The following is a 72089-nucleotide window of genomic DNA, read 5'->3' as shown; positions in this document are numbered from 1 at the left end:
TGAAGTTACCCTACCAGGGCGATAATCAGTAAGGTTAAGGCGCCCAGAATTAGGGCGCTTTGACCCTACCGAATACCAGTAGTGAGGATGATGTAAGTTTTATCTAAAAGAATCAGCAAGGGGGAAAAGCAATACATAGCGGATACCTATAATCTTTTAAGTAACACATAGACGCAGAAAGAACCCATTTATTATTCGACCATGAGACTATCCCGCATGAATGAAAATGACCAAGAATATAAACCTCGCTTCAACAGCCTGACGCCTACTTCTAAGAAGCTTAGGCGAGAGGCACACAAACCAGTGAATGCTTACTCGGTGTTCAAAATCTGTAACGTTGTGCATACATGAACCATTAAAAGTTTCTAAACCACTGGTAGAGATATTTATAATGCCAGGGGCGTTGGGTCGTAAACATTATCGGATGACTGGACGCCCGCCCACAAGCAGTACAAATCTTGGGCCTACTGCTGGTTCGGTTTTGGCAATACCCAGATCAAAGTCGGACTGGACATTACCGACATATTACCAACACTAAGCCCTAGGTTCAGGCTGCCTGTACTCTAACACTGTAGTAGGAAACTGGCAAAGTATGGTGAGTGTGAATGTGTAGCAGGCTTCGGAAAAACCACAATACCTGTACTCTCGTACCACTCCGCTGAACTAAATCTATTTTCTGTAAAGAGTCGTGCTTCCATTTTATTACTCTACAGTGCATCTGTGCACTTAAGATGCCTGTGAGCCTGCACGTTACATCAGATAAGCCTGAACAAACAAAATATTTTTCTCGCCTCTGCATGGAGTCGAATAATCAGAGAGTAGCAAATACTTCACTAAGTGCTTCAAAATCAGTTCATGTACTCTGAGATCTTTTTGCATTTGGACCTGGGACAATATCTCACGCAAATGACCTAGAACTGATGCTGCAGGAACGTTAACACACAAAATAGTGTCGCATGGGCTTATGTGTGATGTCTAGAGATTTACACCTACATTTGCGATAATGGGGCTGTATTGCTGTATTAAAAAACGTTGGAGTGTGTGTACTGCATAGATTTTATCATTTTATTTGCTTGAAGACCACGTAAACAGTATTACATAAAAGGTGGGGAAGAAATAGGAAAAAGATTTCTTCACACAGATGCGCGGCAAAAATTTCACGGAACACCAAGGGCCATTTGCTGGCAGTAATATGGCGACGAAGGTCGTTCTAGTCGGCTGCTGTTCGTGCAAAGAATGCCTTGGGAAGGGGACAGCATGGGCGCGTGGCCATGAAACCTGGAGAGTGGTTGGTGCGCAGATGTACGGTTTCTAATGAAGTGCAGAGTAGTACCATTTGTGATAAGAGACTGGCAATGCGGCAGTCAAGTGAAATAGATTGCAGGGGAGGTAGTTTTTGGTGATGTTACGCTGACATCGTGTGTGCAGCATGAATATATTAATCTAGCGCCGCTCTTTTGAAGCATTTGGAGGACAATGGCACGACGTATTTTATGGAAATTCAAAACTGCCGATTAAAGTTATAATTTGGTCGGACAATTGGTGTGTAGGAAAGTTCTCCTATAGGATGAGCGGCATCTCGTTTTCGAAGACGTGTCGCAGCGCATTCAGGATACTCGTGTCTTTATTCCCAAATATACAGCCATTCTAACTGACTGCGGTACATCGACGACTCTTCATGCTCGTCTAGCGCGCCGCAGAATACCATCTCGTAATTAGAGGGATCGTCAATGAACCCCGGATGGCAGTGGCCACGAAACCAACACCCACAAAGGCGCATGGTATGGCTTGCAGCCTGGCAAGCCTGTTTATCTCTTCTCACTAGCCCTGCTACCGTTACTCGCAGCGAGGACAGTGTCTATCAGACATTTCTCAACCGACCACACATTCACTCATCGCCTTCCTCAAGCTTCGCGATGTAACGCAGAATAAAATCTGGGTAACAGTAACTACGTAATTCATATTTTCCTACAAGCAGACCTCCTGTTGGCGCTCCCATCAATAAGTGAGGCTCGTTCCGCACCTTTAGAGTAGCGGGCACTTTGGACATCATATCAGACACAGCTACTTACTCCGACCAACTCCAGTGCGATGTCCGCAATATGAATCACCCCCTACTAGAGGACTGCCCTGTCAATGCGATTATTCCCTATCATCTCCCACTCTGGGAATCCAAGGTGGGCCTTGATAGGAAGAGGTAGTGCCAATGCTGGAATACATCACACAGATAGCGTCCGTCCAAGCTCACCGAGGAGCTTGAGACGCATGCTGCCACGCTTTCGACAAAATTGGAAATCCCTCTGTAAGAGACTGGATAACAACATCAGCCTGCCACAGATCTGGAACCTGTTCTGCTATCTCATTAATTCGATTCATTCCAAGGCGCACCTGACGCACAACCTCCTAAACCTTATACACACATCAGTGGCCAGCCCACAAGAATTCGAGAAGCTGCGAGATCACTACTTCTCCTCATATCCTTTGGCAGGCTACTCCAACTTCATGAGCTCTCCAAACGACCTCCTCTACTATCACGTCACCGACGCACAGGTCAGTGTAGTAATTCAGCACTGAAGACATCCTCAGCTCAAGGCCCCAGCGGAATGCATAACAAGGCACTCCACAACTTATATTCTCTCTCCATCACTGCCCTAACCAACTGCTTAAAAATGCTGACAAGGCGGCGCGCTGACACCATAATTTAAGGACTCCAAAGTAGCCTTCATACAGAAATCCGGCAAAGTGCTTCACCCCGCTACCCTCCACCCCATTCTTCTCACGTAAATGTGGACAAACACACGGAGCACGTGCTCCACACCCAGCTCAACCGGTACATTGAATTCGGTAACCCAAAGCTTTCGTGCATGTTCGGGGCCAGCCCCATTCAGGATATATTTCTGCAGCTTACCCGAAACCTTCTTGACTCCCCCTGCGTACTACACGAAGCCTATTCTCGACGTCTACCTAATAAAATCATTGAACAAGGTTACCTATGAAGCCATCCCAGAAGATCTCCACGTAGTTTAAACAGGCCTGCTAATATACCTTACATCCGCAAGCTTGTTCAAACGAAGTGTGGATGTGCAATTACATCCATAACTTCCTCTTTAAACACTCAGCCACACTCACCTTGTGAGAACACCAGCTTTCAGATGTCTTACTGGGATTGCGTGGGAGAATGCCTCATCGTGCTATGCTGCCTCATATCCTCTTACATGTACCCCTTCATCAACTCGCCAAGTCCCAGACATATATTTTACCTTATATGCTGACGACATAACTGTCTGTGTCAATAATGAAACAAAACCTACAATCTGCTTTCAACATTCTCGACTTACCATTCGGGCGCTGCCTAGCCTAGCCTGCTTTCCTTCCAAATCAGTTCTTCATCTACCAATCCAGGCCGCACGCTACCAGCACCGGCCCATCTCACTGAAGATAAGTAACCACACCACTCAACTAGTAACGAAGACTCGGATCATGGGCATCACCCTTCATTTCCATTCCGTGCACAGCGACATCATCCAAGCTCTCCGGACCACAAAACAGAAAGCCACCTAATTCATCGGGTGCATGTCTAACCGGTACGCAGATTGAAGAGAGCGGAAAGTTCTCCGCCTCACCCAAGCCTACAAAGGAGCTGCACGGCGTACACAATTCTCTACCTCCTTTTAAAGTACAAGGAGTGGTACCGCGAGAAAGCGCTCCTAGGGGGCTGCCCGAAGATGGACTTCGTGTACCTCCACGCTCTCTAATGTCCAGCTCCTCAACCTAGGTACCCACATAGAAAGGTTCGGAAGGCTTCCTAACAGCACAACTAACTACCCTGTTGACCACGCACTGCTCACTGAGTTAGGCATACCCAGTTCATGCAGGCTGCGCAGGGATACGCCTGTCTCCAACCTATGACCTCATCTCATCACCCTTCCTATGCACAAGCGCATGCAACCCAAGTACATATGTGAACGAAGGGCATCGTATGCCAAAGCCTAGTACAAGTAGAAGGACAGTTCTAGTGAACCATACGTGGACGTGCCAGCATACTCATCGGGATTTCCTACAGTTCACGCTGTCGCTAATACCCAGGGTTGATTGCTTTATCAGACTCCATCACCAAAGACTCCTCTGAAATTGCAGAGGAGATAGCCCTTCCGCCCTGTCTCGTTTCAACCTCTGCCACCAAAATTCTCTGACTCAAACTTTGCACTATAAGATTTCATCAATAGCCTGGTATCCCAGACCGTGGATCGGTTTCTACACAGTTGGCACCATTAGGAAAACATAAATAACTACTGGAGTCGAGACAGCTGCTTGAGTTAAGCCCCACGGCACCCTCGTTTGGTGGGAAAACAAAGAGCGCCGGCCGCCAAATGCTACGAGGCTGCACGCGATTCCTCGTGCTGTGCCGTGAGTTTTCCTGCGTAAATCAGGAACTTTCTAAGCTAGCGTTTTTAACCACTGATGCAACAAGCATGGTCGCATCATGTGCATCATTGTATTCACAAACCGCATGACATGAGCGGTGAGATCGCATTGCAGAGGAGAGTATGAGAGAGCTGCTCTTGGGAATTGGCGTAGTGCTCGTTTTAAGCGATCGTGTACAAAGCTCAATCAGTCTAAAGCCGATCGGCGTAGCAGTAGAAGCAGTAGAAGCAGTAGAAGTAGTAGTATTAGTCTTCATCGCTGGTGGAACTTATTCCGGGCTGCATAAAATCGTATCATGGGATTTTGTGATTCTGGTGAATAATGATAGATGAGTGTGTGACAGGTGATGAAGGGTTAACAGAGCAATTGATAGTAATTATTTAAGAAATAGAACAGTTAAAAAAATTGAAAAAGTGGGTCCAAGGAATTCTGAATTTCCAAAATGAAAAGCCAGCGTACAAGTGTTCAGCCCCATATCAATTGTTTCTGCCTCCTACGTGCACAATTTTAAGTATCTATGATAATGAGGTTCTAATTAGAAGGCCACCTTGTTCAGGAAATAAAGTTGCATTTTTGAGCTGTCAACACACTTGCTATAAACACCTTGGAAAATCAAACAAATATGTCCTAGACCTTACGCAAGGTAATTTTTTTCGTTTATTATTTCTCCTAAGCGTCTACATTAGCTAACGCACTATTCATAACTATAATCTCTCTATGTTAATGACTTGAGTTCTGTAAATCATAAATGCACCCGTCATGATGGTGCAGTGGTTAGGGTGCCAGACGTCTCTGCCCAAGGATAAGGGTTAAAATCCCGGTCTCACCGGCCGCTTTCCGCTGAAGGTGAAAAGCGATATGTCTATGTACTAAGCAATGTCTATGCACGTTAAAGAACAGCAGTGAGTCCAAACGTCCAGAGCCGTCCACTATGTTGTGTTTCTCATCCTGTGTCACTTTGAGAATTTTAACCCCATAAATCAGACCAAAGTACAAATTTTTAACTGCTTGATTAGCTGTTTACATTTAAACAGCCCAACACATTACCAATAGTTTGGGCGCTAAATTCAATGGAAGCTTCAATTAGTGCTTTCGTTTCGGCCAGTTTTTCTCATATTCTTTGAAATGCAGATAAGTGCGGAAAGGACTTGGGCAACCGAATCAGCACACGAGAAAAGAAGATCCCTACTTGATTTTGTTTTATTCATTCTAAAGCTAAGTTTATTCCGTGCATTACAAAGAAATTCAAGTCAACGTAGAATCCCACATGCGAATAATGCACAAGCATGATATAATATTTGTGTGGCCCACTTAAATGTGGACGTTACCACTAGCTTGGGCACAGTCGTACTCACGTAGACACCAATATTTGTCAAATTCTGCGGAATTCAAATTTCAGCAGTTCACGGGAGCCAGATTTTGAGGGTAGTCCAACTAAATGCGATGTATACCACTGAGTTGGCAGAACTGACATTAGTTTACATACCAAGTTTTTACCGAACCCGAATACGAATTTTATTGAGGCAGGGTGTGGGTGCCAGATTTTGGTTGCGGCAGGCCTAAATGTGGAAACACCACTGCGCTGGTCATACTCAAATAGGGTAGACGCCAATACATTTTTCAAGTTAAGACGAAATTAAATTATGCGGCAAGAGGGGCCAAATTTTGGTAGCCCTTCAATCAGATTTCGTGGAAACCACTGAACTGGCCATATTGGAATTAGCTTCGATACAACGTTTTGCCTAATTATGAAGTTCAATCTGGAGGGTGCCGGTAGCCAAATATAGAGAACTGCCAAGAAATGTAGACAGATTTATAATTAGGTTGGGTAACAAGTTAAGTCAAATACGCCTATACGGATTTGGAATGACACTTTTTCAGCTTCCGTCAGCTTCTGAGGATAATCTGTTCCAACATAAGTTCAATATTTCATGCGGATTAAAAGAGCAAGCATAGAAACCTGGCTGAAAATAATATTCCTGCCACCAAATATTGGAAGCCAGGAATTAGCGTATTGGGAGCCCTCCACGGAACTTCTTTCATTTGTACATACCATGATCTTCTTCTTCTTGGACATACCATCATCATCGTCCCGCGGCGCCGGCCCAGGCGCGCGCTTGGGTTTTGTCCATCGGAATAAACTCCAGACACGGCATACCTTGCCTTGCCTTCACGACCTTGGCGCCTCGACCTGGCCTTCTTCCACAAGTGGTGGAGGTGAGACTTGATCCCCTTGCTCTTTTGTGCCCTGCCTCTCGCTGGAGCTACGTTCCGGTCGCTGTTTACCGCCTGCCACCATCATTATGTCTACCAAGAGTACCCACAAATCGGCAGGACCCTCTACCTCGGCTGCACCACTCCCTCCGACTGTGCCCACACGACAACGCGACCCGCCGCTGTTCGCCGGTCGTCGCGATAAAGACGTCGATGACGGGCTGGACACCTATGAACGCTGCAGTAACTACAACCGGGGGGACGATGCTTTAAAATTTCTGAATGTTTCTTTCTACCTTATTGAGGTCGCCAGAACCTGGTTTACTAACCGCGAACCCCACACCACTAACTGGATCACATTCAAGCAGCAGTTCCGCCAATATATTGCGGACCCAGCAGTTCGGACTGAGGTCACTAAGAACAAGCTCGCCTCTCGCCTCCAAGGTCCCGATGAGTCGTACGCGTCTTACATAGCGGCCATACTTGCACTTTGCCAGCTTATTAGTCCCACCATGCTGCAACCAGAACGCGTACATCACATCTTGAAAGAAATTAATTCTGTGGCTTATAACACCCTGATTGCCCAGAATCCTTCTACTGTTGACGCGATTATTGCGACCTGCCAACGCATCGACCAGCTGCTGTCCTCTCGATTGCAGCCGGCATTGCTACTGGCCCGACGTCTGCTGGCCTGGATCGGCGGGCACTGAGTCGAGCCATCATCCGGGAGGAGCTCCAAGCCCTCAAGCCTGTCTGTCGACACGGGTGCGATCATTCTTCGGTACCTTCTAATGACGCCGGTCTCCGCAACATCATTAAAGATAAGCTGCAACAATCACCCAACCTATGGCGTCCGACCCTCCTGCACCCCGCCCAGCATCGACTCACGCACACGTCGCAGCATCACCCCCTCCTTTTGTTCCGCCGCCCCAACTGGCACCGCCCTACAACCACATCAACGCCGTGACGACGGCTCAGCCTACGGTACCCTATTACGCACCTTGGCGCCCCTCTCACCCAGTGTGCTACTACTGTGGAATCCGAGGCCATATATCCCGCTTCTGTTACGGCGTGGTTACGACGCCTTCGAAAGTGACGTACCCTCATATCATCAGCGACAACCTATTCCCAGCCCAACTCGTCGATCATCTCCACCGCCGGTATCCTCGTCTGAACCAAGTGGCGCCCATGTATCTCGACGCCGGTCCCTTCCCCATACCACCGCTCTTTTTCCACTTCGACCAGCAACAACTGTTCCTGTCCGTAATTCGGAAAACTAAGCAATGCAGTTTCGGGAGGTGAAACTGCACTCTGCGAATTTACAAAAAGTCCTCCTCATCGCCCGTACAATATGATTTCCGTTTTAGCTGACGGATTACCGGTCGAAGCTTTGATTGACACTGGGGCTGCAATTTCTGTTATTCGAGCTGATTTGTGCCAGCGTTTGCGGAAAGTAACGACACCATATGATGGACCTGAACTTCGTGGAGCAAATGACGTCCCTGTACATCCTTCAGCAAAGTGTACAGTTCGAATTGTTATAGACGGCGTCCGCCACCATGTGCAGTTTGCTGTGCTTTCACCGTGTGCGCATCAGATGATTTTTGGATGGGATTTTTTGTCCACCGCTTTAGCGTTAATTTCTTGTGGCGACCGTGTCATTCATATGACAGACAGTGATTTTTCATCTGACATTTCTGAAGGACGTCATTCCCTCATTGCCGCAGTTGATACTGTATTGCCTCCACAGTGCGACAAGCTTGTTACCGTTGTTTCTGAACACATCACTGACGGGGATGTACTCATCGCACCATCTCATCGTCATCGTGCACGTGGAATTGCCTTCCCATCAAGTCTTGTACGATTCCGCAGCGGCTCAGCGATAGTAGCTGCCACGAACACATCCCGTGAATCCCTCGTGCTGACTAAAGGAACTTCCCTGCCATGCATAGTGGATGCTCACCCTATGTCCATGATGGTTCTCACCGCCCCGCTACCTCAGCAACGTGATTCACCGCACGTCTCTCTTCCAATGCTGTCGAAGAGAATCAGTCCGGACCTCATGCCGCACTAACGTCAAGAATTGCTGGAATTGCTTCAAGCCCACCAAGCCATTTTTGATGCGTCTTCCCCACCACTGGGACGGACTAGTGTTGCACATAACCGCATCATTACCGAAGAGAACTCAATTGTACGCCGACGACCTTATCGGGTTTCTCTCCCGGCACGAAAAGTAATCAAAGAAAATGTGAATGACATGCTCCGTCGCGATATTATTCGTCCATCAACAAGCCCATGGTCCTCCCCAGTAGTATTAGTTCAAAAAAATTACGGCTCGGTACGATTTTGTGTTGGTTATTGCGCACTCAACAAAATTACCCGCAAAGACGTCTACCCGATGCCGCGTATTGATGACGCCCTTGACTCTCTCCAAGGTGCCGAATATTTCTCGACCTTAGACCTCCGCTCAGGTTATTGGCAAATACCTATGCACGAGGACGACAAGGAAAAAACCGCTTTCGCAACTCCCGATGGACTTCACGAGTTTAATGTTATGCCCTTCGGCCTGTGTAACGCACCAGCGACATTTTAAAGAATGATTGATACGGTACTTCATGGCCTAAAATGGAGAACCTATTTATGTTACTTGGAAGACATTGTTATCTTTTCGGCAACCTTTAACGACCATCTCACGCGCCTGAATGAAGTCCTGACGTGTCTTTCTTCAGCGGGCCTTCAGCTCAACACCAAGAAGTTCTACTTTACACAGAAGGAAATAAAATATTGGGCCATCTGGTTAGCCATGACGGCATTCGTCCAGACCCTGATAAAATCAGCGCGTTCTTGAACTTTCCTCGCCCGCAACGGAATGCAGATTTGCGCAGTTTCCTCGGACTGGCGTCATATTTCCGGCGTTTCATAAGGCATTTTGCAACTATTGCTGCCCCACTTCATGAACTACTTAAAGCGCGCAGCTCTTTCGTGTGGACTGAACAGTGCAACACTGCTTTTACCGACCTAAAGCACGCCCTCACATCACATCCCGTTCTAGGCCACTTCAGCGACAGCGCTTCTACCATCCTGCACACTGGTGCCAGTAGTCACGGTCTTGGCGCTCTCCTTCTGCAGCGCGATGCAACTTCGCGCGAGAAAGTCATTGCCTTCACCAGTCGGACCTTGACTCCAGTTGAGGAACATTACATCATTACCGAGCTAGAATGTCTTGCCGTCGTCTGGGCTGTTCAAAAGTTTCGCCCCTACCTCTATGGTCGCCACTTCACAGTTGTGACCGATCACCATGCTCTTTGCTGGTTGTCTTCACTGAAAAATTTGACAGGCCGACTTGGCCGCTGGATTCTACGCCTGCAAAATACAATTTCGACGTCGTTTATAAGTCGGGTCGCCAACACCAAGACGCCGACGCTCTTTCTCGCTGCCCACTTACGGAATCAGCCTGCTGTTTTTCTTCGCAAAGCATTTCCACCTCTGACCACAGCCGACCATCTCTTCCCCCGACGCATGTCACAACAGTTTCTTTTGACGATTTTGAGCACAAACACACACTCCGCTCACAGAAATTAGCTGATGCCTACTGCCGGCCCATCATCAACCGCCTTATCGGCGCTTCGAACCCACCCAACGCTAGGTTTCGCCGACAGCTTCGCAATTTCAAGCTCGAAGATGGAATACTACGTCGCTACGTGTATTGCCCTGATGGTACTCGTTGGCTCCCAGTCGTGCCGCGTGCGCTTCGCCCACATATACTGACGGCTTTCCACGATGACGCTACTGCAGGTAACCCTGGTTTTGAAAAAACATACGATCGCGTGAAAAGACGATTCTTTTGGCCTGGCCTGTCTACCATCATAGCTAAATACTTTGCTTCCTCCCACCAGTGCCAACGTCGGAAGCGACCGACGTCTTCGCCCGCTGGCCTCCTACAGCCTCTTCCATGTCCCGCCACGCCATTCGACGTAGTCGGCATCGACTTATATGGACCTCTACCTCTCTCCAAAGGGGGTAACCATTGGATTATAACAGCTGTCGACCACCTTACACGCTATGCTGAGACGGTCCGTGTACCGACTGGTTCCGCTGAAGAAGTAGCTAATTTCTTTTTGCGGTCAATTGTATTTCGTGATGGCGCTCCTCGGGTGCTTCTAAGTGACCGCGGGACGGCCTTCTTATCGACAGTCGTATCCGAAGTTCTTCGTGCGTCATCCCCCCTCCATAAGACAACCTCAAGCTACCATCCCCAGACTAACGGCCTGACTGAGCGATTTCACCGCACCCTATCGGATATGATATCCATGTACATCACACCGGATCATCGAAATTGGGATACTGTTCTACCTTTCGTCACATTCGCTTATAATACTGCAGTACAGCGGACTACCGGTTACTCCCCATTTTTCCTCATTTTCGGCCATCCTCTCACTACAATCCTCGACACTTCCTTCTCTACGCCCGACTACTCCTCATCATTACTAGCCCAGTTCTTATCCCGTGTGGCGAGATGCCATCATCTTGCCCGCCTCAACACAGCAGCGTGCCAGCAAGACCGCAAGAGTCGCTACGATTCGAAGCATCGCGTGGTCTCTTTTCGTCCTGGTGACGAAGTACTGCTCTGTACACCACTGCGCACCGCTGGCCTTAGTGATAAATTTCAGCGCTGCTATTTTGCTCCCTACACGCTAATCAACCAAACTTCCTCAGTAAACTACCAAGCCACACCTGTTGATCGCCAAGCTGACCGACGCCACCGTGGAACTGAAATTGTTCATGTATCTCGCTTGAAGCCGTCTGTGCGCCGCGGTACATCGGTTGGTTAGGAGCGGCCAGGCTGGCCGCTTCCGACCCCCCCCCCCCCCCCGGGCAGATTGTGCGAGCCCTCCACGGATCTTCTTTCATTTGTACATACCATGATCTTCTTCTTTTTCTTGGACATACCATCATCATCGTTACGCGGCGCCGGCCCCGGCGCGCGCTTGGGTTTTTTCCATCGAAATAAATGCCAGACACGGCATACCTTGCATTGCCTTCACGACCTTGCCGTCTCGACCTGGCCTTCTTCCACAATATTTAAAGTTTATATTTTAACACCAAACAAAACAATATTTCGCCCAAAGTTTAGAGCTAGCAAAACAAATAAGGGAAAATGACCCATGAAACACATTCTAGCAAAAGCAGTTCAAACTATGAGAGAAGAAAATGAACATCAGAAAAGATTTAGTATAAATAAAAACAATTATGACAGTGAGGAACCTTAAACAATCACCTCACGGAAAAGTGCAATTCAAAGTAAAATGCAAATAAATAAGTGTCATCCACAAATCGTTATAAAAACCGTAAGATAAAAGCATATAGTACAGCATTGTCCACAAGGAGACATGTGTCCATCTCAGACTAACTTTTTGCTTAGATATAAAACTGAAGCAATGCTAACACCTTTACAGCTAAACTGAATTAAATATAAACCTCAGTCATTTGTATTTATTGCGTAATTCGCTTTGACATCTGCCAGGATTGTAGCCTCTGTGCAGAGAGGGTTGTGTTTGCGCCTCAGAGCGCGCACGGAAAGTTCGCTCTTTTTTATTGACCAGTTATGCTGATACATACTTGCTGACTCACTTGCCATTTGTGCAATGCAAATGTAAACGCAGCTCATGAGCGCTGTGCTTAACCTTGGCGGTGCATTCTGCGTGAATTGGGTACTTTATTTCACATATATTTTGTTTATCGGAGAAAATGGTACAGGTTCTAAACATTTTATTGGTTGTGAAGCAAAACATCCATGTCATATTTAGTGTTCATAATGAGGTTGTGGGAACTTACCTGGAGATAAGGAATTATTTTCATGCACAATGTCCGGACCAAAATACTTGGATCTTGTTCTTTCCTCCACATCAATTCAGATCTCTTATTCAATGTTCTGGAAATTTCCACCAGCCTTAAATAGTTTGTTTCGCACATGACAGTTTTATATCCTATTTAACGATTATATCTGTATGACTGTTGAATCTTGACACCAGAAAGCTACCCCTTATTCATAAAGGTAAGCATGTGTACCCGATTGAATAATTGGGCGGACTTTTCTGTGGCTTTATTGACGGCTTGCGGACTATTGTAGAAGCCACTTTTCTCAGCAAACCTTGGTCGTATCAGATTATAAAAAATCTGTTGGTGTAATATTAATGCAATATACCTATGTCAATACCCTCATTTAGGTAACCTTTGTTAAGATGTTTCCTTTCTCCTCTTTAAGTTCATGACGTCTTGTTTTTGTACGCCTGCTTGACGTAAATCATTTTATTGTGAATATATTATGCATGCCTTATTACAGACGACCCACGTTGCCTCCTGCTGCAGAGTACTCGTCTTGAACCTAAGAGTGAGTTAATGCACATCTTGGAATTGAGTTAAAATTTCCTCTGGTATTCATACATAATGAATCACCAACTAGGCCGCACTCCTAGCTACGCAATTTCCGGAGCCCTCCGTTATGGCCTGAGGCGCTTTGGGATGTTTACACCCAAAACAACAAACAGGAACAGTGATCAATGTGGTAATTTTGTCGTCAAAATGCCGAAGACAAACGCTGCGCGAAAAGGCTGGTGTTGCCCTTAAATTAACTTTACTGGATAGCAGCTGCCTCTATAACAGCGAGCATTCACGTAGGTCGTTGAGCTACGAATGCACACTGCACTCGTGAACACCCACTTTAAAGCCGGTTATGTAGCATCTGCATATAGACGTAAAAGATGACCGGACCAAACTGGATAGTTATTGAAATCGACGCGGGTGTCTGGAAACAATACAGATGCATCCCGGCGCACCTTGCGCCACAAAGAAAATGATAAAGAGGCGTCTCGCAACAATCATGATAAGGGCACAATTTTTTCCATGTCTACTATGCCAGTGATAAGGCCACGTGCTCGTGGCTGTTGAAAAACAAGAAGAAAAGGTTTGAATAGTTCGCGTCAGTACATAAGATTATAATACCATATGAGGAAATATTTATCTCAGGCAGCTATTTTAGTGATTGAATTTCTCATTACAGCAACAGTAGAATTCATATCGACATTTAGCTCGACAAACAAGGTAGTGGTTTTTGCCGTATGTCTGAAGCAGGCACTATCTTTACGCACTGAACAGACGCAGAATCCTGGTTTGCCGTTTATAACTCGCGAGGGCAAATTGGTCGTGTTGTGAGCACGCAACAGAGGACTGAGACAACGCAGCGCACCTCCTTCATTTTCAACGCTCTCCAGCAAATAAAAGAGGTTTGGTAAACTGGAAGAATCTACCGTATAAACCAAACAATTTTTTTGTATTAATGCGGAACGAGTTGCACCTTTATATCTATAAGTCTGTTCTATGGAATGTTGTCTATTACGAAATGTTGTAGACTGACTAAGCGGATCGTAGCCTTCCCCACTAAAGCATTGTTAAACCGCCGCATATGCCTTGAGGTATCGCTGCGCTGAGGCATATGCAGCGGAGGTATCGCTGCGTTCGCACGCACACAGAACGCAAACAGGGCTTCTGTTGGACTTACTTCATGCTATATGCACCACTAATGTTTTCTCATATGAAAATTACAATCGTTTCACGTAAAGCCTGGGTTGCGTACAAAATGACACTTTTCAAGAAGCTTCCTGGCCGCCCTTATGAACAGAATAGAGCCATAAATGGCATTCGGAAGGAAATAAAATTGAGCTTCACATGTTTCATTATTTTCCTTATATTTACTGCATCGCTTTATTTCGCCGTTGTGTGGAACTCTAATAGCCGCATTTTGTGTGACCGATAAAGATCAGTGTATATTAGGGTGCTTTTATAGGTGCATGCAAATAGAAATAGTACGCATCTGCCACTACTCCCAATTGTTAAATGAACGTCATTTGCGAGCTATAAAATGTTCTCATGCGTGGCTTTGCATGTCGGCTCTTTAAGCTTATGTATGTTTACATACAGCTGCAGCGGTGGCGTAGCGGTAGAACATCCGCCTCGCGTGCAAGAGGACCGGGGTTCAAATCCCGGTGCCGCGCAATTCTCCACCGGATGAAAAAAAAAAATTCCGCGTGTCGATGGAATTGCATATACAGGTTTGGGGTGCGACCTGATGCCTCCGGCAACGCACTCCCTCACCAGAACAGGAGTTGGCCACCCTGGTGCAGTAACTGGCCTCAACCTCCTATGATAAGCTCCATAAAACCCCGGCCCTCAGTCACCAGCGGCTGCGGAACAACTGACCACGGCGGCGGTCAGACCTGTGACGCAGCAGGGGGTGTTAAGAAAGCCTGGCTCCGCTGGACAGGCCGCCATTGGAAACTGACCCTGGCAACGTTAAATGCTAGAACCCTAGCTAGTGAAGCTAGTTTAGCAGTGCTGTTAGAGGAACTAGAGGGCATGAAATGGGATGTCATAGGGCTTAGTGAGGTTAGGAGGCCGAATGAGGCATATACTGTACTGAAGGATGGGCATGTACTGTGTTATCGAGGTTTACCAGAGAGGCGACAACTAGGGGTAGGCTTCCTTGTCAATAAGTATATAGCGGGTAATATAGATGAATTCTATAGTATTAATGAGAGGGTTGCAGGCATCGTAATTAGGCTTAATGAGCGGTATAAACTGAAGGTTGTACAGGCCTATGCACCTACATGTAGTTATGATGACCAGGCAGTTGAAAGCTTCTATGAAGATGTAGAATCGGCAATGCGAAAAGTAAAGACGCAGTATACTGTACTAATGGGCGACTTCAATGCCAAGGTAGGGAAAAACAGGCAGGAGACAAGGCAGTAGGTGACTATGGCATTGGTTCTAGGAATAGCAGGGGGGAGTTACTAGTTGAGTTTGCAGAGCGCAATAACTTCCGAATCATGAATACCTTCTTCAGCAAACGGAAGAACCGGAAATGGACATGGAAAAGTCCGAACGGAGAGACTAAAAATGAAATCGACTTCATAATGTGTTCAACCCCCGCCATTGTGCAGGATGTACAGGTAATCGGGAAAGTTCGATGTAGTGACCACAGGATGGTGAGGTCCCGAATTAGCCTAAATCTGAAGAAGGAACGCAATAGATTAGTAAGAAAGAAACCCATCAGCGAATTAGCGGTGAGGGGGAGGGCAGAAGAGTTCAGGATCTCGCTAAAGAATAGGTATTCAGCTCTAACTGAGGATGGCGACATTACCCTAGAGGCAATGAACAATAATTTCAGAGATATCATTACTGAGTGCGCGGTAGAACTAGGCGGTAGGATAGTTAGAGAGGATACCGGTAAGCTGTCTAAGGAGACGAAAGATTTGATTAAGAAACGGCAGAGTATGAAAGCTTCCAATCCAACAGACCAGATCGAATTGGCCGAGATATCAAAGCTAATCAATAAGCGCAAGGTGGCCGATATAAGGAAGTATAACATGGAGAAAATTGAGCATGCTGTAAAGAATGGGGGAAGCCTTAAAGCGGTAAAGAAGAAATTGGGCATAGGCAAAAACCAGATGTATGCGATAAGGGACAAGGCGGGCAACGTCATCACTAATATGGACAAGATAGTCAAAGTAGCCGAGGAGTTCTATACAGATCTCTACAGTAGCCAAAGTAGTCAGGACCGTAATGAGATTGGCGGTAGGGAAAAACAGTCAGACGTTCCACCAGTGACGAAGGACGAGGTCAAGAAAGCACTAGAAACTATGAAATGGGGGAAAGCAGCTGGAGAGGATCAGATAACTACAGATTTGCTGAAGGACGGGGGGGATATCGTGCTAGAAAAACTGGCCACCTTGTATACGCAGTGCCTGGTGTCATCGACGGTACCGGAGGCATGGAAGAATGCAAAGATTATCCTCATTCACAAGAAAGGGGACTCTAAGGACCTTAAAAATTACAGACCAATCAGCTTACTGTCTGTTACCTATAAGGTATTTACTAAGGTAATCGCTAATAGAATGAGGACAACCATAGACTGCAATCAAGCAAAGGATCAAGCAGGGTTTCGGAAACGGTACTCTACTATCGATCATATCCATACCATCAATCAGGTGATAGAAAAATGCTCGGAATATAACCAGCCCTTATACATAGCATTCATTGATTACAAAAAAGCATTTGACTCAGTTGAAACCTCGGCGGTGATGCAGGCATTGCGAAATCAGGGGGTAGACGAGCCGTACGTGAAAGTGCTGGAAGATATATATAGTGGCTGCACAGCAACCATAGTTCTACATAAAGAAAGCAACAAAATTCCCATAAAGAAAGGTGTTAGGCAAGGAGACACAATCTCCCCAGTACTATTCACAGCTTGTTTAGAGGAAGTATTCAGAGACTTAGAATGGGAGCAGTTAGGGATAAGGGTAGATGGAGAATACCTCAGTAATCTGCGATTTGCTGATGACATTGCCTTGCTAAGCAACTCGGGGGATGAACTGCAAATAATGATTGATGACCTAGACAGAAAAAGTAGAAAGGTAGGCTTGAAAATCAATATGCAGAAGACTAAGGTAATGTTCAACAGCCTCGGGAAGGAACAGCAGTTTACATTAGGTAGCGAAATACTGGAAATAGTAGGCGAATATGTCTACTTAGGACAGATAGTAACCGCAGATCCGGACCAGGAAAAGGAAATATCAAGAAGAATAAGATTGGGATGGAGCGCATTTGGCAAGCACTCGCAGATTATGACTAGCAGATTACCGGTATCGCTCAAGAGGAAAGTATACAAAAGTTGCATCTTGCCTGTACTCACCTATGGGGCTGAAACGTGGAGGCTAACCAGGAGAGTTCTACTTAAGTTGAGGACAACCCAGAGGGCTATGGAACGAAAAATGGTAGGGGTAACCTTAAGAGATAGAAAGCGTGCAGAGTGGGTCAGAGAAATAACTCAAGTTACCGACATTCTAGTGGAAATTAAGAAGAAGAAATGGACATGGGCAGGACATGTAGTGCGAAGAGAGGACAACCGATGGTCGCTTAGGATAACAAACTGGATTCCAAGGGAAGGAAAGCGTAGCATGGGGAGGCAGAAAGTTAGGTGGGCGGTTGAGATTAAGAAGTTCGCAGGGGTCAAGTGGATGCAGCTAGCACAGAACCGGGTTAAGTGGAGAAATATGGGAGAGGCCTTCGCCCTGCAGTGGGTATAATCAGGCTGATGATGATGATGATGTTTACATAGAGGAAGCGCAATTCTTAGGCTTCGAAGTTTACCTATGACTGACTTTTCTATAGTGGGGATTTTAAAAATATGCCACTGGTTATCCGCAAAGGCAAAGTTTAATGTAACTTTTTTCTCAACTCTTTTTTATCTATACTTTATTTTCTTTTATCACCTTAACGCACTGCGCTCTACTGAAGGATAGCGAATGTTCGCTGTACAAGGTGCCGCAAAAAAGGTAGGAATCAGAGCAACTGGCAACGTGTAAATTACGCTGGTATGTTTTTATTAGGAATAATTTCTCTCGGCATGAGTGGAATATAGGTTTACGAGCACTTTGCTTTTTACTGTATAATACTTCTAGATTTGCTGGTTGAAAATTACGTTAAAATTGCTCTCCGAGGCAACATTTTCCTGCGCCCCAAACCTCACTAGTATCGTAGTGGACTTTGTGTCCTTTTTAAATTCAACATAGGGAGTTTAGCAATTTTAGTTAACCTATTACCTAGTACCTGTTATTTAATTTTTATTTGTATTTGATTTTGTTTTCATCACTGCCTATAAGGAAAACTAAATATGGAATAGCCTAAATGTGTCAAAGCACGAGGAGAACCAGGCACATGCAGGAACACTCACTGGCACCAGTTTTCGCCCTCACAAACACATTTAAAAATAGCTTCTTCCCCAGAACTGTGTCCGAATGGAATGCTTTACCTTCTCATAATTTTTTGTTCAGCGATTTTGAAACACAATTAGAACGTCATCTCCTTATTTTATGAGTTTCGGTTTTAGTTGTTTTGTGTTGCGATGCCTGTCTATAGCTTCAATTCTGATTGATTGTTACTACTCGTTTTCTTTCGTGTTGTTTTCTCTCTATGCACATTCTTGTAATTTCTTGTATTGTAAAGTGTTTGAGTGTTCCCTCCTGCTAGGACCATGCATGGTCTACAGTATTTCAAATAAAGTAAATTTATCTGGGACAATTGCTGACACCTTAGCTCTTCTAATTCTGCTGAGGTAGCGCGCAGTCGTCAGAGCACTCGCCTAGTGCGCCCAAGGATGTGGGATTGAATACCCTCCTCAACGGCCGCTTTTCGGTGGAGACGAAAAACTAGGTACCCGTAAGCTGTGGGATGTCAGTGTATGTCAAAGAATCTCTACTGGTCAAATATTCCGCAGCCCTCCATTACGGCGTCTCTCATAGTCGCGTTCGGGCAGTAAACTCCACGACCAAGCCATCAGATCTTCAAATTTATCTTCGCAGGTTTTACCGCTAGCTTCCCCGAAGGACAGATATGTGGGTTATTGCGGTGTTTGGCAAGCTGCATATTCCCTCTAATCGGCTTGTTAATTTGTCGATGCGATCAAACATCCTGTGATCAAATTGAAAGCCTTGGGAGATCACAAATTACTAGTAACGAAAAAAGGGATGCTATCTCAGTGGTTGAAGAAGTTCAAATTATTGTTTTCTCATTCTGAGGTTGTGAATGGCCCATTTTTATAAAATGTGTGTTTCAGAAAAATGCACTCTTATGATGTAAGAGTGAAACTGTTATCTAGAGAAATGAGAGGCGAGGCCACACACATTCCTCACTTGTTCAGGAGCCCAAAATTATATAGAACAGGGAAAAGGAAGCCAGATAGCCAGTGCTTTTAAGTAACACTGTTCTTTTATTGAATAAATATTAGTGTAGAGTGCTAGGAGCACAATTAAAGTGAGCAAGACAGCACGTCACCTATGATAAGTACCGAGGGAGAACAGGGGCTCTGCTTCAGAAAGAAAACGTGTTCGAAAGCGGTGAAAAGAGCCCCTGGCGCATTGTGCAAAATAAAACGAAAAACTGCAATTGTACGTGACGACATGCTTCTGAACTGTCTTGAATGTACAGCAAGACAACGCCAGGCTAAGGTAACTTTCTCTAGCAAGTACCTTTTGCGTACATCAAGTCTCTGCGTGCGGTAAATGACAATCTAGAAGCGTCTACTTCTAGCACTTACGATTTTGTAATTTTTTAAAATAAAATAGTCTGTCTCTGTTTTGCACTTCTATCATGCAGCACAGCGTCCCATATATGCGGGATAGAGACCTATTCAGCGGCATTGACTAAAATGGAATTTTCGTTCTGGGAGCACAATGTTGCGAAATTTACACCGTAGATTGGGATAGTGAGCCTAATCTTTTTATCTTCTCTTCACCGTAGCTCTGGTTAGGAATTCGGAGTGATAAATATACGGAATTCGACTTTCCTTGGTACATAACATTAAATCACCCATTTAGCATGTGTTTTATGTGAATTACACACGCCGTTTTTGTATTGGTTAGTTTTTCAGAAGTTACTTGATATTGGTGACAACCAGTCTCAGCAAAGTCCCTAGTAGAGTGAATGATCTTATCCTTACTATTTCTTCAAAATACCAATAAAGGCGTTTATTTTACTTTTTAGGCAGTGTATGATGGCAATAAAAAATTGTAATGTGCTCTACCAACATTTTGTAGTCACAAGCTAGTATGTTGTTTGTCGCCATTCCTTATGCTTATGCCATCCCGATATGATGCAGTAGTCACTGAAGTTTCGAAGCAACTGTTGCCAAGATGATTAGATATCAAAGATATATAACCATGACATGAGCATACATACAACAAAAATAAGCCTTCTACGAAGTATGTAAACAAAAATGTAGCTTTCTCTAGATTTCTCTAAATGTTCTGATTCTACTCGAGAAATACTCAGTTAAGAGCTGTGTTTTGAGCAACAGCACTTCAGTAGCCTAGTATAAACTGGTGTGCAGTTTTCATACTCGGGCACAAAAACAAGTCTTTCAAAATTATTCGCTTCAGTATGCTCTGAATAAAGACTAATAATTATATTTGGGAAAGTGTTCTCTAATAGCATCCTGTCTGTTGAGCAGAAAATAATCTAACGTAAGAAAACACCCTCGCTCGATAGAAGTAAGTGGTGAGACGCCAAGTGAGCTCAAAAATATTGCGATGATGCCAGAAGCATGCGGGTGTTCACCAACACCGGCGTCACTGTGCGTCCATGTCCACCGAGGTGAGGAGAGCTTAGTACAGCACTTTTTATTTTTATTTGTCAAAATACAGGAGTGCATTCAATGCAAAGGCAGCCAATAGCATATAAACCAGTAATAGTCTTCAGACAGGTATAAAACTGCCATTGCAGAGAATATAGAACCCCGACTGGAGGCTGATGAGCGGGTATATAAACAAACCACACGAGAGTTCAAAACGATTAACATGGGGGCCATTTAGGCTAGTTGGTGCGAATTTATTATATTCAACCAGCAAAAAACACCGAAGCTAAAGAAAAGAAGTACACGAGACAGTGCTGGACTAACAACTGAGCTTTACTCGAAGAAACTAGGCCTAGGAAACCAAATGACACATGCGTATCAAACGTTATCAAGAGGACCAGTAAGTGTCGAGTCAACACCGCACTGCAAGCACGCAATAAGGGGACATAAGTGAAGGTTTGCATGCCTATGATTATCAGCGTTCTCGCAATACTTTATTCACTCAACGCTAACTGGTCCTCTTGACAGCGTTTGATAGGCATCTATTATTTGGTTCCTTTAGTCGGCCGCTTCTTCAAGTAAAGCTCAGTAGTAAGCCCAGCGCTGTCGCACGTACTTCTTTTTTGTGTGTTTCTGTAACCTTCGCCAATTCAATATTGTTACCTTGCGCAGTATTGAGATGACGACGACGCGCTGGTGTGGTGTGAAGAAGATGACGCTCAGGCTAAGCTGGTTTCGTTCTGGTATAGTGCCTAGAATATAAATATACTGTAGTTCTGGTGGTGTGTACATCTGACAGTTAACTAGCGTTTACCGCTGTGTACGTTTCCCTTAACAATATGTTCTTTCAAAAGCTTCCTGGCAAGAAAAAACAAAAGTACACGAATTTAGTGCGGACTGTTTGCGTTACTCAGTTACAAATTATGCCTGAATTTTTCTCAGAGGTTAGCTTTTTATTGAAGGAGATATAAAATCATAGGAAAACAAGATATGAAGTGGTTGACATCACTTCAACGTTAAGGTTTTGTTTGGTTTGTGGGGTTAACGTCCCAATGCGACTCAGGCTATGAGAGACGCCGTAGTGGAGGACTCCAGAAATTTCGACCACCTGGGTTTTTTTAACGTGCACTGACATTGCACAGCACATGGGCGCCTTGCCTGTCGCCCCCACCGAAAAGCGGCCGCCGAGGCCGGGATTTAATCCCGCCTCCTCGGGAACAGCAGTTGAGCGTCGTAATCACTGCACCACCCTTGGGGGGGCTTCAGCGTTAAGAGATTTCTTTCCGCTATAACGGTAGTGCAGGCTTGAGAAAAAAAAATGCGCATATCGAGGCGGTTTTAAAAAGACGAACAGTCTCAGTCAAATGGGTTTTAAGAGAGCTTAACTATTTCTCTCCTCCATGAGACTAAATTCCTTAGCAGATCTATCTAAGAAACGTATCGGATTCAAAGTGGCAAAAATGATCTTGAGACGTCTACCTGACATTTACAAATCAGTTGACTCATTCTGAGACGTTATAACCTATGAACTAAATGGAAACAGGAAAAATCGAAAAGGAACTATAATTTCTGCAACAGAGGTCTAGACATCTGCGGCATTTTTATGCTTTTCTAGCAATAACCGGCTCATCAAAAATGAGCAAGATCAAGTAATGTATTTGACCTTTCTGCGCAAAGACTAGAAGATAGAAGCCAAAAAAAGGGATATAGGATGTCCGCATTGATAAAAAGAAAAGCGGTACCTTAGTACCATTTCACTGATACTTTCTTTTTAATACATTTGGCTTCTCCAAAGACGTAAAACATCGGTGAAGTTAGGAATAATTTAAAACAATGCGACGCCGATTTCTTCCACTGGCAAGTCCTACAGTTTGCAATTGCCGTAATAGATCTTATTTGCACCACCATGGATTTTAAAATTATTCATGCCCACTTCCATAGAGCAAGGTGCTGAAGACATCTGCAATGGAAAACAATTAGTACTTTTTGACCTCAAGGCGTCGTTTGCTACGTATATAGTGTTTTCTATTCTTTGACGCAGTTTGGGACGTCATATATTCCTCATAAAATAAAACGATTTTAGACTTGGTAATCTAGTTGCGATGTCGATCCTTCTGCCCTAGCAACAAAAGTGGACAAAGCATTCCGTGGTCTACTTGTGCAAACTAATGTTCAAATCCTGTTGAGCGTCTAACGAAAAATATGATTCCAATTCGCCATCAGAATAGGCCGACGGGTTTAATTCTGGACAATATTCAGTAATGTAAAATTTGCAGCCTTTTTTCATTTCGAACATGAAGACATGTCTTCTCACAGGAAGATAATTAACAGTTAAAAAATGAGTAATAAAATATGTATTCAGTACAGCATGGAAGACTGTTTTATTGAATTCATGATGCCTTTCTAGTGAGTTGCTATCATCATCTTTAAATATTACACAGAATTCATCAAATATGGCCTCATATTATACATGTGCACATATGACGTCAGCCACAGCATAAAAATGTCGTAAAACATTATGAGGCTCTGCGTCCTGTGAGCGCCGAATACGTTTGCCGCCCTCTGCTCAAATATTAACAACCCTTTGATCGTCAGTGGGTGTGGGAAGACTTTCTCAGCACCACTGTCCCTATGAAAACGGCATCATCTAGTCTCGGCCTGTGTGCAATGCATTAAAGATACATTCACTAGACAGCTAGCTGCATCAGCATAAAGCCTCAAGAACACAAAAACATCGTTAGTTACATTGCAACGTCTGGGCACTTTTCCAAGCCCCCAGTGCGAGAACTGTAAAAGAATAAATATAACTCGGATAATATCTTTAGCAATGAATTAAATGGCGGAAGTTTATAAGCATAGAAAGCGATGGGGTTTCGAGGGATATTGCAGAAGCACTTTAAATGTATTGCGCAAATTAACTATTAGTATGCACATCTTCCCTGTGCTGTCAGAAAAAGAACTGCTATTTCTGAGAGCTACGGTAACTTACTGCTCTTTCCCATGTGCTCATTATCAACAGTTGTCAAGAGCCTTAAGTCTCACTTTTAGTGGAATGGCTAAGCAGAATGTTTATTTCGACAAGTTGGTAGCCGCTCATAATTCTAAAATAGCGCGAACAATGGTTCTCGTCGAATTCCGAAAAGCACTTGATAGAATTCCTCACAGGAAGTTTCTCAGAAAATGTTCTTTTCTGGGTGACTCTTTGTTAACAAAATGGAGTGAAGAATATCTGTAACAACGGGTACAACTTGTGTCACTCAACTCGGTTTCCATTACCTACAAATCCGCTCGATCCAGTGTGCCTCAGGGCTCAGTAATAGGCCCCTTATTTTTCTACATTTATATCAGTGATATGAGATCATCTCTTTCGCCTCGAATATCAATAAAGCATTTTTCAGATGACACCATTGTTTATAGAAGAATTAGGTTTTTTACTGACCAAATCGAACACAGTAATCGTTTGGATAAAATTACCGATTGGTGGAATGATTGACAAATGAAATTGAATGCATCTAAATCCTTGTTTATGCGTATGGCCAGCAAGAAGGATACATTTCTGTTTCGTGTAGTATACAAGACACAAAATGAACTCAACTTTTAGAACTTTACTATCTAGGGACACATTTTACACTAGATTACTTCTTGTCTTTGCATATCGACAATACTTGCAACAAAGCTATGCGTAAGATTTGGTCACTGCGATGAAAACTTCGCGGCGCCACCCACGATGTAAAACTCAAGGCGCATAAGTGACATTACTCCTTGTAATCAATTATGCTAGTAATAGTGGGGAGCTCTAATCCCATCAAAACCTTCTGAAATATGAGCGAGTACAAAATAAAGCACTCAGGTTTATTTTTAGCTCATATGCTGGAAGTCAGCCAGTAACCGAAGTTAGAGTTAGCGATGGGCTCACAACTGTGATCCACAATATGCTGCTTAACAGACTCGTACTCTTTTTTCGTGTCTTAAGCCTGTCACCATATATCACATTACATCACCCTTGTTATACCTGGGCAAGTCATTCAAACCCATCGCACCCCTAAAGTTCAGACCGAAAATTTTAAACACTCATTTTTGGTCCAAACCACGAGCAGTGGAACAAATTGCCAAAACGTGGGGTTGAGTGTTGCGACCTTAATCCTTTTGAAAAAGCACTTGTCAATTATGTACAATCGGTATAAACAGATTTTCACGTGTGTTTGCGACTTATGATTTGTGTTTATCGGTTCTTGACAACCTTTCTCGGTGTTTTATCTCAATTCCTTGTGTAAGCTTTAGAGTTGGTTTGAAAGGATGACGTACTCGGACCTATCCTTAACTGCAGTGCGGGAATGTAGCCTTCCTTTTTTATTGAATAAATACTGTTTACTTTTCCAGACTGTTATCTTTTTTTGTTCATACACGTGCTGCGCCGAGAGCATAGGTGGATTGTTACTTCGTACTGCAACAAATAATCGCAATTCCTCTCTTTACTACGCGGAGAATATGAATAAATAAATATATGTACTTACATATAGACAATGTAAATAGAGGAGTAGTTTAGCGTTATTCAATCAATTTATGTTTGAAGTAACTACCCAATACATAAAATTAACAGTTTATACATGCCACAGCTGATAATCAAACATAGATCTTGACCATGTTTCATAAAGGTGAGAGCTTGAATGCTCTTTACCTCCTTTTCTTTAGTCTTTTCCAAACTTAGGTACTAGGTTATTCCATACACGTGGCTCATGCTGCAGCAAAAGCCAATGATTTCATAGAAAAGCCTGCACCTCATCTTGTCAGCTGCAGCATGCATTATTTGGAGGCGCGTGCAAGCAAATAGGCTATGTAAAACAGAGCCACACAACGCTCCGCGAGTACATAGAGCTTATAACTCATTACAGCAAGCATGTCTGGACATCTTGTTCATTCGAAAGAATTGTCAATGACTGCACTGAAATTTGTGAAGTTTCACTGGATGAGTTAACGCGAACACACAAGAACGCAAACATAAAATTTTCATTATTCATTGCACACTAGTAACTGTTACGCCTTTTGTTTTGCAGGGAAACCGCTTCAAGAGCGTCAGCTCTACTATTGAGGCGCTTGAAATCAGGCTTTCCGCAATACTTTCATATGGCAACCCAGTGTGGCCGTAGTATAGCACCAACTTTTATATACGACGCGACGAAGATCCAACCACAGCAAATGATTACACGAGAATTGCATATAAAAAACGGACGCCTGGGGGCTGTGCTAAGTGCAACAATTCACGGGCGCCACGGTGCACCCAGCACTGCAAGGGTGCTGACCAGGCACCTGTTCTTTGTCGTGCAAACTTTGCTGGGAACCACCGCTATATCAACGACTTTCAACTTCCACTGCGCACATCTCCATATCAGCATCGATTGCATCGAGATCGTGCGAACCATCGAACACTCATCATCATCATCATCATCATCATCATCATCATCATCATCATCATCATCATCATCATCATCAGCCTGACTATACTCACTGCAGGGCGAACGCCTCTCCCATATTTCTCCACTTAACCCGGTTGTGCGCTAGCTGTATCCACTTGACCCCTGCGAATTTTTTTAATCTCATCCGCCCACCTAACTTTCTGCCGCCCCCTGCTACGGAATTCCTTGCCTTTAAATCCAGTTTGTTACCCTAAGCGACTACCGGTTATCCTCTCTTCACTATACATGTCCTGCCCAAGTCCATTTCTTCTTGTTAATTTTCACTAGAATGTCGGTAACTTGAGTTATTTCTCTGACCCTATCTGCACGCTTTCTATCTCTTAATGTTACCCCTACCATTTTTCGTTCCATAGCCCTCTGGGTTGTCCTCAACTTAAGTAGAACTCTCCTGGTTAGCCTCCACGTTTCAGCCCCACAGGTGAGTACAGGCAAGATGCAACTGTTGTATACTTTCCTCTTGAGCGATACCGGTAAGCTGCTAGTCATAATCTGCGAGTGCTTGCCAAATGCGCTCCATCCCAATCGTATTCTTGTTATTTCCTTTTCGTGGTCCGGATCTGCGGTTACTACCTGTCCTAAGTAGACATATTCGCCTACTGCTTCCAGTACTTCGCTACCTAATGTAAACTGCTGTTTCTTCCCGAGGCTGTTGAACATTACCTTAGTCTTCTGCATACTGATTTTCAAGCCTACATTTCTACTTTTCCTGTCTAGGTCATCCATCATTTTTAGCAGTTCATCGCCCGAGTTGCTTAGCAAGGCAATGTCATCAGCAAATCGCAGATTACTGAGGTATTCTCCATCTACATTTATTCTTAACTGCTCCCATTCCAAGTCTCTGAATACTTCGTCTACACAAGCTTTGAATAGTACTGTGGAAATCGTGTCTCCTTGCCTAACACCTTTCTTTATGGGAATTTTGTTACTTTCTTTATGCAGAACTATAATTGCTGTGCAGCCACTATATATATCTTCCAGCACTTTAACGTACGGCTCGTCTACCCCCTGATTTCGCAATGCCTGCACCACCGCCGAGGTTTCAACTGAGTCAAATGCTTTTTCGTAATCAATGAATGCTATGTATAAGGGCTGGTTATATTCCGAGCATTTTACTATCACCTGATTGAAGGTATGGATATGACAGATAGTAGAGTACTGTTTCCGAAACCCTGCTTGATCCTTTGCTTGATTGAAGTCGAAGGTTGTCCTGATTCTATTAGCGATTACCTTAGTAAATACCTTATACGCAACAGACAGCAAGCCATCAAACACTTTGCACCGTCAACTCCTCTGGCCCTGACCTTCTGGCGATACCTTAACGTCAGCGCCGCTTGACATCATGAATAGCCACACCGACAAAAGAAACCCTCTGCTTCTTCTATATCAGTGGGCACAGTGGACCCCGCACCGCAGCGATGATGTCCTGTCACTTGTTCATTGTTGTGCAGATTGGGCCTTTTATGAGGTTTAACAGCGTTCATAGTGACAACCTTTGCACTGTGGTTCTGCCATCCCCATAGCACTGTGTCAGTGTTGCTTACAATTGTTTTCTGCTAGTTCTAGCTAGTTCAAGCTAGTTCTGTGTGGGGACGCAGAAACAAATCCACCACTAGCACAAAAGGCTTTGTACGAAGAATTACGTGAAGGCCAAAAACTTCTTTATAAGTGAAGGACATGAAAACACAGCTATGCAGCATAAACAATGTATGTACTTGCAACCCTGCAAGGTATAGTAAAAGAGATGGACACTAAACTACATCAGCCTTCAACATCCGAGTTTTATGTGGATCAAAGGAAAAAATTTTTACATCTGCAGAATAAGCCATGGTCTTCAGACAAAGAAGCTATTTTGAAAACCATAGCAGACATTCCAACCTGGTTATATATGTAATTAAGGACGCGGCTGGCGACACAAAATTTACTATAAAAGAAAATGTAGCAATGAGGTATTTCAGGAGAAGCTGGTTGTGAAATGTGAGTCAATTGGCCAAATACAGACTGGAAAAAACAAGGAAAACAGTCCGATAAATTTTTACCTTCATAATTACCACGTAAAGAAGGCGATTTTTGCAAACTGCAAGACACTAAAAGGGTCTCACCATTTATACCCAGAATGATTACTTTTCATTCACATTAACAAAACGAGAACTTATCTGGGAAATTTAAAAAGAGGAAAAAGACTTTAATATAAAAGCTTCACTGATCCACCCTTTTTCGGCTGTACTTCTGGTTGCGGGACGTCGGATCCTTGACATCACCCTAATTTACTGCTTAATTAACTACTTTATTCATTGCTACTTTCTAAATTGAATATCAATTCCTTCCTATGTCTTTTTTTGGCTCTGCGTCTGGTTTCGTGACGTCATATTCTTGACATCACAATTTTAGACTTCTTTTTTACCCTTTTTTTGGTCTTCGGTACTTTCAAATTGCGCGCCAAACCCTTCCTATACCCTTTTTAGCTGTTCTCAATAATAACAACTGCATCGGACCACTTTAGATTTTTGCCTGTAATTAATTATCTAATCGACTCATTGGCCTAAATATGTTTTGCGGCCAGAAAACATCAGCCTTTAACGATTGGCACCACTAATTAACCTCTACCACTTCTCAATTACCCGCAACTATGGTGGCTGCTACCATACCGCAAATGCTGCGGACACAATTTTGCGAACGCAGTCTGCGGACAGAAATCTGTGAACACAGCGAAACAACGGTTTCGCGTTAAAATAATAATAATTGGTTCACAGGAAGGGAAAGGCGCAGTACCTGTTGCACTTGTTTCTGTGGACACCTGAACGGCACCGTAAGGGAGGGAAGGAAGGTGGTAGTGAAAGTGGAAAGAGAGAAACAGGAGCCGCAGTGGAGGGCTACGGAGTAATTTCGGCCACCTTTTAATGTTGCCCCGCCGGGGTGGTGCAGTGGTAAGACGCCCGACTACTGTGCTGGAGTTCCCGGGTTCGAACCCGACCGCGGCGGCTGCGTTTCGATGGAGGCGAAACGAAGTGGCGTCCGTGTGCTGTGCGATGTCAGCGCACGTTAAAGATCCCCAGGTGGTCGAAATTACTCCGTAGCCCTCCACTACGGCTCCTCTTTCTCTCTTTCCACTTTCACTCCCACCTTCCTTCCTTCCCTTACGGCGCGGTTCGGGTGTCCACAGAGCAAGTGTGACAGTTACTGCGCCTTTCCCTTCCTGTGAACCAATTAAAAAAAAATAATAAATCTTTAATGTGCGCTAACAACGGGGGGCTGTTCCTGGCCCTACGGGGTGGGATGGTAGGTCAACGCGGCTTGAAGCGTGGGCTAGCCAGCTTCCGAATTTTATCTGTTGTAGGCCGTCATTGCACCCGCCACTGCTTTGGTGGTGGGCGAGCTGTTGTGGCGCGCGTCTTTCTCTCGTTCTTTTATTTCGAAAGCAATACTGCTAGCACTTTTTTGCCGTCGGTGGAGGTCGTTGATGATGACTATTTTCTACCACAACTTTATTTTCCCACCAGATAAGGAGGCCCCAATCCCCGCCCCCGGCACGCAGGCCTAAGGACGGGAGCAGAAACCTCCGCGATCAGAAGCAGGCAAAGAGGTTGTGGCTCTTCGCGGCTTCTTCCGCCAGGCGGATGGCTTGTAGCTGTGGAGCAGGCACTTGGCTCTGCAGCAGGGCTTCCCAGGCTTCTCTACAATTTATATTTGTTTTAGCCCCTGGGGAGCTAGTACATTCCCAAATTTATCGTTTCTACTATCGTCCATTTGGATATAATATGCCCAGACGGGGTTTACAAAGTTCCCAGCTTGCAGGCGCCGCCACGCGACTGCCTCCCAATTGTTTAGACTTTTATCCGGTGGTGGCACCAGTCTCCTGCTTAACCAATATTGCAGACGTTCGTTCATGTTCCAGCAATCGGGCGGCTCCACAGTCACCCGGAAGTAGAGAGCTCGGGTTAACTCGTGGGCCGCTTCGTTGCCAGGAACGGACGTGTGTGCATGAGTCCAAATTAATCGAATTTTCCTGTTTAGTCGTCTACTGGCCAGAATTCTTGCCCCTTCCGGCGAGACCCTACACTTTCCAAAATTCCAAATAGCCGTTTTGCTATCGCTGATTATGAAATTGGCTTGCGTTCCGACGCAAGCGAGCGCTATTGCAACTTCTTCAGCCGTTTCGGCGTTGCGGCTTCTAATGGTGGCGGCTGATACCGGGGCACCTCGGCCGTTGACCACTGAGGTGACACCCGCCCACGTTTTGCCCCTTGCCGCCTCCATGTACTCAACCGACTTGCTGTCCATCGAATCGAAGCGTCTGATTAGTGCTGTTGCTCTCTTCTTCCTCCTCTCTGTGTTGAATATGGGTTGTATGTTACGAGGGAGGGGGGGGGGGGATGATGAGATTTTTTCTGCAGTCCTGTGTGATACTTGTAGTCCCCTATCTGTCTGCAGGCCTACCATTTCGAGTATAGTTCTGCCCGTGGTCATTCGACTTAATCTTTCCAGCTGCAAAACTCTGACAGCCTCCGCTATTTCGTCCCAGCTATTGTGCACTCCCATAGAAAGGAGCTTCTCTGTGGATGTCGTAATTGGTGCGCCCAGGGCCCTCTCTATGCACTGTCGAATGACAGAGTCTAACCTCTTCTTCTCCTCCGACCTGATATTTAAGAACGATGTGGCATAGCTCACGCGACGTATTACGTAAGCTTGGATGAGTTTAAGCAAGCTTCTTGCCTTCAGGTCTCGTCCTTTCAACGCGATTCGTCTAAATATTCCAATGGCTTGTGTGGCGAATCCCTCTAGCTTTCTGATTGTTCCATCATTATATCCATTTTCCTGATTGAATAGTCCTAACATTCTGATTTGATCTACCTTTGCAACTGGTTTTCCTTCTACTTTATTGTCAAATTCCCTTGCAACGGAGTGACTTTGGGTGATAGACGAATAATTCTGATTTTTACGGCGAGCATGATAGACCCCTACTGGCAGCGTAGTCTACGACAGTGTACGCCTCCGCCTGCAGGCGCTCCTCAATGCTCGCATCACTATCCTGGTTAATCCAGAGATTGATGTCATCCGCATAAATACTGAAATTTAGCCCCTTTATGCTCCTCAGAGCTTCTGGGAGGCCCCTCATCGCCACGTTGAAAAAGAACGGGGAGAGATCCGAGCCCTGCGGCTTCCCCCTGCTCCCTAACTTCACTGTGGAGGACTGAATGTCTTGAAACTTTATGCAGGCAGTTCTGTTTGACAAGAAGTCCTTGATGTACTCATATGTTTGTTCACCTACTCCGATTTCTTGGAGACCGTGGAGGATCGCTTCGTGTTTAACTTTGTCGAAAGCCTTTGTCAAGTACAGGCCAACAATCACTTTGGCGTCTCTAGAACGCGAGTCGATTATGTCGTATTTGAGTCGGAGCATCACGTCCTGCGTGCTCAAACCCCCCAGGTAGCACAAAGTGGGCTATGAAGGGCGGGCCCCGGTGGGCCCGATGTAGGCAATGCAGGACAGCCCCGGTGGGCTCAATGTGGGTGCTGCAAGAGGGGCCGACGTAGGCCCGAAGCGGGCTGTCGACAAAGCCCCAATGGGCCCCACTAGGGGCCGATGCAGGCAGCCCTTGCGGGGCTGCCCACATTTTTTCGGCATTGTTAAAAGGGCACATCCCGCCAACTCTCCGCGATGGTCCTACTTTGGACCGATTTGGGCAGCCGCTTTGCAGCAACAATTTTTTTTTATTTCAGTTAGCCCCTCAGAAAATGACATAGGACCAATGCGGGTTCTATAGCGGTAGCCGCACTTGGGCTTGCCCACATTATTCTCACACGGGTCCGACGCAGGAAATTGATGGAAAGCCCTAGTCCAAGATTTCCCAATCAATATTTATACACATAATTAAGTAATTATTTTATACATGTCTGCACTTTCTAAACAGCCGCAATATTAAATTTTACAATAATTCATAACATTCATCTAGCCGAAATGGCTTCATGTACATCTTGTTCAGGCTATGGAGATGTGTGTTTTGAACAGCAGTATTGTCCTGGGAGTTGCAGGCTGTCCAAAGCAACCACATAAGAGGCAACAGTTAGCAATCAGTTTGTTTTAATATTTGTAGCGTAATTTGCATGAGTGCGAGAACTAAAGCCATATAAATTTCTAATCGACCAAACATGGCAACAACTGTTATACAAATCATCTATAATAGTAATTTATGGCAACATCTAATGCAAATTAAGGTCGGAAACAATGATTACGCAATTGCACGTACGCCTTCTAGCCCCATTACGGCCAATGTGGGTCCTACAGCGGTTTTTTTTGGGCAGCCCCAATTGGGCTGGGTGTTGGTTTTGAACCTAAAGCCCACTTGCTGTTGCACGTGCCTTCAAATTCCCTACAAGGGACCAATTTTGGTATCATGCGGGCCCTCCCGCCTTCCAGACCCATTACGGCCCATGTGGGATATAAAGCAGTTTTATGTGGGCAGCCCCAATTGGGCTGGACGTTGTTTTTGAACCTAGAGCCCACCTGCTGTTGCACGGGCCTTCAAAGTCCCCACAAAGGACCGATTTTGGTGCCATGCGGGCACGCCCTCCTTCCAGCCCCATTACAGCCTATGTGGGATCTAAAGCGGTTTAGCTAAGGCTGCCTCATTTGGGCTTCACGAGGGCTTGCCCAAATTGAGCCCTTATTCATATTTCACCTGCCCTCAAGTAACCTACAAGGGGCCGATTGGGGCAGCATGTGGGTATGTCCGTTTTCTTGCCCCACTACGGCCGATGTTGGTCCCACAAAGATTTAATGGGGGTGGTCTCACTTTGGATCTATGAGGGCTTTCCCATAAAAAGCCCACAATTAGGTTGGATTGCCCTCAAATATCCGGCAAGGGACCCTTGTGGTCTGGATGCAGGATTGTGCTCTGCATTAGCCCAAGAAACGCCGCTATGGGACCCTTGCAGGAGGAGCAGGGGCAAGCCCAAATGGGGCTTGCCCACTTTTGCCTTATCGGGGACCGATGCAGGTTTTATGATGGTTGCCCCAGCCCCACTTGCCTACATCGGACCTACAGGGGCCCCACATTCTGTGCTACCTGGGCCAGTCGAAAGCCGACCATCTGGTGCGGCCACAGGTCGTGTTTCTCCATAAAGCGCGTCAGTCGTGTCTGGACTACATGCTCCATCAATTTTCCCATGCATGAGGTTAGAGAAATAGGTCTTACATTTTCTAGTTTCGGGGGTTTGCCCGGTTTTGGGATTAGAATTTCGTTTGCCGACTTCCACTGCCGAGGCAGGTGCCCTTTAGTCCAAATTTCTTGCATATACTCAGTAAGAGCGCTGATGGAGTCATCATGCAGGTTTCTTAAAATTTTGTTATCCCGTCAGGGCCCGGGGCCCATTTTGTTTTTAGTCCCGATATTTCTGCCCTGACCTCCGCCTTCGTGATGGGTGCGTCCAGCTCCTCGGTGGGAGCTCCGTCATACCCTTGGAGGGGGGCACTATGAGTATCGCCAATGTACATGTTGACTAGCGCATCCATAAATTCCGTGTCTGTACCCTTAAACGCATGCCTGCCTTTTGATAACCTAATTCTTGACAGGGATTTTGAGTTTATTCGGATCTCATAGGTGTCTCAGCAGACAACACTTTCTGGAAAGGCTCATGCCCGCTTCCATCTCGTCGCATCTGCAGCACCAATTCTCTTCGCATAATTTTCAATTTCTTTATTATGTCTAGCTATCCTCCTTCTAAGATTACGGTTCCACTTTTGCTTCTTTAGTCTGCGCTCCATACCATGTTTGCCTCCCACATGTGAAGCAGTTTGCTATCAGCTATCTCGGGGGCATTGTCCCCTTCAAGATTCTTTGTTGCCTCTCCAACGTGACGTATGAGGGTCTTCGTCCATTTTTCTATGTTTGTAATCTTCCTTTCGGCAGCCTTCTCTCGCTTTTCCCTAAATAGTTCCCATTATGTAACCCTCGGTTCACACACACGGCGCGTGTTTACTCCTTTGTTAAGGCCCCAGGCCAGAATAAAATGGCCGCTGCCAAAATTTTGCTCCGAATTTTGCCAGTTCAGATCTTTCGCATTTTTGGAGAACGTCAAGTCAGGGAAAGTGTCTACGCAGACGCTGTTACCCACCCTGTATGGAAAACTGGGGTCCGTGTGCAAGGTGAGTCCCAGCTCGTGCGCGTCTTCCCATAACTGCCTGCCTTTAGGATCTTGTTTAGCGTAACCCCATTCCGGGTGCGTCGCATTGAAGTCACCGACTATTAGGAAGGGGTTACTCCCGGCTGTGATTATCGCCCTGCAAAAGAGGGCCCTGAATCTCACCTTTCTCTGCTGTGGCGTACTATATAAATTTAAGAGGAACAGGCTTGGTTGCTCTTTTCGTCCCATAAGAATTTCCAATAGCACTGCCTCAATTTCTTTCCAATTCATTTCGTGCATGCTTGCAGAAATTTTCCTCTTAACCAATGTTGTGACGCAAGATTTTCACCTCTGTCACTTAAAAAAGATTGGTATCCCGAGAGTTTTGCTTCTTTACCCGTCTCTTGCAGGGCTATAGCTAGGGGTTTCTTATCTAACAGCGTTATCGCAACCAACTGCCCTGGCCCCTAAGGCTGCGACTTCCACGCAGCCTGCGGCACCAGAGGAGGAAAAGATGGTTGTAGAATCGGCTAGACCCCCCCCCCCCCAATGAAACGGAGCGGGGAAGACGCTGATTCATTGGTGGCACAAGAAAGAATATTAGAAGCCAAAATCGAAGCTAAATTTGAATCTTTCATGACCCAAATAACGGGAGAAATAAACCAAATTCAAAGCCAGATCCAAACACTTACGGGCGAAGCACAACTTCAAAGGGCAGAATTAGTTGCCATCGGAGAATGGCAGCAAAAAGCTGAGGAAAATTTTGATCAGCTCTATAATGGCCAGAGGCGCACCAAGTGAGTCTTCAATCTAGCAGTTGAACTGTCGCGGCTTCCAACGGAAGCATGCGTTAGTGGAGGTCGTTCGTTCGCTTCGTGACGTCGCACTGTCACTTGGTACACGACCACATGACAGCGTGAGGTCACGACCAGAGGAGTGCAGGGGCAGAAAGCCGTCCGCCTGGTGGCTGAGGCCGCGAATAACCAATGTATACCCGCCAGTCCTTAGTCGCGGAGGTTCCAGCCCCCGTTCCTCAGGCCTGCGTGCCAGGAGCGGGGAGTAGGGGGCCTCCTAAATCGGTGGAAATTAAAGTTTTAATCAATCAATCAATCAATCAGTGCAGGGGCACGCCAGGCGATGGACGAACGTTTTCAAACCTATAAAAAAATAACCCAAATTTCTAGATTTAGGAAGACGTCTGATGCCGCCACCGGATCCTAGCTTAAATAATAAATAGGCCATAGCTTGGCGGCAATTACAAGCCCGAAATTTCCCGAACCCTGTCTGGTTGTTTCACACCCAGATAAATGAGAGAAAAAATGATAAATGTAAAGCCTGCGAAGCGAGGGGGACCCTCGACCATATACTTCGGAGTGCCCTAAGTCTCTGGGCGCTAGGGACAATATTAAAAGTGGAGAAGCCTGGGTACCCTACTGTGAAGCGACGTCCCCGCTGACCACCAAAAAGCCGTCCGCCTGGCGGCTGAGGCCGCGAATAACCAATGTATATTGGCTAGTCCTTAGTCGCGTAGGTTCCAGCCCCCGTTATTCAGGCCTGCGTGCCAGGAGCGGGGAGTAGGGGCCCTCCTAAATCGGTGGAAATTAAAGTTTCAAACAATCAATCAATCAGTGCATGGGCCCCAACTAGTCTCTTCGGCCGTAGGTCGTTCGCTGTGTGCGGCGGCTACCACGTGATGGCCTCCTCAGCCCGCCGCGTGAGGGAGCTCGCTAGGAGAGGATAAACGGGGCGCCGCAGGCGCGCTCCGCTTAGTCATGTCTGAGGAGTTGCACAAGGCATCGCTGGAGCGATGTACTGCGCGCAAACGCCGGCGCCGTGTCGAGGAGACAAATGAAGGAAGGCAAGATCGGTTGGCTAAGCAACGCGCCTATGCCGCAGAATGGCGAGCCCGGCGGCGTTCTAGAAGTTCAGTGGGCGAGAGTATTTTCATGGACTCTCTGAATGCCGAAGAATCGTCTATGAGTAGTGCAGAGCGATATAATTACCACAGAAGAAAGCGCCGTGAAAAAGAGCGTGTTTATTCCAATAAACTAACAGTAGAAACCATGTTGTGTCCAGAGTAAATCCTTTAGTTGCACAAAAGGCGAAGCCATGCCAAACCACCAGCAGAGCCAAGCGCAGCCAGGGAGGTATTTCTTGTTGTTGTTCTTGTTGTGGCTGTAGGAAGAAGGAAAAGAAAATGCACGGGCCTGCTACTGGCTCTGTAGCTGAGCCACCTCCGCTGCCTCGTGCAGATAGAGGAGAATGTAGAGAAGAAAGAAAAGGAAGAGGGAAAGAAAGACGCGCGCAGCAACAACAGCCGTCGTCCACCACCAGCGGTGGCGTGTGCAATGACGGCTTACAACAGATAAAAATTCGGTGCGAGGCTAGCCCCCGCCGCAAGCGGCGGTGACCAACCTGTACCAGCCCCATCAGGGGAGCAATCACTCAGGCTTAACCAGAGCTAAGACAAAGCTATTTTTTTATTTTCTTCTCTATTTTCCCTTCTGTCCGCACGAGGCTCTGTCCGAGGTGGCTCAGCTACAGAGCCAGTAGCAGGCCCGTGCGTTTTCTTTTCCTTCTTCCTACAGCCACAACAACAAGAACGCCAACATCGGTCAGTCGGGGTGGTGCAGTGGTAAGACGTCCGGCTACTGTGCCGGAGTACCCGGGTTCGATCTCGACCTCGGCGGCTGCGTTTCGATGGAGGCGAAACGAAGAGGCGTCCGCGTGCTGTGCGGTGTTGTAGTTGTGGCTGTAGGAAGAAGGAAAAGAAAATGCACGGGCCTGCTACTGGCTCTGTAGCTTAGCCAACTCCGTTGCCTCGTGCAGATAGAAGAGAAAATAGAGAAGAAAGGAAAGCAAGAGGAAAAGAAAGACGCCCCAACTGAAAATATTGTGCGAGGCTCTGCGTGATTATCTGTGCGTGGTTATCGACCCGCACAGCGCGAGTTTGTGCGTGCGAGGATGTGCGATTCGAGAATGTGCGATTCGAGGATGTGCGAGCGAGAATGTGCGAGTGAGAATGTACGAGCGAGGATGTGCGATGTGTGCACGGTGGGAGAACGTGCAACGTGTTCACGGCGCGAAGGCGTGCACACTGTGAAGATTTTTGTACCCGTGTGTGTGTGGCAAAATTTGTGCATAGCTATCAACATTCAGAGTGCATGGATGTGGGCACTCACTTAAGGCCCCAATATAGTCCGACGTAACGCGCGCGCGCACGTCGCCCTCCGCGACGTTACGACGGCGAAAAACCGAGGTCTATAGTCCAAAGTCACGGCGTGATGGACGTAGCGAGCGCGAGCCGACGCGGCCCAACGTCGCTGACGCGCAAACAGAATCTCGCCTATTTCTCGCCGACCGCCTCAGCCGTGTCGGCCATCCATCCCAGCATTCCTCACGCGCAGTGAAGATGGCGGCTTGCATGTAGACAGAGACTGCGCTATAACCACGCGCGCATTTCAGACACTGTTGCGGAAAAGCTGCTAGAAGGAATTCGAGGGCAGCCCTGCGTTAATGATACCAAGCGGATTGACTATACACAGACGTTCAAAGGAAAGAAAAATGCCTGGGATGCAAACTGTCAGTAGTGCGGCTGGGCACAGCTGTGAGTTCTTCGCTGCGGTGTGTGTACCATGCTCGTTTTAATGCATTGCTCTAGAAGGTGTAACGATGGTGTTGTTTCACTTATCTGCAGTACATTCATTGGAAGAATACCAAAAACTGCGGAAGCGGCTTCGCATAGAGTTGTGACCGGTACACGCCGGAATCGAAGGCCGTACTCGGTTTGGCCTCACGGAACGTCAGCGGCTCAACAACCAGGGAATTCGCGAAATTTATGGAATTCTACAGGAGCTGCAGCCAGCCGAGAATGTGATCCTCATTACTGTGTAATCTCTAACTCCTCTGTAATCGTACATACACTTAAATTTTGATTAGTTTTCAGTAAAACACGCACGTACACAATCATCGTTCCGTCTGTAGCCGTCGTCGACGCGGGCTCAGGCCGTTGCTGGGCTGGACGTCTCCACGGCTGCCTGTAAATGCTTTGTGCCATTTGAACATTCGCAGTAAACACATCGCGTCATTGCCTTCATCACAATAGTAATTAGTGCCTTGATAGGCTGCAGCCAGGTCCCTGTAGGTGCCCTATCGTCTGCTCGAAAATGCACCCCAAAAATGTACCAGCCCTCGAGGGCGTCTTGTGCGCATGCGCGCCGCGGCATCGGGCACGCCAGCCGCGCCATCCTGTAGAAGCGGCAGTTTTTTGATGCGCCCGTCATGGCCGACGTGCCGTGGCTGACGTCGCAGACTTAGCCAGTTGCGTCGAAAACGTCGGACTATATTAGGGCCTTTAGTGCAAGGAATGAGTGCACTCTGAAGGTGCAAGACATTAGTCTGATCTCAAACGATGAGACATTCGGCATGGAAATGCTACCATGCTATGGTGATACTCTGCATGGTTGCAAGGCTCCTACATCACACCTCATGTTTGTGTTGTGCATAATACTAATATGCCAGCTTTAGGCCTTGTGCAAGGCCTCAATCAGTTTCTGCTACAGTTATGACACAAAATGTTTTGCAGAAATGATGCTCTCCATGAGATGAGTCTCAAGTGCAAAGAATGCAAGCTTCCAAAAGATACATGTGGTCACCTGGATTGGCTTTATTGGCTGATACAGTGTGGTCACAAAACATCTGCTTTCGGTCCACCAGGTTCGAGCTTGGATGCAGGTTTCCTTCTTCAGCTGCTCTTGGCCTGTTGGATTCGAGCTTGGATACAGGTTTTCGCTGTGCGACATCTGCAAAATGCAAAAAAAAGCAGGACTATATTCCAAAATCCGAAAATTCAGCTGTCTTTACAAAACATTCTGAGAAAGGGGTAATTAGGTGCTCTATTTTTAATTGATAACAATTCAAAAAGTTTCGATTCTGAACTACAGAAATATGACGAACTGACACAAGAATACAGGCGTTCAGCATCAGTCCATCACAAAATCTAATACCTTAGTCGAACAGATATTTCAAAGGTCTTTGAACCATATCCTATCAATCAAAGACATCTGAGCACTGCTTCATGGAAAGCTACAATAACTAGAGTGAACAGAGCAGTCCAGAACTGGAGACTGGACTTTGAGAAATAGAAGTGTGCATTCTAGATATGGCTTAGCACACAGAGCTAGGAATAAAACCAAACCTGAAATGAAAGATTATGCAATTCTACATATATGGTCATAGAAGAAAAACAAAATTGCACACAGAACAGTACGGAAAGTATATCATCATTGCAACTTGTACAAAAACAGTTGATAACACATCTTCAAAAGTGCACGAGTATTACTTGAGCCCAGCAGCGAATTATCAATGGCAATAGCGGGGTACAAGAGCTTAGTGAGATGATGGAATCTTTCAATGGTGATCGAGAATGCCATGTAGAAGTGGCACAACTCTCCCCAAGTTTACTAAAAGCTTGGTTAGGATTCATGACGGCCCCTCAGCCTTCCTTCCAATAAGGTCGAGAAATACCCTAACCACCCGAGGCAGTGGAAACAGTGCATAGGGATCAGGTTAACTGATATTCACAAACATGCCTTGACTAAGACCTTTACTCCAAGCGGTCCTCGAGGCCCTTTTTTTTTTTTTTTGAAATGAAGCTCCACTTGAATTGCTCGAGTGCATGAGAAAACAGAGCATCTATAAGTGGCAATGACACTACTATGGGGACACCTAGACTTCCACTTGCAAACATGGGGCATCGCAGCTTTCACACACTGTGCAGACTTCGTTCTACTGCATACCAAGCCTTTCATGAAAGTGGATACAATAAGGATTCACAGACCCACTCTCTGAAGCATTGGCTCCGAGAACCTCAATCTGACGCGAAAATACTGAAACATCGTTTCAAGTACGACCAAGAAAAGCCTCCTAAGTTTCTGCGGCTGACGTTGAGCATGGATAACTATCGTCAGTTGCAGATTTCAATGCTGTAGTTGATCATCGCATTATGCTACTGTGGTGTAAACACATTTCAAGTCATCACCAGATACCTTAGCAACATTTCAGAGCACGCCGAGTGCCAAGTTGCAGAAAGCATTTGATGGCTAACAGCAAATGAAACAATGTGCAGTGGTTTCTGTGAACCACTGTGGACAGTGGTGCAATCGTGGGGAATGTCATATTGTAAATAGGAAGACAGCGTGGTACCGGAGGTGCAGTTGTGCCATGGAACACCTGTGCTGCACACATCAATGGCTTTCTGATTGCCTCAAATATACTTGTATGTCTAGATGCAGTGCTGAAGGGGGGGGGGGGTCAATTCTGTCTTTTTAGCTGTGGAGAGATATTTGCAGTTGGTGGAAGGCATGGCTTTTCAAGTGCGCTTAAAATTAAAGCTCCTAGCTTGCTTGGAAACAGAAGCGGCATTTGCTTCTGGAAAGACAAATTTGTTGGCTTGGGTGCATGCGCTATAACATGCTTCTTTGAACCTCACATGTGCTCAACGCTCGCCGCTGAGCACTGAGAGGGCAAATATGCAACTAGGTCACTAGAGTTCACAGCAGTTCGAGCAGTTCTCAATGCCTAAATCCTGTTCTACATCAGCCATATGTCACTGGCAGTGAATGTTGATAGATGTGAATTGTTTTCAGCCATTTTTCACAGCTGACTTGTTCATGCAGTCTGCAAAACATATTTTACTAGGCTGTGACTTTTTTTTTAACGTCCAAAAGCGACTCAGGCTATGAGAAATGCTGTAGTGGAGGACTGCAGAAATTTCAACCACCTGGAGTTCTTTAACGTGCACTGATGTAGCACCGCACATGGGCACCTTGCTTTTAGTCTCCATCGAAAAGCGGCCGCCACAGCCTACTAGCCTGTGACTCTTGAGGCAGCTTGTCGATGCTGTTCACAAGGACTTGGCATTAGAAAATGAGCATGTTACACGTAGTGGCATGCACTTTCCGGGCCAAATTTTGGCCTTATGGCCCATTCGGTTGGGGGGACGAGAGCAGAGGTGCCGAGCAGTACAGAGAAGTACAGGAGCACGCCGAGCGAGGGTGTAATTTTCCTCCCACGGGAACGCTCTCTGCGTGTCGAGAGCAGTACGCCACGACCATTGTGACCGCACTTCCCTCCCCAGCATTCTCCGCCTACCCGCAGTAGCAGCAGTTGCAACCCGAGAAGCAAACACTCCATGTAGAACTGCTTTGCATGCCTTTGTTCTCACAGCGCGGCGATCTGCCTCCTTTGGCCCTTTCGATACCAGCAGTGACTCTCAAACCTGAGCAATGCTTTGCAGCCACCATTTAGAGCGTCACCGACTTGAGAAAAGAAAAAAGATGGTGCGGATACACCGCTTTATGTCATGTGACTTCCTCTACACTCGCTTTAGATGAGGGAGCAGCCGGGAGTGCATTCAGGTTCTCTCAGCAAAGGAAAAGACCTCCTCCTCTACCATTGGAAGCCAGTGATTCTACTCCTGCTCTACCACTGGAGGGCACCCACTTGTCTGAGAGCACTTTCGAAGTGCTCTCGAGGGCGCCTGCTCTCCCGCTCGAATTCGCCATTAGTCTTGCCCCGTATGCCACTTGTGCTGTCTGGAGTGGAGAAATATTTCTGAAGGGTAAGTCGGAAGAAATGCTGAAAAGCATTCAAGAATTTGAACTGAACCTTAAGTAGAGAAAAGACTGTTTTCTGCACTTTATGGAGCTGAGGTAGCGTCGAGTGGAGACATGTTTTTGAATTTGGCCACAAGGGTAAAATTTGAATTAACTATTCCACACGCAAAACACTCATGTCCTAATGTCAAGTCCTCTGAACATTCAGAAGCAAACTCGATATTCACAGGCTGCATGAAAAGGCAGCTGTGAAAAAAAGCTGAAAACGCTTAATGTTAGGCAAAATGTCGCTGCTGCTGTGATATTGTTCATGTAGAGCATGACATATGCATTGAGAAATGCTGTGAAATTTAGTGACCAAATTTGTTTATTAAGATTTGATTTGAAGTTGCTGCTACACTTGATCTTTAAGCTTGCAGGGCTCAGGGGAGAGGGAAGAAAATATGCGTGCTTCTTCGCTACATATACACCCAAACCAACAAATTCAACTCGCTGATTTCAGTTTCCAAACAAAGCTTGGAGCCACAATGGTCACTGCACTTGAAAAGCCATGCCTTCTGCCTACCGTGAATATGTCTCCACAGAACAAGTGAACCAACCGCTTTGACAGCACCGTGTGTCCATAGAGTACATAGTACCCTGATGTGACAAGCAAGCAATTGATGCCTGTAGCACAGATGTTGACATTGTTCACAAGGCTCAATCGCGCTACTAGTGGCCCCAGCTTCCTTTACACGTACTTCTTCATCATCATCATCAGCCTGATTATATCCACTGCAGGGCGAAGGCCTCTCCCATATTTCTCCACTTAACGCGGTTCTGTGCTAGCTGCGTCCACTTGACCCCTGCGAACTTCTTAATCTCATCCGCCCACCTAACTTTCTGCTGCCCCCTGCTACGCTTTCCTTCCCTTGGAATCCAGTTTGTTACCCTTAGCGACCATCAGTTATCCTCTCTTCGCACTACATGTCCTGCCCATGTCCATTTCTTCTTCTTAATTTCTACTAGAATGTCGGTAACTTGAGTTATTTCTCTGACCCACTCTGCACGCTTTCTATCTCTTAATGTTACCCCTACCATTTTTCGTTCCATAGCCCTCTGGGTTGTCCTCAACTTAAGTAGAACTCTCTTGGTTAGCCTCCACATTTCAGCCCCATAGGTGAGTACAGGCAAGATGCAACTGTTGTATACTTTCCTCTTGAGCGATACCGGTAAGCTGCTAGTCATAATCTGAGAGTGCTTGTCAAATGCGCTCCATCCCAATCTTATTCTTCTTATTATTTCCTTTTCGTGGTCCGGTTACTACCTGTCCTAAGTAGACATATTCGCCTACTACTTCCAGTATTTCGCTACCTAATGTAAACTGCTGTTCCTTCCCGAGGCTGTTGAACATTACCTTAGTCTTCTGCATACTGATTTTCAACACGTACTTGCTAAGACCAAAAATGGGAAGACTGCAAAAATGGGGGGGGGGGGGAGGCAGCATTTGTGTACAAAAGGGGGAGGCGGCTGCTACTTTCAGGCAGTGTCTGATGCGTCCTAATCTAAACATCCTAAGCATAAAAACATGCAGCAGCAAGCATGCAATGCATGTCTAAAGGTGTGCGTCCGTCGAGATATCTGCAGGCCGCCACCAAATGTTCTCACTACGTCTCTATAGCCAGGGCAAAACTGATCTGCATGCCCACCACCAGTTTTCTCTCAGTACCATCGGAGCGCTGTTTAAATTTTTTAATGCAAAACCATAACTAGCCCATTTACACGTAATTTCATCCGTGACCGTCGTTGGCTGCGTTGGTTCCGAAAAAAAAAGAGCAATCACGCCATTGCTGAGCATAGAGCAGCTTAGTAACATAAGGCATGCGGCTGAGCTCAATAAGAAGGATCAGATAACATGACATTTGGGCAAAGCCTTTAACCTCAAGTACACTGAGTGGCTGCCCTTAGCTGAGATCGAAAGCAAAGCCAGCACAGCATCTATATCTACTGTGGCTGCATTAGCTGTGCATCACTGCCTACAAGAAGCGCAGTACACCAACTGTTTTCGCAGCCAGCAACACCTACTGTTGCTCGGCTAAAGTCTGTTTTGATTGATTTCCTGCTTAGCCAATGATGCCGATGGTGCTAGTGTGGCCTCTGATGGAGATGCTTGAAATTATAATGCGGCTGCTGATTCCTCGGTGCTGGTTCCGCAAAAGCCATTCTTTGCAGGCAGAAGCCCCTTATCGGAAGATTTAGGGCAGTGATCGTGCAATCAGAAAGTTTGGTCAAACATCTGAAGTCTTCTAAAAAGTCGGAAGGGTTGGCTGCAGGTATGTATGCAACATGCCTTCCCCACAAGTGTGTCCTTGTCTGTGGAAGCCACCAAGCAGAGCAAACTTACTATTAGTCCTCAAATTTGTACCGTAGCTCTGCACTAAGTAGGTTCTGAAACACTGCTCATATACAGTGACAACTTAAAATGTGCAGCACCACAGAAGTATGTGATGATCAACTACAGCACTGGAGTTAGTGATAGACCATGATTATGCCTACTTGGTGTCAGAAGCTGGGATGTCAGGAGGAATACCAAAGCCATACCCAGAAAAAATAATGTGCTAGAAGTTCTAAGTTAACCAGGTTTGACCTGGGCTGTCACTCAGCCAATGCTTCAGAGAACAGATCTGTGCATACTCACTGTATCCACTTTAGTAAAAAGCTTGTAAACCCGCAGAACAAAGCCCACAGAGAGAACAAATGATAAGATGTCAAGTGTTTACAAGTTGAGTGCCAGTCTATGAGCCCTCAAGGTCACATAACTGCCAATAAATGAAAAGCAGGCATTCAGGGCTACGTGGAGTTGAAGTCAATGTATTCTTATGAAGTCAAGATTTCCTGTCACCATACTCAATCTCACAAGCTGTCTGCTGCACCTGGCCCATTCGAGATCATATAGATTATAGTAGGTAATTGTGCTCTTAGGTGCCTCTCACCCCTTGAATTGGCCAGGGAGAAAGTAGGAGCACAATGACCTACTTGGACCCTTTGCAAAACTCAATGCGTCACCTATATTATATAGCAAAATCTTTGTGGGAGAATATTTTTGCACATCTTGGGTGCACAGTCACGTGATACATGGGTGATGTAGCCTATACAGTTGAATCCCGCTATAACGAAATTCACGGTGCACGAAAAAAAATTCGTTCTCGCGGAACTTCGTTATCGCAAAAGTTTGACGTGAAACGCAGAAAGAATTGCCCAAGCAGCAGCAAAGGCGTTTAATGCCAAAAATCTGTAAGCTTGGTTTGCTTACGCTTCACGGCGAGCAACGCCGTCACGCGATTTTCGCACTCGGTCAGCAAACCCATTGCAACATCGTCGTCTCGGACAGCAACGAAATTCCTGATGACATCAAAAGCGTCCATCACCTGTACGGCGGTTGCCGCAGCCGGCGCTTCCTGTATGTCGTCGTCTTCTTCATCGGAAGAGTCCTTATCATTCCGGGCAGCTTTTATGATCTGCTCATCACTCACATCTTCGTGAACAACAACACAAGCGTCAGCGCCGATGTATTCGTCGAGCTCGAGATTAGGCGGCACGGTTCCTATTTCTCCAAGCGTTTTCCAGGCGGCCGCGATCCCCGGAGCCGGTGACGCCTCTTCGTCGTCGTCTGTAACGCCTGGTGTTAGGCCAGCAGAGTGTACGGGTCGACCTTCGGCAAATCCGGCGTGCCTGAAACAGTTCACAATTACTGAGCGCCCCAGTGTGCTCCAGGCAGCAGACATAATCTGCAGTGCCACGTACAAGTCCACCTTCGTGTCTCGGCCGGTTTTAGTGTTAAAAAGCAGCCGCTGAATTAACCTCCCGCGGTAAGCGCGCTTCAGGCTAAGAATCACGCCCTAATCGAGAGGCTGTAAGACAGACGTGCAATTGGGAGGGAAAAACCTCAGCTCCGTGTTAGTGAGCTTGACTTCGTCGGAGTGATGCGCTGAACAATTGTCCAAAAGCAAGCAAACTTTACGGCCCTGCCGCTTCATGTCGCGGTCGAATGCCATCATCCACTCGGTGAAAATAGCGCGGGTCATCCATGACTTGTTGTTCGCCTTGTACTGCACAGGTAGGCTACGAGTTCCCTTAAAACAGCGCGGCTTGGCACTTTTGCCTATGACTAACGGCGGACGCTTGTCCGAGCCATCCATGTTTGTGCAAAGCAGCACTGTGATGCGTTTTTTGCTGTGTTTGCCGCCGTGACAGCGCTGCCCCTTGAAGTCGAGCGTCCTAGCCGGCAACATCTCGTAGAATAGCCCGGTCTCGTCGGCGTTGTAAATGTCTGCAGGCGCGAAGTTGCTTAAAATTCCGGCCATGTTACTCGCCTTCCAAGCAGCTGCTCCGTCCACCTCTGCTGACATTGACTCGCCGCACAACACTTTTCCAACGATGTTATGGCGGGCCTTGAAACGGTTTAGCCAGCCAATGCTGGCTTTAAAATCATCAATGCCAAGTAGGCATGCATAGTTCAAGGCTTTCTGCTGGACGATGCTTCCGGACAGGGGGACGTTGCTGGCTCGTGCTTCCACAAACCACGCATGCACTGCTTTGTCCAACTCTTCATGGAGGGGCCGCGTCACCTTTTTGTGCTTCGAGGATGTGCCTGAAGCAAGTGCCATTCTCACGCTGTCCTTATTGCCTAGAATCGTTGACAGCGAACTTGCAGGAATTCCGAAGTCTTCAGCAATTGCCGCTTTCTTCCTTCCGCTTTCTGCTTGGGCGATTATTTGAGCTTTTTGCTCAAGGGAAAGAGTTTTGCGTTTTTTCACTTGCGTTGCCATCGTGTCCTGCGGATGAAAACTCGTCGTTGTCGAAGAGAAAGGCAGCAAGTGAACAACGCGACCACGGCACAAAGCCAAAATGGCGGAACTGCAATCACGTGATTTCATGCTTAATGTGGCTTTGGATTTGACTTGGACTTCTCGCCAATAAAACGAGTTTCGGTTTCGATTTTGAACGCGAAAATTTCGTTGAAGCGGAAACGCTCTGCAAAAATGGTTCGTTGTGCAGAGAAATTTAGGCCATTAATTCTTATAGGATACTCGCGGGGAATAAAAAATTATTCGTTGTCGCGGAAATTTCGTTGTGGCGGTATTCGTTGTGGCGGGATTCAACTATATGTCACATACACATATCTCCTAGATTTTTTTTTTTTTTTACAGAGGCATGCTGCTTAGTCAAAAGACGCGATGCGCGGGAGTGTAGTGCACACCGATTCTGTGCGTTTGCAATTTTTTGTTTTCGTTCTGTTTCTTCCGATAGTTTGGTGGAACGGCTGGTATGCAATGCGATGCGGGATTCTGGAGTCGTGAGTCTGTTTTTTCACAGCATGTCACCGGGATGGTGCGTTTGCTTTCTGCAGTCTAAAAAAAATGTGCAAGAGTACTTGCCGTGTGCGGGGCTGCATATATATTGAGTACCAGAGTGAGAGTTATTTGCACGCACGCATGCCCATACGTGCCCATACACATGCACTTTTGTAGTGGCGCAAAAAAAAGTAATTCTGTCAAGACAGAGCATCTTCTAAAAGGCACGTAAACTTTGACGTTTGGATTAAGCAATGGAATTATACAAGATGTTTCACATAAGGTTTGCTTTATGGGGTTTAACGCCCCAAAGCGACTCAGGCTTGTATCACATGGGGGGCTTAACTCAAGGTACAAAACCAGCCCATGTGCGGACACAGAAGCAGTCAAACCTTCGGTGCTACAAAAAAAAAAAAGCAAGCATGCACACTGCTCTGTGCTTTGCCGAGGCAGCTCCAAGCCATCACTCACTTGAAACCGTGCTGCCTGCGTTGGCCAGCCTGCCCCCCCCCCTCGATTCATTCATTTTTTCCGCACTGCTAAATAAAAAAAAAAGAAAGCATGCATACTGCTAAGCGTTTAGCTCGCAGGACAGCTAGACTCCCCTCCCATTACCTCCACTCCCCCTTCCCACCCGCCACTCATTTTAAAGGACCAACATCCCAGCACCCTTGCGTCCTTCCCGCACAGACCAGGCAACCCTTTTCTCACTCTCTCCCAGTAGAATGAAAAAAAGCCCATGCAGGACATGCAGGAGTGACATAGCCACGTCACTTTTGTTTCAAAGAGGTTTGGGTTGCTTTGACCTGAGCAGCAGTATAGGGAGCACTCAAGATTTGATTGCTTCTGTGCGCAGCACGTTAGAGCACAGGGCTCGATCGGCCACCCTTGTACCTTAAGTTAAACCCGTTGTGTGAAACGATAGTGCCGGAAAATTGTTGGTTCATAAGCTAAGCCACATCTTTTATGAATTTACAACTTAACTTCAAACACCAACGTTTATGTGCCCTTAGAAGATGCTCTCAGTCTTGACAGTTATTTCTTTTCTGCCACTGCAAAACAGCATGTGTGTGGCGTGCGTGTGTGCAAGTAACTCATGCACTAGCCTTGCATGTTTTCATTACAATGAGGAAAACAAATGCACAATCCCTGCAGCGCACTGTGAAGAAGAACACTCTTGACTCCGTGTCCTTGCATTGCTCGAATACCACCAACGCCACTAAACCACCGGAAGAAAAAGAATGAAAGCTAAGCAAAAGATAGCAAATGCACAGAATCGGCGCTCACTCTAAATTCCCTTGCATCATGCTTTTTGACTGAGCAGCGCTTCTCTCTCAAGGAAAAAAAAGAATACAAACTCCACAAGATATGTGTACGTAACACATAGGCTATGTCACTGATGTATCACATGATTGTGCACTGAAGACATGCAAAAATATCCTCCCAATTCCCTTTGGGGCAGAGGGTGCAATGCTGAATATTTCTGTATCAAACCTCATGTTATGCACGAATCTGACGAGAAGCATGCCTTCACTATTGAAAACCAGAAGGGCGGAAGTGGGAGGGGGGGGGGGGGGGTTATGAATTTTGTTACTGAGTGGAGCAGGTAATGGATGTGGTCATTGTCACAAGAAATGTCTCCTGGCAGCCACCTATTTCTGCCGCCAAAACAGGTTTGGTCGCCACAGTGAAGGGGTTTGCGCTGAGCAGAGAAGCATTGCAGAAATATTCTGCCAGAAAAACCCCATACTTCATTCATGGTCTATGATTACATATGGCATAGTATTATCAATAACACTCCCCTGTTTTCTCTTTTCACTTTACATACAAATTATATTCGTACTCAGTTTAGCTACCAAAAAAGTGCAGGGGGGCCTTTTAGAGAGGAAATTTGTCAGAGCTGATTTATAAGAAAGCAGCCATCAACGGGTCTAGTTGAAGACAGGAAGACCAGAAAAATAACCCTCCAGAAAGGTCTTCAAGGAGTTCCAATTTGAGAAAAATTTATTCACAGTAGTTTTGCATAAATGTGTGAAATTTAGGAAAACAAAGACAAACATGCTGAAAAAAAGAAAAATTAAATAGGGACAAGAGAGGTGGCAACTGCAAAAAAGAGAGCCACCTGTAACCGTGGTCTAGACGCATGCCAGGCTGTCACTTTGGGTTTATATTATATAGGCTCATGCTCTCTTCGATTGTTCCCTCTGAAGTGCACTTTTAGTTTTCATGTAGGCTTGCTTTTAGAGAAAAACCATGCAATTTTTTTGAGAATTTTAAGCAGCAAATAATTTCAGGAGTTCCAAAGCTCTCTGAAATAGTTCCTGAAAACCAAGCGTACTCAATGATATCAAAGACCTGTGTAAACCACACTCCATGATCATCATATTGAAGGGAATGGCTTACCAGCCCAGCCTCTGGGGCCTGTGCCCAATAAAGTATGGATGCATCATGTAGAACTTATGAAATCAGCTGGTAATGACATCTGTTTCAAAACTTCTGGCTTTTCCTATCTTAAAGTAAGCTCGCATTTTCAGTAAGTAGCACTTTAGTGGATAGAATGCAGTAATTTATAATAAAAGACAGCTTCAGCTTGTCCTCAATGTCCTTTTATTACTCTAAAGCTGAACATGAGCTATGAGAGACATCAAGAAGGAGAGCTCTGGGTTAATTTCCAGAGCCCTCTTCCACAAAAGTTCTTCAAGCTATGCAGTGGCACCAAATGTGGGCAGGCAAATTTGCATTTTGCCTATATCAACAGGCCACAGGCACCATTCCACTCCGCATTCTCAAACTCAACAGCCAAATGTCATAGCCAATAAGCAACGGCAGCAAGCAAAGAAAACACTGAAGAAACCTAAATGTCAAAATAAACATGAGGGGTCACAAATGCAGTAGTGGTTTAGGCAAATAAAAAACTACACATACTGAAAGATGTCTTCAGTACTTACATCAATGTCCTGCTTCTTGCCCACCACAGCACAGCACAATTCCGGCAAAGGGTATAGAGCTTGAAGGAGCCATTGCTTACGAAGCCACATGGAACTTGCTGCAAGGTAAAAAGTACCATGACCCAAGAAATTAGTGAAAACGTAATATGGTGCAACACGTACATGCAGAGGCTTTGTGAGCAAGAAATAAAGGCACAGAGTAGGAACACCACAATACTGTTTTTTTTTTCTTGAAATGATGCACGACATGCTGGTGCAGGTCACTGCATGAAATTTGCCTCTGCCTGCTAAATAATCTTAAATTATTATTTTTTTAATTCAAAATTTCACTTTGGGATTCAATTAGTTGAAGGGCGATTGCCTACAATGCCAGAGAAGAAACAATGTTGACATCACCCGAGACATACCAACAGTGAAATAAAATAACTCCTTTCACTCCATCTCGTCGCCAGCCTGGCAAAAGAGCAAGTCAGTAATCACAGTGCCCCTAGTTACAAATAAAAAAGCATTTACTTGACCTTAACTGCAAGTGCATTTTAACAGCCTATCCATAATCCACCAGTTCCCACTAGGTTCGAGATCAGACAAGCCCTCCCTTTCTTTATGCTTTACATCGAGCGAGCACCTTAATTGGTACTGCAGGGCCTAATACATGCCTGCAACTACAATACTACTTTTCTAAGAGATGTGGAACTTCATTAAAATTCATTTTATGACCGAAGTAGCAAAGATTGTATTTTATCTTGAAAGAAGCAGCAAGAAAAAACAAGGGTATGAAAGGAGACAATACGGGCACTAGCTTACAACTAATGTTTATTGAAGCACACATGAAATATATAGAGAAGACGAGCAACAACGCAAACCACTCAATCACTGATAAGCAAAAAGCAAGACATGAATCACTAAAATTTAAGAACAGTTCCCTATCTAGATAACCCAACTCACTGCATGGTAACATGATGGATGGCTCACTAACACATTCATTACCTAGTTGTAAAATATGTCTAGCTTCAATGATTTCTCAGCTGATTTGCAATGGATGACAGCCAGAATGTGCACAGCAGAAAGAAACTGAAAGCAACCAGTGCATTCTTACAATGCACAGCCAAGTTGACCTCTACCTATATCTACTCAAATGGAACCGTTCGGAAGTTTTAGTGATTCATGTTTTGCTGTCTGCTTATTGGTGACTGAGCGGTTTGCAGTGTTGCTTGGCATTATATATTTCTTATTTGCATCAATAAACATTAGTTGCGAGTTAGCATCTGCTTGCTTCTTTTCACGTCCTTGTTTTTTCGTGCTGCTACTTTCAAGATGACACCTTACCAACTCACCCAAATTACATCCTTATGATTGTATTTTAGTCAGTGAAATTTTACTTCATGTGACACTAATCAACACACATGACCACGTTTCATGGAACTTAAAGCCAATCAATGAGAGCCTCATCATAAAGCATGAAAGTTGGCTCAGATATGCAGCTCTCCATGCCAACACAGCTTGCACAGACATGATTTTCTGTGGTAAACAAAACACTGGGCTGCTGCAAGGGCGGTACAGAGCAAGCAGAGGGTGCTCTGACACTGAGAAGAAATGTGGCATTGAATCTTGCTGTACATGGAGGCAATGTTTTGGGGATATGCAGCTGAGTCTAGGTACGAAAGAAAAGGAGAAAAGTTTCTGTCCCCTTGCCGTGAAGAGTGGTTTGCTCACTATTTGGGCTAGGAGTGTACTGGGCTGAAGTGAAGGGAGGAAGTTGGAGAGTTGATGCAAGGTCACTAGGGCTGAAGTAACCCACTCTACATGGCAGGGGGAAAGAGGTATGTTGCCTCTTCCTTTCTGCCTAACTTGTGGTTTCTACGTGGACATAGACCACCAACCACCGCGGGTTCGAGCGTCGCGCGAGCCGAAGCCCCGATCAGCCGTCACCGCGCGCGCACTGAAACACTGCAGCGCGCACTCAACCTTCACCGGGAGGAGAGCACTTCGCTGCAAGGACACCAACCTCCAAGTTCACAAAGGAGACGTTTATTGAAACGCCATCCTCCAGCGGCACACACACACACACACACACACACACACACACACACACACACACACACACACACGCGCGCGCGCACACACACACACACACACACACACACACACACACACACACGCATACACATACACATATTTACAAACGCACATACGCATATTTACAAACGCACATACACACACATACGCAGTCACCGTGTCAAGGGAGCGCGCGAGGAGCTAGGCTCCCCTGCGCGCACAAGTGACACGGAGTGCGCGCCGCAAGCACGCAAGGGCGTGCTGTGATCTCTCTCGCAGTGACCAAAGGGTTCCTTTGAGAGAGTGTGGGCAACCACCGCAAGGTACGCCTGTCGCGGATCGTTGGATCACGATCGACAGGCTCGAGTTGCGCTCTCAGGTACGACCCGGAGCAGACGAACTCGAGTACGCACTGGTCTGCGCGGACAAAGGCCGGCAGACAAGAACAGTAGCGTACGCACCTTACGATGTCTCGGAGGAGTCTCCCCCTGGGCTCCGCTCGGACAGTCGCGCGAGCGCGGCTGTCGAAGCGGTGCCGTGTTCCCGCCAAAAGGCGCCAATGAGAACAGCCACTGGGACGCCAGGGCGGAGCTGTGGCCCGAACGACAGTGACAAGTCGTTCGAGCCCCTCTCCGCCGCCTCAGGCGGGAGAAAGGGAACGGGGAGAACAACTGGGAAGCGGGCGGCGGCCGCGCAAAGGGCAGCCGCAGCAAGCCCGAATCCCACATCCTCCTCTCCTTAATTGCCCTCCTACCCATCAGTGAAAGCACGCGGCAGGTCCCCAGCATGAAGAAAAGAATGCTATCCTCACGCAACAGTCAACTACACTTCAGTTCCAGCAAGAAAGATCTCGAAAAGACAGACACTCAAGAAAGACAAACATTAGCAAGGCGCACAAAAAAAAATGAACAAGATGACATGAAGAATAATGTACAAAGTTCCGGAGGCTAAGTAACAACGGCTATGTACAGAACACAATCATGTACAGAACACCACTATGTACAGAATAACTATGTACAAACACAACTATGTACAGAACAACTATGTACACACACAACTATGTACAGAAGTTCCAAAGTTCGTCGGTGCAGCTCAGGGAGCCTGCGGTGACTCACCGCTCGTTGACTTCTGGGTGGCCAACGTTCATCCTTGGCTGCAAACGATCTCGGTCGGTGGTGGTACAGGTTAGGTGCAGGGACAGCGAACACGCCGAAGAGGCCCCGGGTGTGAAAAGTCCGTGACTCCGTGGCGATCCAGGGCGCACATGGGAAGACCGCGCGGGGCTTCCTTTCCACCGCGCTCCGCACACGCCGGCAAACACACATGGCGCGATGTCGTCGCCTCCACGCCCAAGCACGCACACGCACAGCCACTCACACACCAAAGGGTGATGCCGACCTTCCGCGGCGAACCTGTCCCGAGCACCTTCGCAACCGCCGCGGCGGCCCTGGGTGAAAGGGGCATCGTCCATTCTCCCCGTCCCCAAACGGCCCCAACTTCATTTCCACACACACCGAAAAAAAGCCGCGCGTCGGGGCTGCCTAATGAGCAACCCTCGCAATTTCAAGAAGAAAGAGGAGAGAAGACGCGCTGTACAAAAGAAGGCACTCGCTGTACAATATTTACAAGATAGGAAGCAATAACAAAAACAGAAGAAAGCGAAAAATGTGGAGAGACACAAAGACAAAATAAAATACAAAGGCTGGAACTGAGCGAGCTAGAAAAGGTAGAGACCAACCTTGCTTCCGGGTAGGGTTGAACGAGCAAGCTCGCTCGGTGAAACGGTATGCCTTCGGTTGCGGAAAAGGCCCGCCGTCCGGCATCAATCACATAGGTGACCGTCGCCTCACCTTGTACCGGTGCGGGGCACGGCTGCGTTCCACCGCATCGGGTGTGCCTCGGCGCTTGCCTGTGGTGACAATGGGCACCAGCGCAAGCTTGTCAGACCGTTACGCATAGGCCTTCAGGTCTGCAATGTAGGCACGGCTGGCTTTCCCCATAGGGGGATTCTCCAGCAATGAGCCCCTGCTTGTTACTGGGGAAATGCCCCATGAAATCGCAGGTGGCCATCTGCCACGGACGCACACTGTCAGTTGGTTTCGTCATGCCCGGTGGCTTGCCACCCCTCGACTTCTCCATTTGACAGACATGGCAGGAACGGCAACAGCGGAAAATGTCGCGCTTCATGCCGGGCTGTAGTCACCGATTGACTCAGTTTCTTGAAACCTTGGAGCCATTCAGATGACCAGCCAATGGTTTGTCGTGAGAGAAACGCAACAGAGCGCCGCTCAGACATTGGGGAATAGCCACTTCAAATGGTTCATGGACTCATCATCCGTGGCTATGTATTTCAGCGCGAGCCCGTCATGGCCCAGCAAATATGAATCCGCGGGGCACGCCGCGACACACGCTGGCTCGTGCCCCCCCTGCGCCCGCTCAATACAAGTAGCGTACCGGCGCTGCGCCCGCTGCAATACAAGCAGCGTAACGGCGCTTCGTCTCCCAGAGACCGTCGCTGACATCGCGACAAAACGGGTCATTTTGCTGGACCGTCGTAGCTCTTCATGGCTGAAAACGATCCCAGTCATCCCAAAGGAGAGCCTGGTTTCGTCCCCCCGCAGGTTCGCAGCAAAACTTCCGCTGGCATCGGCGTCTCAGATGTGCTCTCAAAGAGCTTTCACCCTCGCCTGCTTTGCGAAGCGCTGCTTACCCGGATAGCGGAATGGGGAACACGTCTGCGGGCGTCCCCTCCGTGCCGCTCTGCGGCTCGTCCGCTGTTTCGCCCCCTTCGCCCGCCGTCCGTAAAGACGCCGCCGCGGGCGAGTGGGGCACGGGATAGCGCGTCAGCTACCACGTTCGTTCTCCCCTGTAGATACTGCACCGAAAAGTCGAAATGCTGTACCAAGAGAGAATGGCGCGCCAGCCGGCTCGCAAGTTCAAGGAGCCGCATCAGCCAACTGAGCGCGCTATCGGTCCGGTTTCCAGAGGGAGCCCGGCCGACGCCTCGCCGTTCCCCGAACAGAAATGTCTGCAAGCGGGGTACGGGTGCTGTTGTGCGAAGATGCCGGCAGCGGCGGCGTCGCGCACATTGCTTCCGCAACGGCGTAAAGCTGAAACAGCGGAGGCATATGGTCAACGGTCGCACCGCAGGGTGGTCCGAAGAACCATGTAGCGTGTTTCAGTGCCTTTGCCGAGTGCCGCGCAGGGGGCGGCAGGCATGGCGCATGAGCTTGATCGTCAAGGCGACCGGCTCGGCCGATGTGCTGTCCAACGACTCATGGAGCCAGGGACAATTCACGTTGGGCGCCAGTTGTGGTTTCTACGTGGACATAGACCACCAACCACCGCGGGTTCGAGCGTCGCGCGAGCCGAAGCCCCGATCAGCCGTCACCGCGCGCGCACTGAAACACTGCAGCGCGCACTCAACCTTCACCGGGAGGAGAGCACTTCGCTGCAAGGACACCAACCTCCAAGTTCACAAAGGAGACGTTTATTGAAACGCCATCCTCCAGCGGCACACACACACACACACACACACACACACACACACACACACACACATACACATATTTACAAACGCACATACGCATATTTACAAACGCACATACACACACATACGCAGTCACCGTGTCAAGGGAGCGCGCGAGGAGCTAGGCTCCCCTGCGCGCACAAGTGACACGGAGTGCGCGCCGCAAGCACGCAAGGGCGTGCTGTGATCTCTCTCGCAGTGACCAAAGGGTTCCTTTGAGAGAGTGTGGGCAACCACCGCAAGGTACGCCTGTCGCGGATCGTTGGATCACGATCGACAGGCTCGAGTTGCGCTCTCAGGTACGACCCGGAGCAGACGAACTCGAGTACGCACTGGTCTGCGCGGACAAAGGCCGGCAGACAAGAACAGTAGCGTACGCACCTTACGATGTCTCGGAGGAGTCTCCCCCTGGGCTCCGCTCGGACAGTCGCGCGAGCGCGGCTGTCGAAGCGGTGCCGTGTTCCCGCCAAAAGGCGCCAATGAGAACAGCCACTGGGACGCCAGGGCGGAGCTGTGGCCCGAACGACAGTGACAAGTCGTTCGAGCCCCTCTCCGCCGCCTCAGGCGGGAGAAAGGGAACGGGGAGAACAACTGGGAAGCGGGCGGCGGCCGCGCAAAGGGCAGCCGCAGCAAGCCCGAATCCCACAAACTTCAGCTGCATAGCCACAGTTATCCCCGAGTATAGTGATGAGCTACCGTGATCAAGACTTGTAGAACTGAAAACTGAAAGTAACAAAGGGGTATGGCATGATTAAAATATCTATGGTGTCCAGGTGAATAGCACGCTGCACTCCAGGGTTGCTGACTGCGCATTTACTTATTTTATTTAAAAAAAAACAGTAGTTAGTGAACCATAAATATAATACTTCTGCTATTATCAAGATTCCACAGCTCTGTAAACTGCATGAAGAAAGTGAAACTCAATAGCTTGCACTGACAACTCACCAGGCACCCACTGGTGAAATAAAAGTGGAGCAAAATGTCATCTGCATTCACCACATTCATCATGAAGGTATTGCAGACACTAAGCATAGCTCACCATCATAGCACTTCTGATATCATATCCAAGCCATCTATAAAGCTACCTAGCTTGTTACATGAACATATCAACAGATGACTTTTCAATGGTCATATGACTGACCAAATTCTCATGAAAAAAAAAATGTTTATGACTAAATCAGCACTTTTCTCAGAGTTCACTGCATGGGAGTGAGTTCGTCAACTGCTAGTGTTTCAGAAAAAGGGGTCATCAAACTGTAAGTAACCTGAGTTGAGTTGCAAACAACAAAATTTCGGAGAGTGGTGAGGAGCAGACTTTGTGGCATTACGAAGGTCATCTACTAACGCTAACAGTAGGCAACCTTGATTTGATGACAGGGTTCAACATGCCAAAGAAACTTAGACAATGAGGGTCAGCAATAGTAGGTAGCTCTGGATAATTTTGACTATCTGCACTTCTTCAATGTGCACTGACACTGTACAGCACATGGGGACTTAGCGTTTTGCTACCACCGAAATGTAACCACCCCGGCTCAGACCGAGCCCGCGTCACCCAGCTCACTAGTCAAATGCCCTAAACACTGAAACCACCACAGTGGGGTGCAGGCAGCCTTGAAGAGGGTTACATTTGCAGGCATGTTTTGTACAAGCCAAACTTATATAAGCTGGGTATGGCCAAGCTGCGGCTAATGAGTAGCATGAGGCTCCTTGCAAAGTGCAGATACCGACAGCTTGGCACCTGTCCACCACCCACCATTTGCAGTATTTCTGCCTCTACAGCCAGCTTCTCTGTTCTTTCTCCTTTAAGTTCCAAACCACCTATTGTTTAGAATTCTTTTGAACAATGAAACAATATGCCACCCTTATGGACATACATCTAACAGAGCTGCTCACGACTGTAACCATGCTCATTCGAGAATTTCAATATGCTTGCTTTACAAATGGGGCAGTAGAGGCATATTAACAATCGTGGCATGAGTTCTTCACTGTGACCACCAGCTTTGTTAAATGAAAAAAAAAAGTCATTATCATTTACTTTGCTCTTTGTAAAATGTTGCCTTTTTAGTCAAGAGTTCTCATTAAAGGTATGGCAGCAGTTGCGTAGGCCCATAGCTAAAGAGCTCTCTGACATATGCCCGCATTGTATTAGCTTGCTCGTATATTGAACTGAGCCTTAGCAAGCTTCATGCAAAGAGATGTTTGCCCATGCTAACATCTTGGCATTTCCATAATGGCGCAGATCAGTGTCTTCACTCTACTTGTGCTATGAGCATTCCTGTCATTAGCACATATTGAAAGTAAAAAGGATGACAGCAGGCAATGCGACATATGCCAGCAGAGACACGTTCACCTGCTTTTCCTCTGCACATACAGTGAATTACAATCCCAGAAGTGAAGTGGTCTGCCTGCTCCGCAAAAGAGCACCTGCATCCAGTACAGATTGTGTCCCCATTGCGTTTGGAACTCATGCCAGCGCAAGTAGGTGGTGCCCATGAACTGACAGAAGAATTGCCTGTTATTCTGTGTGCTAGCCCGTGCTTCGTCTACACGTGCCAGCTGTTTTTAAACCTGTAATAGGTCTGCATTTCTCCCGCTGCTTCTTGGGATGGCATTGACATCAACAGTTTATGCCATTCTTTCGTATAGCCGAGTGCGGGCAAGCAGGGTAAAATTTCTTTGGCACTATTCTCAAATAAAAGGAAGTCGCAGTTCACCATTTTCACTGTTTCAGAGTTCAGGAATGGCTTTAAGATCATGAATAGCACATAAAGATGATTTCCGCACAAAATCTTCTAGTCACACTCCGAGCTGAGGTCTTTAAAAAAGATTATTGCATAATACTGCTACTCTTAGACTTGCTGTCCTCAAGAGTAAGCACTAGTTCATGACAGCAATTTGCATTCATAGCAGTGGCAAGTAATAATCATCTATTATGGAGCACAGAGGGCACAGTCAGCACAGCAGAGCATGCTACTGGAAATAGAAGGTGCAGCTGAACAAATACTCAAGCAAACTTCTAGCCGGTTCTGTTGATTTCGGAAGAGCAATCCACTGCTCCAGGGACCGATCTTGGCTCAGCAATCGCTCCCCATCTGCATTGGAAAGATGGGACCTGTGTTCCGGATCTGCATTTGGAATACAGTTACTCCAAAAAGAGCAGAAAATAATGTTCTGTAAGTCACTAAACCCTGTGATTGGAATTGACTATTAGTAAAGTCTTGTCATCTATCACCTCGATCTGCTCATAATTTAAGTAGCATTATAAAAGTCTGCGATTCTGCAGGAACCTCTGATCTCACACCAAGAATTCAGTGCCCATAGCAGGCACAACGCGCATCTAGAGATGCCAGGTAATGTAACTCGAAAGAAATGTTATGCTAACTCTTCTTTACCTACTAAGAGAGCAAACAGTATTTCTGTCATCGAACCTTCTTTTAAACACTATTTCATGGCAATGGCAAAAGGCATTTCGAGTCAACTGGAGGTCTAACCTAGTACAGTGGCGATGAACGAGCCCCTGAGCCTGCCATGTGCCAAGGCGTAAATGCACTTCACTGCAATGTACGAGTAAACAAGTGGAAGGCTGGAAGCTTGAACAATCTGTTTCCAGTAAACAGTGACATTTGGGTGGTTAGGTTGGAATACCAAGCAAGCACTCTGCCCATAGCTTTATCTACTAGATTTCCTCTCAAAGGTATAACCAGCAAACAATGTCTGCAACTTAAGCCAGGAGTACATTCCCAGCATGTTCTGAATGTTCTGAAGACTTCGATCATCACATTTACTTTTTAATCATGCCAGTCACCTCAACATCAAATCAATATATGTGGCAGCTTATGGAACCCTCGCACATACAAAACACACCGAGAAATGCAAGCCAGTCAGTCTAAAGGCAGCCTATCATCAGCATATTGTTCATGGCCTTCACAGGGCCACCAAGTTTGCTCCCTGACCACCCTATGAACATGCAGTGTTTGCACCCCAAATCGGGTTACAGAAAATGTGGCGGCTCTTTAAATGAAATAGGAGCAGTGCACCAAGAAAGGCAAAAGTTTGTCCCTAGCTCCCATTATGTCAACTGAAGAATGTGCAGAGTCAGACAAGAAATATGGATTTCTGAAAACATGTATTCTGTATAGAAATATGAGTGATATCTAGGAAGATAGTGGTACCAGTGCAGTAAGCAGTCTGCCCCTTGTGCATCATGAAGGGCCAATGCTCTCGAACTTCCAAACCTTTTATCATGCCAAAACATGCTCACCCGATCAATTATGAATTGTGAAAGGCTACACACTCTAAAGTGGAAACAGTTCCATGCAAAAAAAGTAAAAAAGAAGCCAAATGCAGAATGTGATGTGACTGTTCAAACAATGTCTGGAAGTGCACGTGGCAACCAAGCAATTCATAAATGTGGTAGCCATTCATAATCTAGATCCAGACACAACACTAATTCCATATCAACATCTACCGTTGCTTCTACAAAACATGCATAAATTTAAACAAAAACACCACAACTGAATGATACTTTAAGCAAAGGCTTGCTTTGCTTGGAATTCTGCATGCACTCTTCATTTTGAAACTTGCATGAATTTCATATTCTCACATCTGTGATGAATCAGTGGTATAATGAGTACAGAAAAACTGCACATTTTGATTCACATTTCATATTAGAGAAGATGAAAATGGGGCATCTCAGCACTAAGATTTTTTTTTCGCTTCATTTGTAAATAATTAAACAAGAAAATCAATACTATTGGTACTGTTGAATGCATAATTACCTTTACACCTTACTGACATTTCTGGACTGAAGGTCTGAGTTTGGTGTCTGTCATTTATATGCGCTTAGTAGTTTTTGGGGATTACTTCAGTCACGACCAAAGTATGAAAAAGAAAATATCAAGCCCAATACAGGCGAAAAAATTCAAAATAGCTCAAAACTTTTTTTTTCCCCTTCTGCTACCCAAGGCTCGACAATGGAGTTTAAGTACGGTTGCTGCTGAATCATACTGCCGTCGCATGTTCGCCGGCTCCATATCTCGTCATCCGCAATATTTATGGAACATAAGAATAATGATCTAGCCCTGTTGTAACGCAGGTAGGTTTTACCACTTATTCAATCCGTGTAGTTGCAACTGCACAAGCGCCGGATCTTTAACTGCAGCGCAACATAAGGCCCGGGTCGAGGCACTTGGAACTGGCCCATTCTAAATTCTTGCCGAAGGCTGAATTGCAGTAGGCGCCAGCATCGTGCACCCCGCAATGGTCTTACGAGTGATGATTTGTACGGCATATCCTACTCTGAGCGTGCAGCCCCTGGCACTAACTGTCTCTTTTCCTAGACACTGCAAACGCATTCACCCTTCCCTCGTCAAAAGCAAACTACCGTATGTTATAATGACATGCGCGTCTTGATGTTTACGAACTAGCGCTGTGTTGGCATGCATCATCAGTTCTGCGCAAAGTTTTTAGGAGAATGTACAGGAAAGATGGAAATTAACTTACCTCCGAGATGTCAAATGTATGCCGAGTGGTGGCCGCCCTCCAATAGTCCCGTCGTCAGCGTAGTGTTTGCAGTGAGAGCGCACAAAGGAAACGCACTACCTGTCGGGCACGCGAGCACACTTTTTGCACAGGTATGCACACAACCTTACCACGCTTCTGCACATCGCACGAGCTATTTTGTTGCGCTCTGTGCCTCGTATATCTCGAAATAAAGAGCCGCCAGCAGCAAGGCCCCCAACAACACACAAGAGAAAAAGGCGCGACGCCACCAACTCATAATGGCTACGGCTAGCACTTCGATCCGCTTCGGCTGCCTCGTCTGGTTTCGACTTGTTTCGGTTTCGGAAGTCGCTGACCTAACGACTTTGCTGCTCGCCGAACAGTGGCAAGCACGATGTCGGGCGTCTACGCGCTAACGCTGCATGTTTGTCGTGTATACGCGCCTGTAGTTTGTACATTCAAAAATTAGCAGTGCTAGCGAAAGACCACCGTGAGTTTCGCTTCTTTTCTCGCGATGCTGGACAAACTGCGTGCTTTGCTTGTCATGGACGTTAGGTTGACCGCAGTCTGTGGTTCGGCGAATCGGAGCTTTGGCCCAAATTCATTGCCAAGTTCCTTGCGAAAACTCCTGTTCATAAACAGTTACAGTGGCAATTGTTTGTTTGTTAATATTGAAAGACTATACGGCGTTTTACAGATCAAGTGATTTGTTTGGAAACAGAAGATGCTGAATTAATTGTGCTCGCTCATAAAAAACAGTGGGCGAGCCCAATTCGGCTCGCCCGCTGTTCCTTTATGGGCGCCACATCTATGGCTGTCAGCTCGAACTGGTCACCTGAGAGCGATAATTTCTTGTGTGATATGTGCCTCACTACTTCAGTGTTTAACTCTTAAATGGTGACGAAATTTTTGAATGCCTGTAGCTTATAGCAAAAGCAAGGACAGTGGGGTGAAAGCCTGAACTCTCAATCAGGAAAGATATGCGATATGCAAAAATAGCTTACCGGTCAAGCTTCTAGTGAAGGCAGTGTGGGGTGTTTGCACGCTCTTTACTTCAATTAAGAAACTGACCATACAAATATTTCAACTTATCTCTGTGGCCTACAGCATACAGTAAAGAAGCTAAAGCAATCAAGCTGCTCTTTCCATGCAGCATAATGATTATGCACTGCTGGTGGAAACTGCACAACATATATTCGTGGAGTTGCACATGCAGCTTTCCTCAATGCCTCTCGCGTGACGCAGCCTACAGTTACACTGAAAAATATGCCAAATAAAATACATTTCCTTGCAATATGATGATTCAGCATATATGTGTATAGTGTGCATAGCTTCAAGTTGCAACACATACTGTTGGTATCGCCTCTCATAAAGTACTAGGATTTGTGTATCTCTTCATTAGTCTAAGATCACCGATTCAATCCTTTCTTTTTTTTCTCTTTATTTGACATTGAGACGGACAACATTTGCAAGTGTCATTACGCAGCAGAAAGCTTCAATTCAGAGTAGTGCAGTTCAGCAAATTTTTGCTATAGTCTCAGGAAACTTAAAAATGGTGTATATAGGTGTAGATGTGCAAGTCAAAACTCAAAAGGCTGTAGGAGTTGTTTTGCTCAGCCTATCCTTGTGCTGAAAAAGAGAGTCAGGCTGGTTGGTTATAATGAGTCGATTAAGTGAACAGTGCTCTAAGATAGTAAGGGAGATAAAGAAGCAGAATTGTTGTCATCTTCTCTCCCATCCCATCTGTTAGTGCTGTTCAGTCGTTTGAGAATTGTCTTTCTGTGGTCTTTACAAGTGAATATGAGCTCGTGAAGTTTAGTACTGGAGTTGGCTTTCACATTTCTGCTATCACATTTACTTTTCCTTCTATAGATGAAACTACAAGCCAGTTCTTCATACAAACTTGTGATGCCTAATGGTGGTAATAGTGTGCAGTTATAGTGAGTTGTCTCCATTCATATGCAAAACACAATGTAAGGGAGATTTTGATCGCCAGTTTGACCGTCATCTGCTTGGCAGGCAACACATCAATGTTGTGCACACAGCCTTTGTCGTGCATCTATGGCTGCGTCCAACTTTCAGAAACGAACGGTTGAAAGAGAAGCAAATGATGCTATTAGATCTAGTTGAAGTATCTCGCTTTTGACATTGCTTTACAGTAAGCTTGATATGTCGAGTAGTTGTTGCTCAGCGTGCATGTTGTCATATAAAGATTTCTTCATAATGAATGGAAGCAAGCACTTTTCTACTAATGTTGAAAATGTGCTGCAAGCCAAGACCAAAATTGTGAAATATGAAAAAGTGTACCTGTCGCAAATAATCATGAAGTAATCATTATATGAAAGCTCTAACTTTGACCTCTTTCATATTGGAAGGACCTACACAATCTCAACGACTAATTTTTTAGCATGCAAGCATGTACATGGCCACATAGTTTGCATGCTCTCTTAGAGCATCTGTTCACGCACTGGCTCCATGTGCTTCTACAAGCTCGCACAAATACGTGACCAGCTCATTCTCATTCAATCTTGCACAGTGGCTGTGCGTGCTTCTGTGAGCTCGCTCATGGGCTCATTCAAACTCACAAGAACTTGTACAATCTCATGCGTTCCTGCACAGTGGCTCTACGTGCTCTCATAAATCCACGTTTAATCTACCAAGAACTCACATATTCTTATACATTCTCATTCGCTCTCACACTTTCTTGTACAGCTCACATACAATTTTTTCAGTAGGGGCGCGCCGCAACAACAGCCGTCGTCCACCAGCAGCGGTGGCATGTGCAATGACGGCCTACAGGAGATAAAAATTCGGTGCCAGGCCAGCCCCCGCCGCAAGCAGCGGTCACCCACCTGCACCAGCCCCATCAGGGCAGAGCCGCGATGTCAGCGCACGGTAAAGACCCCAGGTGGTCGAAAGTACTCCGAAGCCCTCCACTACGGCTCCTCTTTCTCTCTTTTCACTTTCACTCCCACCTTCATCCTTTTCCTCCGTCCACAGAAAAAAAAAATGAGACAGTTACCGTGCCTTTCCCTTTCTATAAATAAATCAAATATGTTCATTTCGCCTCATTCGTAACGCAGCCGCCGCGGGCGGACACCCTGTGCCCCTGTCTGGTAATTTTGCAGAAACTGAAGAATGAAATGGTCAGACATGCTAACAATAAGGTTATATTAATGGAACAGTTTAATCTGCCAAATAATAATTGGGAGCGCTCTAATGCTGGGAATGTGTATTACAAAATATATAGCCTCGCCTCGAACATTATCCTGCGTTATAACAAAGGTGGTACATTAACCAACACGTGTACAGGGAACATGAAGCTCAATTCTAGATTTAGTTTCTCTTAGCCTGTAATCCTCAGTATATTTTGTTTTCATAGAGGGACTGTTAGGCCATTGCAAGGTCAGCATTACCGTACCACTTGTGCAAATCACAAACTTATTATTGAGTGGTTTGTTGGAAAGATTATTATCATGCTGATGATGTTTCGAATATTGATTACGTGGAAAATTGTCTTGTTGATTTTAACAGCGCCAATCTCTGTTCCTTATAGAATATTTTCAAAAGTATGTGTCTCCACTGTGTAGAACATTTCATACCTGTTAAGAGAAAATGTTCACAAGTATTCATTCTGCTAAACGAACAATAAAAAGGTTAAAGAAAAAGCATATCAATAAAAAAAAATAAAAGAAGCCGAAGTTGTGCATGAATGCAAGGTGAACAAAGCTAAGCATTATTATAAAACTTTACTGCCTATATTCAATAAACATATCCTGATATATGTGGGAGCATATGAAGGAGAAAAAGCAACCAATTTCGCAAATAACAGTGAATGACACGCCGGTAAAGGATGACAAATATATAGCGCAGCAGTTTATTGAATATTATCAAAGCGTCTTTTCAGCATCAGATGTTATTACTGAGTTTTCCCACAAAAGTGTCTATGATAAAAGTTTTTGTTTCTTTCTAAAGAGCTGTTTGTAAAGATTTATCCTCAACATGTTGCCAAAAGTCTTGTGAAAATGTTTTCTGCTTCGTTTTCGTTGGGAGAGTTACCGGGCTAATGGAGGTTGGCCCGAGTTCCGGTATTGAAACGGGAGATTGAGACATACTGCAACATTATCGACCCATTTCGTTAACATAGGAGTACTGCAAGCTTTGGGGCACATTGTGGCCAAATGCATCAAAAAATATATGGCTGAAAACAATGTGATTGCAGAGTTTAAGCCTGGCTTCAGAGAGGGTTATAACCCTGTAACACAACTGCCATCAGTAATTCATAATTTTGCGTTATCCCTCAACAGTAATGGATAAATAGGTGTCATATTTTTAGAATTCACCAAAGTGTTTGATAAGTTGTAGTTGTAGTAGTCTACAGCTGCGCGCTGTTGACTGTGAAATACCAGTGCCACAAATTCCGGAATTTGGAATCAAATGTGTACAAATGTTCCCCTATGAGAAGGTGTATGTGCAATAGGGTCCACAGGCACAACGGTTTTAGGAACGTTAACCATGCTAGGAAAAGGCTAACAAATTGTGCTCGCTTGCCTGACTCGCATTAGCTCAGTCACGCTAATTGACAGCTGTTCCTTCTAATTTTTCACTAGATACAACGCAAACCGTGTATAAAAGTACAGCGAAGTTATTAAACCAGTGGATTATTTAATAAGTGTACTCCTAAAAAAAAATGTGGTACATCATGCAAACATGCAAAGTGCGATTTCTTCGCTGATGAAATATACCACTTAACTTGTTTTAAAACGAAGTTCCTGATAATGCTATTTTTTTTTCAGTAATATTTTAAGCTTTTTTGCACATTCACAGAATGTCATTGATGATTAGTTTGAAAATTGCATCTTATGGTTATATTTTTCGACATTTTAATCTTATGGCACGGACGTCGGCCACCGACATTGCTGCGGCAAGATGCGAAAGAGGGCAGAAAGCACGTGACGACATGGAAATATCAAAATTATGTGTGAGCAGCGACATTTTGCTAAGATATTGTGATCAGTGTGACGGAATGCTTAGTCCGCATTGGTTATTTCATATGTGAGTTAAAGGATGCTGTGATAAATTGTTTTAGCCACTGTTGTCAGGGCACGATTCTCCCCGCAGCACAGATAATCATTTAGCAACGTTTAATTGTCATGAAGCATTTTGTGACATTTAATTGAAACGTCTTCTTGTAGAGAACCCCGACATTGAGCGATTGGTTTCATATAAATTATTAACCAATATTTTAATCAAACTGTTACCGCGCCTTGCGCTACTGCCACAAAAATCTAACACGTGAAAAATATTGTTAATAGTTTTGCGGTTTATGCGACACATCTAAATACCTAATGAAGTTACCCTTCCAATGCGATAATCAGTAAGGTCAAGGCGCCGAATTCTGGGCGCCTTGCCCTTACCGTGGTAGAGATGGTTATGTTGGCAGTTTTATCTGAGAGGATAAGCAAAGGTGAAAGCCACGGTGAAAATGCAATAACAACGAATACCTAATATTTAAGTAGCACATACGCCTAGAAAGAAGATATTTATTATTCGGCCATGGGACTGTCGAGCACGAAGAAAAGTTTCCGAAGAATATAAACATCGCTTCAACATCCTGACGCGCACAAAAGTTCCTTGAATGTACGACTATATCAACAAAGCTTAAGCGGGAGGCACATTAACCAGTGGATGCTTAATCGGTGTTCAGAATTCTTAACGCTGTGCAAACACGAATGAATAAAAGTTTCTGAAGCATTGTTAGAGAGATTTATAATACCAGCGCCACTCTTGGTGCGGTGTTGGAAGCGTCCGGAAAAATCTGGGACCGATCGTTACCGATATTGTACCAACACTGATCCCGAGATTCGGTTTGCCAGGGCAGCTAACCCAGTAGTATGAAATTGGCAAGGTGTCATTAGTGTGAATCTATCAGGCTTCAAAACACCACCAAACATGTACGCTCGTACCTCTTCGTTGAGCTAAATATACTTTCTGTAAATAGTTGCAATTCCATTTTGTTCCTCAACAGTATTTATGAGCGCTTAAGATGCCCATGAGCGTGCACGTCCCTTCAGAAATGCCTGAAGAAAAAAATTATTTTTCGCATTTTCTGCACAGAGTCCGATAAACGAAGTGCCGCAAATCCCCCTCTAAAAGCTCCACAATCAGTTCACGTGCTCTAAGATTTTTTTTTTAAACTGGTACAATCTCACCCGAATGCCTTACAAGTAATGGTGCAGGAACATTAACACGCAACTATAGTATCGCATGTGCTTGTGTGAGATGTCTAGCGATTTAAACCTGCATTTACAATAATGGAGCCGTATTCGGGGATTCTGGAGTATGTGTACTGCATAGATTTTTTTTAAATTTGAAAGGTCATTTTCTAATAAAAAACAACGTACAACAATATACAGCGATAGGTCCCATGGTACAAGACCGCAGGTGGGACCTCATTTCTTGGAGTCCCCGTAAGGGATATTGCATAAATACAGGACAGAAATATAAAAAAGATTTCTTCACACATGATGCGCGGCAACACTTTCACAGAATATCAAAGGCCACGTGATGGTAGTGATATGGCGACGAAGGTCGTTCTAGTCGGCTGCTCTTCCCGTAAAGAATGCCTTGGGAAGGGGACAGTATGGGCGCGTGACCATGAAACCTTCATGGTGGTTGAAGCGCAGATGTAGGGTTCCTGATGATGTGCGGGGTAGTGCCACTTGTGAAAACAACAGAGACAGTCAGTGAGGCAGCCAAGTAAAATATCCTGCATGCTAGGTTATTTTGGGTGATGTTATGCTGGCATCGAGTGTGTAGCATGAATGTATTAACGTAGTGGTACTCCTCCGCTTTGAGGTCAATGACAAGATATAATAGATGGCGACTCGAAGCTGCCGATGAACGTTGGGCAATTGCTGAGTAAGCAAGATCCCCTATAAGATGAGCGGCATCTGTCCATCGACGGCATGTGGCAGCGCACTTGGAATAATAAGTATTCAACCTCAACGCATACAGGCATTCAAAACGGCTGCGGTACTTCAAATCTTCACTCTCGTCAATCGCACCGAGCAATAGCCTCTCGAAATTTTAGGGGACGTCCACAACCCGCACACGACCAGTGGCAACACAACCAACACCCACAATGACGCATGGTATGGCTTGCAGCTCATCAAGCCTGTTTATCTCTCCTCATTATCCATACCACCGGCAATCGCACCGAGAACAGTGTCTCCCAGACATTACTCACCCGACCAAACCTTCACTCATCGCCTTCCTCAAGCTTCCTGATGTGACACCGAAGAGAATCTGGGTAACGATCACTACATTTCCCACACTTTCCTACAAACAGGCCTAACAAGCAGACTTCCTCGTGTTGCTAGGATCAGTAAGTGGACCCGTTCCACACCTACAGAGCAGCGGGGACTCTAGACATCACCTCAGACATTGCTACTTACTCCACTTAACTCCAGTACTATGTCCGAGCCGTGAATCGCTCTCTACAGAGGACTTCCCTGCCGATTGGAATATTTCTCAAAATCTGCCATTCTGGGAACCTAAGGGGAGGAAGAGGCGGTGTCAGCGCTAGAATAAAACACCCAGACAGCGTCCCGCCAGGCTAACAAAGGCGTTTAGGACGCAAGCTGTGGCTCTTTCGACAAAATTGGAAATGCTTCTGGATAGCAACATGAGCCTGCCCCAGATCTGGAACCTGTTCTGCTATCTCATTGATTCGATTCATTCCAAGACGTACGAGAGCCACAACCTCGTCAAGCTCATATACGTATCAGCTGTCTGCCCGCAGGAACTATTCGAGAAGCTTCGAGATCTCTACTTCGCCACATATCCGTTGACCGGCTACTCCAACTATATCAGCTCAGCAAACGACCTCCTTTACCAAAATGTCCGCGACGCGCTGGTCAGGGCAGACATTCAGCACCCCAAATCGTCCTCAGCTCCCGGCCCCAACGGAATGCATAACAAGGCAGTTCATAACTTCAATTCCCTCTCCATCACTGCCCTAACGAACAGCTTCGAAAAACGCTGGTTAGGCGGTGCCCTGCCACAGCAATTTAGGGACGCCAAGCAAGCCTTCATAGCCAAATCAGGCAAAGCGCTTCACCCCGCTAACCTCCGTCCAAATCTCCTCCCGTAAGTGTGGACAAACACACAGTACGTGCTCCACACCCAGCTCAGCCGTCATCTTGAATTCGGCAATCCAAAGCTTCCGTGCATGTTCGGTGCCCATCCCACCCAGAATATCTTTCTACAACTTAATCACAACTTTCATGACTAACCCGCGGACGACACACGAAGACTGCCTCGACCTAATAAAAACGTTGAACAAGGTTGCCTACGAAGTCATCCTAGGTCTCCACGTCGTTTAAACAGGCTTGCGGATATACTGTTACATACGCAAGCCTGTTTAAAAGAAGTGTGGATGTACAATTACATGCCAACCTCCTCTTTAAACAAGCAGCCACACTCACCTCGGGCGATCATAAGCTTTTGGATGTCTCACTGTTAGCGCCGGCGAGAATGCCTCAGAGCGACGTGCTAACTCATATCCTTATACAAATCACCCTTATACAAATTGCCATTGTCCCCGACACATATTTTACCTCCTATGCCGACGAGATGCCTGTCTGTGCCAAGAATGGAACACAACCTCAAATCGTCTTTCACCCTTCTCGACTTGACATTCGGGCGCTGCCTAGCCTCACTCACGCTAGGTAATCCCCCATTAAACTAGACACAAAGATTCGCATTTTGGGCCTCATCCTTCATTTTCATGCCATGCACGGTGACATCACCCAAGCTCTCCGGACCCGAACACAGTAAGCCACCCATTTGTTCCGACGCATTGCCATCTGGCAAGCAAATTGGGGAGAGCGGAACGTACTCCGCCTCACCCAAGCATACAAAGGAGCCGCACGTCGTACACGTTACCCTACCTCCTTTAATGCACAAGGATCGGGACCGCTACAAAACGCCACTCAGGAGCAGCACGAAGGTGGCCCTCGACTACCTCCCTGCTTTCTAATTCCCAGGCTCCTCAATGTTGTTACCCTTAAAGCGCTACACAAGCTGGCTGAAGCCTCCCTTATAGCACAGCTAACTAAACAAATGACCGCGCACTGCTCTCTGAGTTATGAATAACCCCGTTCGTGGATACTACCCAGAGTTCACCTGTCTTCAGACCTAAGTCCCCATCTCATCATCCTTCCTATGCGCTTGCTAATGCGCCCCAAGGACAAAACGAATGAAGGGCAGCTCACGCCAAAGCCTTCCACAAGGTGTATGGCGAGAGTTTCCGTGGAGCCTACGTGGACATGCCAGCATACCCATCGGTCTTCCGCATGGTCCTCGCTGTCGCAAATGACCGGGGCTAATAGCTTTATCAGACACTATTACTACAAACTCCTATTAAATTGCAGAGGAAGCAGCCATTCCGCTCACTCTCGTTTCTCACCTTCGCCGCCAAAATTCTCTGACTCAAAATTCGCCCTATATGATTTCGTCAATGGTCTTGTATCCCAAATCGGGGATCGGCTTCTACACATGTGGCACCACTAGGAAAATATAACTAACTGCTGGAGTCTAGACGGCTGCTGGAGTGAAGCTAAACTGCACCGTATATTGGTGGGATAGAAAAATGCGCCGGCCGCCGCATGCTCCGAGGCTGCACGCCATTTCTCATGATTGCCCTTATTTTTCCTGCGTAACGTAAGGATTCACAAACAGCGTGTATTTAGCGTCGAGATCGCATTGCAGAGGTGGCTATGAGATAGCTGCTCTTGACGGTTGGCGTGGTGCTCGTTTTAAGGAATCAGTTATACAGGTTAGTCGGTTGAAAACCATTGGGTTTGTAGTAGTAGCAGTATTAGTAGTAGTATTAGTCTTTATCGCTGGTGGGAAATAATCTGGGCTGCGTAAAAATCTTTTTATGTGATCATGTGATTCTACTCTTTGATGATATACAAGTGTGTCAGAGACAATGAGGGGATCATGGAATAATTCATAGTATGTATTAAAGAAAAAGAACAGTGAAAAATTTTGAAAAACTGGGACCGAAAAATTCGAATTCACAGAATGAAACGGAAGCGTATAAATGTTCGTTAAAGCTATGACTTAGATCCACCAGAATTATTTCTGCCTCCTACGTGCTCTGCTTCGTTTTAAATACCTATGAAAATAAAGTTCCAAAAGAGAGGCCACTGTGTTTGGGAGTAAGTTTGCTCTCCGGAGCTGTCAACGCACTTGCTGTAAACACCTCGGAAGTTCTGACAAATATTTACTTGAGGTAAAGAAAATTCAAATTTTTCTTTTCTTAATATCTCCGAAGCCTCTAAATTACTTAACTCAGTCTCCATCAGCATTATCTTTAAAGGGTAAAAACTTCAGTACTGTAAAGCATAAATCGACCCGCCGTGGTGGTGCAGTGGTTGTGTGCCAAGCTTCTCTGCTCAAAGATGAGGGTTGAAATCTCGTCACGTCGGCCGCTTTCCGGTGGAGACAAAATCGAATGCGTTCATGTACTACGCAATGTCTATGCTACGTTAAAGAACAACAATGAGTCGAAACTTCCAGACCCTTCCACTATGTCGTGTCTATCATTATGCGCCATTTTGGAAATTTTAATCCCATAAACCAAACAAAAGTACGAATTTTTAATTGTTTCATTAGG

General features: G+C 46.0%; 1 protein-coding gene across 2 annotated transcripts; it reads right to left on the bottom strand.

Annotated features, from left to right (window-relative positions):
• Nucleotides 1-38302: 38302 nt before the first annotated feature.
• LOC146193274 (uncharacterized) lies at nt 38303-61938 on the bottom strand. Of its 2 annotated transcripts, XM_084602633.1 has the most exons (4): nt 61403-61938; nt 58905-58992; nt 50317-50414; nt 38303-39221 (listed from the first exon to the last, which is right to left on the bottom strand). In XM_084602633.1, the coding sequence occupies exons 3-4, from the start codon at nt 50404-50406 to the stop codon at nt 38982-38984; spliced, it is 330 nt and encodes a 109-aa protein (XP_084458759.1). In that variant the 5' UTR covers nt 50407-50414; nt 58905-58992; nt 61403-61938; the 3' UTR covers nt 38303-38981. The 2 variants fall into 2 exon arrangements, with proteins under 2 accessions (XP_084458759.1, XP_084458760.1); XM_084602634.1 differs by lacking the exon at nt 58905-58992.
• Between the last annotated feature and the right edge of the window lie 10151 nt (nt 61939-72089).

This window comes from Amblyomma maculatum, chromosome 4, assembly GCF_055883805.1.
Source record: "Amblyomma maculatum isolate TAMU_Amacu chromosome 4, ASM5588380v1, whole genome shotgun sequence".
In the NCBI taxonomy this organism is placed as follows: Eukaryota; Metazoa; Arthropoda; class Arachnida; order Ixodida; family Ixodidae; genus Amblyomma; species Amblyomma maculatum.
Note: the sequence above shows the minus strand (reverse complement) of the source record. Positions and strands in the feature narration are given on the sequence as shown.

Coding starts and splice junctions, on each gene's coding strand:
- LOC146193274 (XM_084602633.1), bottom strand. CDS start 50,406: ATGTGGCTTCGTAAGCAATGGCTCCTTCAAGCTCTATACCCTTTGCCG. Junction 39,222..50,316: donor GCAAGAAGCAGGACATTGAT/GTAAGTACTGAA, acceptor TGCATTTTGCAG/ATGTCGCACAGCGAAAACCT.